The following is a 72,089-nucleotide window of genomic DNA, read 5'->3' as shown; positions in this document are numbered from 1 at the left end:
AAATTAAACTCTCTCTAGGGAAATTATGCAATGATTAAAGAAATTAATGGCATGGATGAAATCCCCCTTTCACAATAAAAGCTCAGAAGGATCATTGAAAATCAGAGAAATGTATTCAAATTGAAATTTTTAATTCTCAATTATCTCAAATAAAAAAGAAAAAGAGAGAAAATAAGGGCTTGTAGGCAGACGCAAAGTCAAGATTAAGAGTTCGAAGTTCTAAATTTCTTTAGATACGTTAATCAATTTTGTTAAGGGTTTATAAATGAATATACATATATTTAATTTTTCTAATACAATACAAAATCTATGAAAAAATTATTGAATTCAACTGAACCCATAAACCTCACCTTGCTCCGCCTTTGCTTGCATGAGTTATTTTGTTAGTTACTAAAAATGAAAGAGACAAATAGAGAGCAAAAAGTTGGTTAATTATGGTTTCCAAGGGATTCAAACCCTTGTCAATAGGACACCAAAGCTTATTTATGTTGCACCTTTGCTTCTAACAGTCAAACCATTTTTATACTGAATTTCTAACTAAATATATTAATTATATATTTAATAGATTTTCAATATTGATTATTTTAATGCAATTCTGCTAGGTAATGTGTGCTTAACGCTAGTTTTTTATTAATAAAGAAAAAAAGAAGCTTAAAGAGAAAACTATAAGGAGGGGGTTAAATCTTACGACCCTAATGAGATATCGAACCTCTACTAATCATATATTATTATAAATGGGAACAAAAAAGTTGAAATATCAAAATAACCCTATATAGTTGAGTTATTACAATAATACTATTATTGTTATAAATACATTGAATTGAGTGGATTGTCCATTAAGCTTATCATAAACTTATCCTTATCATGGATATGTATTTCCAAGGTGATGAATCTTTTTGGGATAGAAATGTATCTACTAATGTGACATTAAACATGGTGACCTTTTGGTTGATTTCTCTACCTATAAATAGAGATATCATTCACCATTGTAATATACACTTGAATAAGAAGAAAGTCTTATCTTCCATTTTACTTCTCTTGTCTTCATCTCTTTATATTTATATTGTCATGAGCTTGATTTTATACCACGTTATCAGCACGAGTCTCTAGTCAATTAAGATTGATTTTTAGTTTTTCTTTAACTCATGTTTTGATTGATCTCGTTATGAGAATCAAGGTATTATATGCATAAAATCAGGTATGTATTTTTTAGAATATTTTTATGATTTAGAATAAAAATAGTATTCAGTCACTAACAATTATCAGGAACCGAAGACATATACTACTATTGGTTGAATATGACATGCTATACAAAATTTCTTAAATAGAAGAAGGTATAAAATTTTAATAGCATGAATTTGAATGTTATTTTGATGGTTTTGAAAGACTCAAAGGATGAGTCATGTTGTACTTCGGTTTATTATACCGTTGGTTAAGGGTAAGACGATGGATTCAAGTTTCATCGCACCAAAAGGGTAAGACATCAGGTTAAAGTCCGGGTGCATCATAATAAAAATATTTGAGGATAAGACGATAGATTCAAGTTCTATCGCACCAAAAGGGTAAGACATCAATTTGAGTTTTGATGCACCGTGATTGGGTTCAAGTCCCATAGAATTATGCCATAACACGCCTTATATGGATAAGACATTGAGTTTGAGTCAATGCACCATAGTGATGATATAATGATGACTAAGACTTTGATGAAAAGTCTTGAAATTCGTCCTATTGAATTTGCTCCATTCCTTGAAAAGAATGTGATAGCAACATATGATAATTTTAAAATCGCATGTTCACTTGCTCCGTTCAATCATATGAATGTGGTAGCAGTAAATAGTTAGTCTGAAAGATGACAAATGATTAACAATATGAAAAAGAGCATGAAGGGACGGAATTATAATAGTCATTATTGTGGTAATTATAAAAGGAAGAACACTATGGGTTTTCCAAATAGTCCTTCGAAATGTGAAGGCAGTTTTCATTATCAAAATGGTATGAAAGGACATTGGACTTGTGAATGTTGTCGACCCAATAATTTGACAAGTTTATAAATCCTCTATCATGATACAAGAAGATAAAGTGATGGTACACTTAATCTTTCAAAGTGATGTTGAGGTGTGTCATGGAAATATGATAAATTTTAAAGCCATGACAATGTGCTTATAATGCAAATTTATGAAATACAAATAAATAATTAGTCCATTCCTTGAAGAGAATGTGACTTGTGATGAGTATGGTGAATGCTCGACCATTCTATAAGAGAATGGGTCCAGATATGATAAAATCATTATGGGTTGGATATATGTCACAACTCATCGCTATGGAAGTTTTGAGAAAAAATGATACATGTCACTTCTCATCTCTACGGGAGATTTGAGAGGAAATAAATTTTATTTGGCAGAAATGGCTAATTGTATTGTACGTTTTATACGTCACTATGGTATGAACTACCGAAAGGACAAAAAAAAAGAAATAGTTCTTGCCTATAAGGATTGTGGTCATTATTGTGTGGCAATACAAATTTGTCATTGGTTGTGTACCTATGGTACAACAAAAGTAAAGCAAGAAAGACATCTTGCTCGTAATGATTTTGACCATGACAATAATAATATAATTTCCTCCTTGAAGGAGATGCTCACCATAGGGATGGTGTCATGCAATATGTAATAGTACATAAAATTAATTGCAAGCTCTAACGAGTTGTGCTATTATCAAAGGAATAATATTGGGGTTGTAGTAAGTTTCAAAAGAAACTTTTTAAGTTTCGGATGAATTGAAAATAAATATTGAGACTATAAATCACTACAACCGAAGAGGGTTATAAATGTTTATGTAAAAGATTACCCCACTTTTCCTCTTGTTTGTTCCATACAAACATGTACATGCTGATGAAATCACATGTAAAAGTAAATTATAAGTGTACTAAAATAAAGATCAGTTGGCATGACTGATTGACCATTCCGATTAAATGTGATGCAAACGTGATTAAGAATTCAGGTGATTTATATGATGAAGAAATAAAGATTCTTCAAGAATTCTCTTGTGTTGCTTGTTCTCTTTATAAAATGATCATTGTACCAGCTAAGGTTGGGATTGTAATCCCCTAAAATTTTTGGAACATATAAAAGGGTGAATATGGGCCCATTCACCTGTCATGTGGATCATTTGCAACTATATGATTAATGCATCTATGCGATGGTCACATGTATTTTATTGTCAACTTACAAATTGGTTTTGTAAGGTTGTTTGCTCGAATTGTTAAAATTAAGAGCACAGTTCCAAACTATGAAATTATATTGATAATGCTGGTTGATTTAGCAGAAATTGTATGCCTCCAATTATAGTTAAATCATGGTTATGAGAACAAAACTCCCAAATAAGATTTGGTATGAGATAATTTTATTTAACATGTAGCAATACATGTATGCATCAAACCAACAAGGTATCCCCATTAAAATTGGTTCAGGGTCAGGAACCATATAATTTTCATCTAAAATATTGAATATGCGGTTATGATGTTAGTTGCTCCACCACGCACAAAGATGAACTTCCAAATAAGATTGGAATGAATATTAGATTTTCTAACATTAGGGGGAGAGATGATTGACAGCTGAAAATTATGTGTGATGTTAATTATGAATTATCTACATCCTCGTTAAATAAATATGTGAACTTAAAGTTCAAGGGATAATTCAGTTGCATAATGTTGCAAATCAGTTGCCAGATGAATGCACGGACCTTATGATATAATTCAGCTGCAAATGCTCCAATGTGAAGTCCTTGAAGGACAGAGTCTATGATACGCCGGAAGCGTAATAGACCAATCTATTCCAAATATAAAATTCCTTGAAGAAGGAAGGAACAAATGATCAATATGGTCATGATAATGAGGCAAGTACTATAAAAGAGCACATTGACATAACACTTCATAAAATCTTGAAAAAGGTTCAGATACCTGAAATAATGAAAAATGAAGAGATCTCGATAAGTTATGTCTTGTTGGAATCGATATCAAATAACCGTCGACGGTATCTTTGATATGAGGTAGCGCTCTATGATATAAATTGTGACGAGGATCTTGAATTCAAATCTGTCATATAGTGTGGACAGATAAATGGTTGGCCAAGTAAAATGCACAATTCAAGTATATTTTGTTTCACTTAGAAAAGTGACATTTTGGACTGGTAGTCCATAAATTAAGGTATAATGTCAGTGGGGTACAAATAAGTTATTATGCGATAGTATAACCGTAAGATATCAAATACGGTTTGTGCCTTGGGGCATAAAGGTTTATCGCAAAAATCCTGACATTAGTGGAGATGTTTTCTCATTTGGTGGATGCAATGGGGTTTGTTTTGATCTGGCAGCATATGAAAACTTGAATGCATGTAAATGAATAATTGTAATGTCTAGCTAGACACAATGAATGTTATATGAAAATCCTTGAAACAATCGAGGTGTCTGAAGCATATAAGAGTTTGAAAAAAAACTTTTCCAATAAAGCTTCAAGAATCCTTATATTGATTGAAATAGTCAAGGAAGAAAAAGGGTACAAAAGAATGACCCTAATTGTCCTTGTATTTTTATGAAAAGGTCTTGGTAAGACAAAATTTTGTCTTGACCTACAGATTGATAATTTGACAAATAAAATATTTGTCTAACAGTGCACATACACTGAAAAATTTTGATGCAATTTTATGTGGATATATCGCATTCATTGAGTACCCCAATGATTATGAGATCACTTGTCATAAATGATGATTCAGTTTGATCTCAAAAGAAGGATGAAGAGTTTCTTGGTGATGAAACTCTATCTTGGTGCAATCAGGGCACTAGTGCATCTTACTAACAATATTTGACCAGATATATGTTTTGCAGTAAATTTACTGGCAAGATTCAGTTTCTCCCCGATAAAAGGACATTGAAATGGTGTTGAGCACATGATTGAATATCCTCGAAGGACCATAGTTATGGGTTTATTCTATCCCGAGGAATCCAAGACATAATTTATTGATTACGCAGATGCAGAATATTTATCTGATCCGCATAAAGTTCTATCTCAAGCACGCTATGTGTTTGCATGTGGAGGCACAATAATATCCTGGCGATCAATGAAGCAAATGTTGCTATGCAGATATAAAAGTCCTCCATGAAGCAAGTCGAAAAAACATCTGATTGAGATAAATGACACACCATATTCAAGAAATGTGTGATTTTTCTTTGAAAAAAAGAATATACTAACCACAATGTACGAAGATTGGAGACATCGTCACAAGAAATTAAGTGATGTTTTAATCAGGGGGAGTATAATACGCGTTGCACTCTTTTTCCCTTGACCGAGGTTTTTTCCCACTGGGTTTTCCTGGCAAGGTTTTTAATGAGGCAACAAATAGTGCGTATCAAAAGATATGTGTACTCTTTTTCCTTCACTAGAATTTTTTCCTACAAGGTTTTTCCTAGTAAGATTTTAACGAGACACATTATCTATGGACATCCAAGGGGGAGTGTTATAAATACATTGAATTGAGTGGATTGTCCATTAAGCTTATCATAAACTTATCCTTATCATGGATATGTATTCCCAAGGTGATGAATCTTTTTGGGATAGAAATGTATCTACTAATGTGACATTAAACATGGTGACCTTTTGGTTGATTTCTCTACCTATAAATAGAGATATCATTCACCATTATAATATACACTTGAATAAGAAGAAAGTCTTATCTTCCATTTTACTTCTCTTGTCTTCATCTCTTTATATTTATATTGTCATGAGCTTGATTTTATAACAATTATATTATTATTATTATTATTATTATAAGTTGAAAGTTGAAATACCAAAATAACCCTATATAGTTGAGTTACTACAATAATAACATTATATTATTATTATTGATTATTATAATAATTATTATTATTAAAAGTAATTGAAGTTCTATAACATAAATTTTTTTTACATACCACTAAAATGTTACCGTAATAATTTGAAGTGCATTTATGAGTATTCCTTTTGCCATTATCATTGAGTAGCATTACAATTTTTTTTCTTAATTGCTGAAATTTGTGCACTTAAAATAATTATCGTTTTAAATTAAAAAAAACTTAATATTAGAGCATATGAAGAGAGAGGTTAGAGCATATGGAGAGATTCATACAATATCAATATTTAATTGAAGAGAGTACATGGTTAGATGTCACAATTTATTATTTTTCACTTCTTAATGACTTTAATTGCTAAACTTTTTAGCTTCTACAATTAAATACATTCATTCACAACCTTTCATATACACAATTTCTCTCTTTATAAATTGAATAGAAAATATTAATCCATTACACTTTATAATTTCACATCTTATAGTTCTTATGTAATCTTTTATTCATTGGTCATTTTTTTTTCTTATTAATATATTGGTTTGTTTCATTAACTTCTTTCATTTTGTATGGAAATATAGTGTTAGATATTTGACAATCTTGACAAATCATATAATTGAAGTAGTAATCTTTTTTTTTACCAATAAATATAGTGTATCCCACATGATTAAAAGAATTTTTTTTATCAATACAATCAGAAATTCTTCGGATTATATTGATCTTTGCAAGTTGCAACCTTAGTTGAATGTTTTACCAGAAACATCATTTTTATCCTTTAAATATTGTATAATGCATCAATTATTCTAAAATAATTATATCATTTGAAATGTTTGGTATTAAATAACATGGGATACACGTGCAATGCACGTATTCCAAAAACTAATATTATTATAACTGGAAAGCTCTAAAGTGTAAAGTTAAATTACCAATTTATCTCTATACATAATAAAAATTATATAGCATCTCATTAATTGATATTAAACTTTAATTACCTCTAAACTTGCTAAAAATCACAAAAAACTGGAAAATATGAAAAGTCAGTCACATTACATTATTTATCATAGTCAACCATTAACATTATTTTAAGACCTTTCCGAACTAAATCAATATTTTAAGACGTCCAAAATTTTTTTTATTTAAATACATTATCCAATTAAATGTGAAATTTAAGACATTAAAGAAAATGGAAGATAAAAAGATAATTATATGTTTTTGAAACCCACTTAATTAGTTTCTTAAAACTCTTGTCTCTTCATTTGCCTATATTGAATAAAGATGATTTTTTCAAATTTATAAATACAAATATTCACATTATTTTAATTTTAGATTTCATGATTTATATGTATATCACATCTAATTATATTTATGTTTGTCATATTTTCTTTCTCAGCTTTGGGGGCATCAAGATTACCACATCAATTGTGCATTTGTAATATGAGGTTTAAAGTTTCAAAGAGAGCGTAAGTAATTTTATTTTAGTTTCTTAAAATATTTTATAGACTTATTCATTTCTTTAGGTTATAATATTGATTATTTCAAATTTGCAAGTTCTTGATGATTATGAAGTATTTTGGAGTGGTTATGTTATATTAATCTTGATTTTGTTTTGATTTTTGTTAGCTTTACTTAGGTTAATGATTTCAATTACGCATCTTTCATGCTTCAAGCTAATGACAACTCCTTTAAATCAAAGTTTTAGGACATATATCGTTATGAACTAAGTTCAACCTAATGTGGATACCCATGTCACACTAGTAGTTATTGGGATGACAAGGGCTATTAGGCCTAGAACAAGCAATAGGGTCAGGTTAATTTGGGATACGGGTCGAGTAGTGGACGTGAGAATGGTTCCATCAAAAGGTGCAACGGTCACTGATTTAGGGATTATGCATATTGAAGAAAATGTTTTTCGTCTCATCTTCTTCTAGAGTCTAAAGTTTGTCATCTCCGTTCTTCTTCTATCTTTAATTATTTGTTATTTCAATATTTCCATTATGATTTGGTAGTTTGATTATTGCAATCAGAATCTTAAGGTTGTAACCGTATTCAACTGTTCTTATCAATATATTGAGGATTTCGATTTGTTAGATATACAATAGATTTTACATAATTTGAGTTTGAATAAAAATTATCTCAGTTTCTCCTTATATATTATATGACTCAATTTGAGTTTCTCCAATACTATTTGAATAAAAAATTGTTTCACTTTCTCCTTATAAATTATGATTTTATTTGAATTCTCTAATACTGTGTGAATTTGTTATAATATAATCTTAGTACATTTATGATCTTGAAGTAGGTGTTTATTTTTTACCTTTAGTATCTCCTCCCCTAATAATGTTTTTATATGAAACACAACTAATAAGAGATGATACAAATATAGAGACAGTCGAACAAAGCCAATATGATTATTATATAGTTCCCTTCATATAATAAAGTTTGATCTGTACATAGATTTTTGTATTCATTTCATATTTTGCTAATTGAATTTATATTTTCTTTTTTCAAGTTTTGGTGTGTATCTCACTACAAGTTTTAACAATATTTATATGATTTAAGTTTAAACTAATTGACAGAGATTATATTTAATTACCTATTGAATTATCATTATTAATATTCATAAGTCATAACCTTCCGTTTTTCTATTTGATTTATACTTTTGTTTGACTTGATGGAGAAGACTTTTGAATTTTGATTGGATATGAGAGAAGGTGACAAAAAGTCGGTAAATTATGTACTGATTTTGTATTCTTTTTCCATGTATATATTGTTATGATTAAAGTCTTAAAGAACAATGTGTATGCTGATTTTTTCTTTCATGTTTAGTTTTTTTATATTTACTCTCTATTAGTCTTCTTTAATTTAGTGTTCTATAAAAGAAATATTGTCATAATAATTATTTGAGATTGTTCCATTTTAGTACTCATTACACACATGTTTTTGTTGAATTATAATTATCCTAATCAATTTATAAAATATTGCATGGGACAATCGTGCGAAGCACGTGTTCATAAACTAGTATATGAACACGTGCTTCGCACGATTGTCCCATGCAATATTTTATAAATTGATTAGGATAATTATAATTCAACAAAAACATGTGTTATATATATATATATATAAATTTATTTTTTACTCCCTCAAAAATAGTGAACTATATTTTGTGCATCACCTTAGAATCTAGAAATATATAATTTAGTTCAATATAGTCTTCAATCATAGCTCGGGAGGGGGTAAATAGACTTTCCACAAAGTTTGGGTATCTTAGCGTAGTAAATTTGGTCATAATTAACACGTCATTTTAGTTACATTTTCTAATGAGATTAAAATAAGATTTGATATCAATTCTTAAAATTCAATAGACGACAAAAAATAATAATGATAATAATAATTACTTAGGTCACAAAATTTCTTATATAAACAGCCTCTGAGAGAGAAGCCGAATCATCTTTGAGTTCTGTCAATGAGCAAATCGCTTTCTCTCTCTTTCATCGGTACGTATATTTTTTATGTTATAATTCTACATTGTTCATAAAACTACAGTTCTAAGCAAAAATTATTATTATTATTATTGATCAATCATTAAATTAACCATAGATCTAAAAATCATTTTGTTTTATCATTTTGGTTCAAGTAGGACAAGTATATCAAATTATAATTTTTATAAACATAGCGAAATTGATTTTACTTTATTACATACCTTTTATTTATCGTGATTTGTTATTGTTACAGTGGAAAAAGTTTTAATAAGTATACGATTTAGGAAAATTATATTCTTTGTTTTAAAAGTGTTATATTTATAATTTTATCATTTGCACAAAAAAATTTAGATATATCTTTCAATCAAAGGGGAATATAAATTATTTTTTTATTCTTTTAGAATTTTTAATTGACACAGAAGATATATAGATGTATATTTAATCATTTCTCTCACATCAATTTTTTTAGATGTATATTTAATCATTTCTCTCACATCAATTTTTTTTTTTATTTTGATGATAAATTTGTGTTTATTAATTATTTTGATGATAAATTTTTGTTTATTGCTTTGACATCAATTTTTCTCTCTCAGACCTTCTTGTCAATTGTATCACATGTATGTGCCAATTTTATTACATATACATGTACTCCCAAAAAAAAACTATGTATGATAATAATTTATTTATAACAAAGTAATTTCATTAACCTTATATACCTCATGTATTTAGATATATATTATTTTATTTCCATCGAATTATTTAAAAATTATTTAATATAAATAGCGTATAAGAATCTCAAAATAAAATATAGAATTATTTTATTATATATATCTGATTGTAAATATGAAGTAGTCTTGAATTATTTATTTTATTATTTTTATTATAATAATGATACAAGTTATCTTATATACATATAATAAAATTTTTATCCCAAAATAACTCATTCCTAACCGAACCATGATGATAATAGAGACCTTATTACATATAATTTGTTTCGTTTACTCTTAAAAACTTCATTATACACATAATTACTTCCACCCCACCCCCACCCAAGTGCTTCCTTCTTACTGTGTTTTCATCATTATCTATCATCAGCAATCCTTTAATTTTCATGTATTTTTATATGTAAAACACACTGAACTAGGTGTATATTGCGTAAATATTCAACGCAGAATTATCAAGAAAGAAGAAGAAAGTAATTTAATTAAAGAAAAAGAGATAAAGATCGATTAAAACTCCACCACTTTTAGGTACCCAAGAACTGATTTTTTTCATATTTTTTCTTATTTATTGTGGAAACAGTGATTATGGGTCTTCAAATTTTTGACTAATTCAACTTATTGATCATCTGGGTAAAGGTTATTTATCATAAAGATAAGAGTCTTTTTGGAAATTGCTTCAAGCTGATCGGCTGTTCTTGAATTGCAGTGACTATGAATGGTTATATTATGCTTAAATCAGTTGGGAGTTTATGTGGGGTTGTTTTGTTTTATAGTTTTGGTGGTTGAAAAAATGTGTTTCTTTGCTAATTTTAGTGTTTTTTTGTAGTGATATAAGTTTGTATTGTCTGTTTGTTTGACTATATGATCAAATATGTTACACTATGATGACTTCACTTTGGAGGCTAAACTATGTAGGTATATTATGCTTAAATCACATAAGGAGTTTTTCTGGGGTTCCTTTGTTTTCATTCTTTGTGGTTGAAACAATGTTTTTCTTTGCTGACATTAGTGTTTTTGTAGTGCTATAAGCTTGCATTGTTTGTTTGTTTGTTTTACTGGATGATCAAACATACAACACTATGATGACTTAACATTGGAGGCTAAACTATGCATGTATATATTATGCTGAAATCAGTTGGGAGTTTTTCTGGGGTTGTTTTATTTTTCATTCTTTTTGGTTGAAACAGTGTATTTGGTTGATAATTTTAGTGTTTTTGTAGTGTTGTAAGTTTTTTTTATGTGTTTGATTTACCAACTGATCAAACATTCTCAAACACATGCCACTATGATGACTTTGCTTTGGAGGCTCTCCTTGTTGCTAGTTAATTAATAAGCATCAAGAAAATAAGAGCGAGAAAACTAGTTATTCTATAATCATCATAAAGTTTATAATACGTTCTAGGATGATACTATCAATTAAAACATCTAAGAATAAAATTGATTTATCAACCTCAAACATCATTTTATATATGCAGAAATTAAAGAAATAGTTTTTCCCCGTGTAACGTAACCTGAAGTATTTTCCTCGTCTTCTTCTTCAAATATGATTAACAAAACTTCATAGTTCATCATTTCTTTTGAAGATTTATTGGATCGTGTTATTATTGAAATTGTCATATGATTTTGCTTTATCTGATACATCGTAGGTGACTTGAAATAAATTCCTTGATCATCTTGTCATCCCAACTATGTTGCTTTCATGTGTTTTATTTTTGCTTTGGTTGCTTTCAACTCTTTGTTGCTTAGATGAGAGATCCTCATCCTGGCCACCTTAGCTTATTAATTAAATAATATATATGGCTAGCATATTAACCTCATCATCCTCGTCAATGATGTCGCTGCCCAAGTCAATATCATAAGTTGTAGTTAAACTAAATTTTGAAACTACAACTAATAACTCTTTTCTAATGGCTTGGTGGTAACGATCAAATTCTTTTCAGAGTTATTAACTGTCACTATCATAGATAGATTTGCCTTACTTCAATTTAATTTTCAATATAAATTTTCAAAAATCTACGCCTCATACCGTAAATATGGATCAATTTTGAATGCAACTCTATGGCTTTGTCTCAAGTTAAAAGGTATGGGAATATTTTGTAGAATAAAGTGTTTGGAATTTAAAATTAGAGTTTGAACTTCTAAACTACTTAATCAATTTCTAGTTTTGTGTTTAAGAAATTCAAAATATATAGAAATTTATCTTTTATATCGATAACTTCGAATGAACACATTACCGCCACTAAGTTCACCCTGCTCACCTATGTGTAGTAAGAGATGGGACATAACATAAATTCAATGTTTTTTAACTATAATTTGATTATAGAAAAGCATAGTCAAGCATCTAGACTTCTTGAGAATTTAATATCATTGAATTTGAAAAGATTTTATACATTGAAAATTCACCAATTACATTCCATTAGTCTTACAGCTTGGTAAGATGGTTGGTACCCTGGTGTGTATTTTGTCTATATTATGTTGATAGTATTATTATTATTTTTTATAGTTATACGTTGTTAGTATATATTTTAATTATATTTAAATTTTATTTTATTTATTATATAACGTTAAAATGTGATATGCATTGTTGCTTTATTTTTCTCATGTATTTATTTTAAACTTTGACAGACAATTTGAGAATAAGTAATTTTAATGTAAAGAGTAAAACATGAAAGAAAAAATCTCTTGATAAGAACTAAAAGAAAGAAAATACTTTTTGTATAGCGAAAAAATAAAAGATAATGAAGGTCGTATTTGATAGCTTTCTATTATTTTTCAACGATGAAATTCTATCACCAAAAATACTAACGACAAAGAAAATTTGTTGTAGCAACTTCATGTTCTTTTTTAATTACATAGAAAAAAAATGTTTGGCCGTCAATAATTCAAGTTTAATTTGAATTTTTGTTTCAAATTTGAAAAACCACTTATAGCTTATTTTGTAACTCATTTTTAACATAATATTACATTCAAAAGTGAATAGTATTCCGCTTATTGTAATTACAATATAACGAAATACAACACCAACTTCATAAATTAAAAGAAAATGCATATATTTGAAGTAAATTAGAGCATTAAAATTAAACAAAAAAATGAAGCATAAACAATTACTTCTCTTATTATTTTACTGTAATTATATTGATAAGGTATTATTACATTTTATAATTAAATATACTTTTTCTCAAAACTTAAATTAATTATAAAAATAAAATCAATGTTATTAAAGTCATGCACAACTTAATTAAACAACATGTAAATAGTTGTGGGAATGTCTTTGATGATTTATTTATTTGAATGACCCTAATATAGTCATGATGTCTAAACAGACAGAAAAAGCATTATAACAAATATATTATATCATAATAGTCCACTGTAGATTTTCCTTATAGACATGATATCTATACTACACATTTTATGCAACAAAATTCCTATAACCAAAATTTCTGAGGTGAGAAATGCTATTAATATACAAATTAATTAACATGCTTTTGAAGATATAATAGCCGCTGCTTTAATACAAGGTATGTAGCTAATTAATTAAATTAACGTATATATAAGATTCATAAAAGAAAAATCATTAGAAATGTATGGTTGCTATAAATAAGCTAAATAATAATAGGCAATTTATGTTAGTACGTGTTAATTAAATAATAGTAGGGCATTTGAAAATTAAGCAAGTATTACACATGATTAATGATTATTAACTGATATCTATGCAGATTTCCCCTAGCTATGGCTTCTTCAAAAGTAGAGTTTATAATATTATAGTACGAATATACTAAGAGCATGGAGAGGTAATGAAGAGTAGTTTTATTTATTAATTTGATAGTATTATTAATGTAACATAGGAAGATGAGAACTTGCATATGCAAAGTTCACTTATTTAAATTTTTTTTAAAAAAGGTTTGTACGTGCATAATAATTTCATAAGCACGACGATACATTTATTTATTTATTTATTAACCCCTTGGAAATTAATGAGGCAAAGTAGAGGGTACGTAGTTTAACAAGTGAAGCCAGTAGGATATTTCTTTCCACATGTGTTTAGTATGAGGCTCAGAGAGAGTGGTACATTCAAATTAATTCCCAGCACATTTGCTTTTATGGCTGTGCACAAGCAAACCGCGGCCTCTAGGTCCGTCAGTCCCTGGATCAAACTGCAGCATGGCAAAGTTGGTGGAGACCCGACTATTACATTCACCAAATTAAGTATATTAGCACACACACCAAGTTTCAAAGTATCTATTGAGCATGTTTGTTGAGAACCAACGCAATTTCCAGTATCATTGGTTCCACTTACAACAGCAAACAACAGGAGATTCAGTGATAGGAAAAGGGGTACTGAAGACTGACTTGCAATTGTTTTGGAAGCCATATTCAAATCTAGAGAATATTAATCAAGCAGTTTATATTTCTTATGATGATGATGTGCATCTAACCATGGCTATTTATACTAAATTCTACTACTGTTGCACTTGAAACCATTTTTAGATATTATTACTTCAACTTAAATATTAGATTAGTAGCATATATGAACTTAGTCAATTATTGTCTGCTCATCTTGATTAATTGGTAATGCATGAATAGTTACACGTTGAAAATGTTAAGGAAGCATTAAGTAGTACTACTGTAGTAGTATAATTAGTATTAGCCACCACCAAAGGACCGGAAATGGATCTCGAGTTTGAGCTCTGAGTATGGAAAAATTCTTGATACAAGACCCTTCCCTCTTAATAGGATTCTACGTGATATGAGTTTAAAATAGACAAACTTTAATACGAATAACGAACCTGGTTTAAGAAACAAAAATTAATATTGGACTCCACTCATCTCCAATGTGCCCCTAATTTAATTATATTACCATTAATTTTAATTTATATTACATGTATTCAATTTAAATAAGAATTTGACTAAAATTAGAAAGGAGCTCCATCCAATAGTTTGCATGCATTCATGCTCTATAATATAGTTATTGGAAATTTAATATGCTTTTAGAGTATTAACTATTCCCGTGATCATTGACATTTCTACAAACCAACTACAACATCTGGGGTGAAGCATCGACGTTTGGGTAAGTCCCCTGTCCCTTCATCAGTCTCTCCAATGGATCTTGCTTCTGATACTGATGCTCTGTCTGAGGGAAAACATTCTGCAACCCCTCAATCCAAAACAAAATCTGTGAAAAGAAATGCAGATAAATTTCTAAAAGTGGGAAGGAAAAAGTACTTCCAAACCAAATTAGTGCTTAGGGGTAGAATCTTTCATCCTGATATACTGTCAATGGATTTAGTGAAGCAGGTCTGTGAACTTCTAAGGTTTCAAGGGTGGGAGGAGTTATTTCTAGAACCTAGTTTGATTTATGAAAAGGAAGTGGTCGATTTCTATACAAATTTGGTAATCTTAGAAGGAGATGTGGTGTCGTCTAGTGTAAAGGGTGTTGATATTGTGTTTGATGCAACCAAGCTTGGGGAAATATTGCATATACCATCTGTAGGTATAAATGAGATAATTGGAGTTTTGATGAGTATTCAAGTCTGCCAGCTCGATTCTCGCAAGGTAGAGTCAATTACAGGGCTCAAACTGTTTTAAAGGGAATAATGCGATCTTTGCATAAGCTTCTTTTTGAGATAGTTCATAAGGTGATACTGCCTAGAGGTCACCAACGTCACATTGCCTCCATACGAGACATGGGACTTATGAGTGCACTTGAGTGCAAAGAGCGCATTGATTGGCCTACATTGATTATTAAACATCTTGCTAGAATTGTGGATCCTCAGTTAGGCTCCCATCATTTAGCCTTTGGCAACCTATTGACTAGGGTGTTTGATGCTTTTGAAGTACCACTGGGTGAAGGCAGGATCTTAACTCGTGCAGACATGTTCACTCAAACTATCCTTGCTGATTGTGGCATTCCTATGGAGTCAGAGCAGGTTGCAACAGCGTCTCCACGTACATCTGGTCCTGTTGCTCAGTTACTTAGGGAGCTTAAAGTAGCTGAAGAAAAGAACGCCTCTCTTGAATCAGACAATTAGAAGTTACGTGCTGAGCTCGATTCCTCAAATGCTGAAATACACAGGTTGAAGGATCAGTTGGTGCAGCAGCAACTTGCTAACAATGCTATTGTTGTTCAACTAAGCCTGGTCAGCCTCCACAGTGATAAAGCATGTTGTCTGAACCTGGTTCTCTTAGCTGTTTTCACTCTGTATTGTTGTTTCTTGTTTTGTTGCCAGAACAATTTACATTGCTCACCTGGCTGGGCGTATTTTGTTACTATGGATATTGATTAGTGTTGATTCGCCGCTGCTTATGTCTTTTTGATTCGTCAAAAGGGGGAAGAGTTATTTGCGCATGCATCACACGTTACATGTTTGTCTTCATCAAAAAGGGGGAATATGATAGAATCGTTAATTCGTTTTGATGATAGACAAAAAGCGCAAAGAACAGTAGAAAATGTACGCAGCAAAAGAAGTCCAAGGTCAAGTAGAAAATAGAGTTATTTGTCAAAGTCAAAATAATATATTAAAGGTACAAGTCAATATAAATAAGGAAAACCTTAAATATATTATTAAGGAAGGAAGTTGTGTATAATAAGGATTCTAATTTAAAAAAGAATCTTTGTTTAAACATAACTTTCTTACCTTATTAGTAGGGATTATACAAGGACAAAACTCTATAAGAAGCACACGAGGCAGAGAAAAGATCTACCACTTCACGCAGAGAACAAGAGGCAATTAATCATCAAACTGAGGTCTTCAAGATTGATAGGACTGCCACGTACAAAACGTTCTTGAGTTAGAAGGTTTTATCGCGAAGAACTATTTGTCTTGTTTTTGTTCTTAATTGTAATTTACAGTTTATTGTACAAAGGGTGGGTTTGGCTCTTTGTAGGGTTGAGTGTTAGTAAGAGTTGTAACAAAAGGTGGGTTTGGCCTTTTGGAGAGATCGATTGGAGTCAATCGAGGGAGTAGTAGAGATAAGACTTTTGATTATTGAGTTGTAATCACAAAATCTTATAGTTGAATTAATAAAACGAGGTTTTTCCTTCCTTGAGTGAGGAAGGTTTTTAATTCAATAAGTGTTTGTGTTTCTATTCTGTCTTTACTTAAAAGCAACTTACACGAACCTGGTTCGTGTTCTGGGGTAAGGTTTCTTCATACTAGAACCAATTGTTTTTCTTCATATTGATAGCATCAAATTTGTTACTCATTGTTCATCTTCTTTCTGTTAGTAATTATTTATCAAAGTTGCAAAATATAATAACAAACTATTATCCCAAAAATTAGTTCATATTTTTCTCATCGAAATAAATATAGATTCGCCGAAATGGGTGCAGGGAATGAGGTGTGTTGAGCATGTGCGTAAAAAGACGAATGGAAATGGTGGATGAGAAATTGAAACTAGTTGCAGGGAAGGGAATATTGGGGTGGGGAAGACGATGAATCATCCTTCTATTTTTTTATTTTTGTTAATTATTTTTTAAAAAAAAATTATTTTAGTTGTATATGTTAGAAAAAAAAGAAAAAAAATATTTTGATAGTTTTACGCACTTAAAGAGAGTAAACCATAATTTTTATGTTATGTCAGTATTTTATGTCCAATAGGAATGATTTTTAAATAATTGAAGTGTTCAAAGGCATAACCTACAATTGAGGTATTCAAATGAAATATGCGGATAACTTTAAGGAGCCGCATATACGATTTAAGTCTGGTACTATATGATACTAAAGACATGCTTCCATTAAAATCTAAAAACAAGATATCTAAGCAGAACTTATAAAATGATATTAATTCTTGTAGGCACGATTAATAAATTACTTTTAAAATGTATAAACATATATGAACAACTTTCATAACGAGGGATATATCAGATCCTTTCCCTTTTTTTAATTAAAATTTGTTGATATTAATTATTTATAACAAATTAAAATATTGAAAAATAAAAAATAGCATTTAACCATTTAATGACCCGCTTCACTTGACCCGACCCACTAAATATATAATATCGACCCATTTTATGACTCTTTCTCCTCCGTTTTATGTTAGTTCTCTATTGATTTTTCTTCTTCCTCTTTTATTAAATTCATTAACATTGGAATTTCTCCAATATTATATGCTTGAAATTTCTTTTGATTCAACCAAATAACATTGGATAACAAGCCCATCTTCTTAAATTCATTGGAACATGATCCATAAACTCGGATAATGAACTTTTTGGATCAAGTTCATCAGCGTAAACCTGATAACTCAATTGAATTGACTTAGTACTGTTGTTGTCTTGGTCAATGAAATTGCTCTGTTTTTTGCGACCCCAGATGGGTTCTTCACTTGTATTCACTTGATTATGGGTTGAGTCGAAAGTGGTATAATTGTATTCATAGAAATTGATGAGTTTAAAAGTCGAGGTGTTTTCTTCAACAATGGTGTTTTAAAAAAGAATGAACAAAATATCGAATTTTGAGCTAATTTTGGACCTGTTAATGAGTTTTTGTGAATGATTTCAGTTCCTGAACATATAGATTCAATTACATGAATTACATTTAAATCAGTCATGAATCTTGTTCCTTCTCTGAACAGAGTACCCATTCCTTGAAATAAATGTTGTTCAAATAATTTTTCTTCTTCCTCTTTTAGAAAGAAAAAAAAACGCCGAGGAGAAATAGTCATAAAATGGGTCAATATTATATTTTAGTGGGTCGGGTCAAGTAGAACGGGTCATTGCATTGTTTAAATGGTATTGTTTATTTTTTAAAATTTTGATTTGTTATAAATAAATTTTAATTAAAAATAATTAAATAAATTGAGTGACTTTTTGAGAGAAGAGTGAATAGTTGAGTGACTTTTGAATTAAAACTAAAAGTTGAGTGACTTTATGAGAGAAATGTGCATAGTTAAGTGACTTTTGAAGTAAAATTGAAACTTGAACACATAATTTAGTGACCATAGTATTAACTCAAGCAAATCATCTCCCTACCTCTTTCTTCTCCTTCATTCAGTTTTATCCGTTATGATTTCTATGTAAAGATGCAATTTGGATTCTCTATTGAATAGTTCAAGTGCTAGTGAAATAATGAAAGTTAGAAATTAGCTAATACTTGAACTTACTCTCTCCGTTTCAAAAAAAAATGTCTATTTATTTTTTAGTTTGTTTCTAAAGAATGACTCCTTTCCTTTTATGCAACACTTTAACTTTAACTTTCCACGTGACATGTTTAAGACCACAAGATTAAAGGACATTTTGGTATATTTGACATAACTTTAATTTAGAACCACAAGATTAAAAAGTTTTCTTTCTTTTTTTAAACTCCAAGTCAAACTAAATCATCCTTTTTGAAACGGAGGGAATATTAGTTTTCTTCATATTGATAGCATCAAATCTGTTACTCATTGTCTTCATCTTCTTACCATTAGTAATTATTTATCAAAATTGCAAAATATAATAACAAACTTTTAGCTGAAAAATTAATTCATATTTTTCTCATTGAAATAAATATAGATTCACCGAAATGGGGTGCAGAGAATGGGGAGGGTTGAGCATGTATGTAAAACAGAGGATGAAAATGGAGGATGAGAAATTGAAAAAAGTTGCAGGGAAGGAAATATTGGGGTGGGGAAGACGATGACTCTTCCTTCTTCTTTTATTTTTGTTAATTATTATTTTTTTAAAAAATTTAGTTTAGTGGTATAAGTTAAAAAAAATATATTTTGATAGTAGCGAACCACACGTTTTTTTGTGATGTCACTATTTTGTGTCCAATAGGAATGACTTTTGAACAATTGAGATGTTCAATAGGCATAACCTATAATTGAGTTATTTAAATAAAATATGCAAATAACTTTAAGGAAACACGTATGACTTAAGTCTGTTGCTATACAATACTAAAGACATGTTAGCCATTAAAATCTAAAAACAAGATATCTAAGGAGAGCTTAAATGATATTAATTCTTGTAGGCGTGATTAATAAATTACTTTTAAAATGCATAAACACATAATGGGATAAACCAAAAGATTATTGGGACTGTCTTAATGTATATTGTCGATCATATGAAAACGAATTCAATTTAATTAAATGGCCATATAGGCATGATTACTAAACAGACAGAAAATGCATTGTAAATTTTCCCTATAGGCATGCTATGTATACTACATGTTTTATGCAAAAAAAAATTCCTATAAGCAAAATTTGTAAGGTGCGAGATGCTATTATACAAGTCGACTAACATACTTTTGAAGATGCTGCTTTAATATAAGGTATGTAGATAATTAATTAAATTAACTTATGTATAAGATTCATAAAAGAAAAATCATTAGAAATACATGGTTGCTATAAATAAGCTAAATAATAATAGGCAATTTATGTTAGCACGTGTCAATTAAATAATAGTAGGGCATTTGTAAGCAAGTATTACACATGATAAATGATTATTAAGTGATATCTATGCAGATTTCCCCTAGCTATGGCTTCTTCAAAAAGTAGAGTTTATAATATTATAGTACGAATATACGAAGAGCATGGAGAGGTGATAAAGAGTAGTTTTATTTATTAATTTGATAGTATTATTAATGTAACATAGGAAGATGAGAACTTGCATATGCAAAGTTCACTTATTTAAATTTTTTTTTAAAAAGGTTCGTACGTGCATAATAATTTCATAAGCACGACGATACATTTATTTATTTATTTATTAACCCCTTGGAAATTAATGAGGCAGAGTGGAGGATACGTAGTTTAACAAGTGAAGCCAGTAGGATATTTCTTTCCACATGTGTTTAGTATGAGGCTCAGAGAGAGTGGTACATTCAAATTAATTCCCAGCACATTTGCTTTTATGGCTGTGCACAAGCAAACCGCGGCCTCTAGGTCCGTCAGTCCCTGGATCAAACTGCAGCATGGCAAAGTTGGTGGAGACCCGACTATTACATTCACCAAATTAAGTATATTAGCACACACACCAAGTTTCAAAGTATCTATTGAGCATGTTTGTTGAGAACCAACGCAATTTCCAGTATCATTGGTTCCACTTACAACAGCAAACAACAGGAGATTCAGTGATAGGAAAAGGGTTACTGAAGACTGACTTGCAATTGTTTTGGAAGCCATATTCAAATCTAGAGAATATTAATCAAGCAGTTTATATTTCTTATGATGATGATGTGCATCTAACCATGGCTATTTATACTAAATTCTACTACTGTTGCACTTGAAACTATTTTTAGATATTATTACTTCAACTTAAATATTAGATTAGTAGCATATATGAACTTAGTCAATTATTGTCTGCTCATCTTGATTAATTGGTAATGCATGAATAGTTACACGTTGAAAATGTTAAGGAAGCATTAAGTAGTACTACTGTAGTAGTATAATTAGTATTAGCCACCACCAAAGGACCGGAAATGGATCTCGAGTTTGAGCTCTGAGTATGGAAAAATTCTTGATACAAGACCCTTCCCTCTTAATAGGATTCTACGTGATATGAGTTTAAAATAGACAAACTTTAATACGAATAACGAACCTGGTTTAAGAAACAAAAATTAATATTGGACTCCACTCACCTCCAATGTGCCCCTAATTTAATTATATTACCATTAATTTTAATTTATATTACATGTATTCAATTTAAATAAGAATTTGACTAAAATTAGAAAGGAGCTCCATCCAATAGTTTGCATGCATTCATGCTCTATAATATAGTTATTGGAAATTTAATATGCTTTTAGAGTATTAACTATTCCCGTGATCATTGACATTTCTACAAACCAACTACAAGTCTGGGGCGACTCAACAAAATATGTGGCCTAAAGTTAATTCTTTAAAAAAAAAGCCTAAATATATTTCACTTATTTTATTTTATATTTTTTAATTTGATTAGACATGAAGTTTCAAATATATAAAAAACTTTTGACACAATTCTCTAAAATTAAATGTGTGGCACGATTCAGACTGTTCGTGATTGACATCCACACTAACCCTCTGGTGGGAGTGTCATTTCTACGACCTAACAAAAACTAGAACATTTAAACACACTGAAGCAAGTCTAAATGTCTAACGAAACGGCAGGTCAGAAGGGATCTCACATGTCGCAAAAGCGACACACAGTTCGCAAAAGAGAACCTTGAAAAACTTTAGATTCTCTATTGAATAGTTCAAGTGCTAATGAAATAATGAAAGTTAGAAGTTCTCTAATACTATGATAGAATCGTTAATTCGTTGTGATGATAGACAAAAAACACAAAGAACAGTAGAAAATGTACGCAGCAAAAGAAGTCCAAGGTCAAGTAGAAGATAGAGTTATTTGTCAAAGTCAAAATAATATATTAAAGGTACAAGTCAATATAAATAAGGAAAACCTTAAATATATTATTAAGGAAGGAAGTAGTGTATAATAAGGATTCTAATTTAAAAAAGAATCCTTGTTTAAACATAACTTTCTTACCTTATTAGTAGGGATTATACAAGGACAAAACTCAATAAGAAGCACACGAGGCAGAGAAAAGATCTACCACTTCACGCAGAGAACAAGAGGCAATTAATCATCAAACTGAGGTCTTCAAGATTGATAGGACTGCCACGTAAAAAACGTTCTTGAGTGAGGAAGGTTTTTAATTCAATAAGTGTTTGTGTTTCTATTCTGTCTTTACTTAAAAGCAACTTACACGAACCTGGTTCGTGTTCTGGGGTAAGGTTTCTTCAATTGGTATCAGAGCGGGTCTTTTCGTTAAAAGATTCACACCTTGAAAAGATTCAATGGCAGCACCACCTACCCCACAAGAAGGAGCTTCACAAACACGACCACCACTGTTTAATGGCAAATATTATGGATGGTGGAAAAATCGTATGATGGACCATCTTATTGGCGAAAACCCTGATCTGTGGAGAGTAATTCTAGATGGCCCAACCATACCTATGAAAACAGCAACTGATGGAATCACCAAAATCCCAAAGGAAAGAAAGGAATGGAATGTTGAAGACAAGCTTGCAATTCAAAACAATGCCAAAGCTAAGAAAATTCTGATATGTGGCATAGGACCAGACGAATACAATCGAATTTCGTCATGTCAAGATGCCAAAGCCATATGGGAAACACTGCAGATAGCTCATGAGGGAACAACACAAGTCAAGAAGTCCAAGATTGGTAACTTGAACAGGCAATATGAGCTGTTCAGGATGGCAGAAGGAGAGACTATTCAAGATATGCACACCAGGTTCACCTCCATCATCAATAAAATGTACTCTTTAGGAGAGATAGTGCCTAATGGAAAAGCAGTAAGGAAACTCTTGAGTATCCTTCCTGAAACCTGGGAAAGCAAAGTCGAGGCTATCACTGAAGCCCGCGACCTAGACTCACTGGGAATGGATGAGTTAATTGGTAATGTCATTATTTACGAACTTAAGAAAAACCAAGAAAAAGAAATTGGAGGAAAAAGAAAGGAAAGGAACCTGGTTCTAAAGGCTACTGCATCAGATGATTTTGAAGATGAAAACATTGCCCTCATAACCAAAAGGTTCACCAGAATGCTAAAGAGAGGGCAACCCTTTCAAAAGAAAGCTTTTTAAAAACAATCTGAAAACACTAAAGACCAGGTTTGTCATAAGTGTGGGAGCCCAGATCACTTCATCAAATTCTGTCCACCCTGGGCCGTAGAACAAAAAAAGGTAAACTATGAGAAAGGGAAAGATATCAAAAAGGATAAGTTTGTCCCCTCAAACAGAAGAATGACAATTCAAGAGGCAGACATGTCAATGAAGAGGGCTTTTGCAGCAATGGAGAATTCATCTGATGAAGAGTTTGAGGATGATGAGATAGAAAATCAGTCTCTTCTTGCACTAGAACAAGAAGATGATTATGACTTTCTTGCACTTGTAGCAGTGGAAAACAAGGAAGAAAGGGAAACTGGCAGATCACAAGAAACCATACTAGCACTTATGGCTGGATCAGATTCTGAAAAAGAAGAAGAAGAAGAAGACATAAATGAAAAGGTCATTCTTCATAACTTACAAGAAAATCTAGGTTCATACTCAAAAAGAGAGCTAGAATCCTTACTCTACACTCTCATTGATGAATATAAAACCATAGACTCAAAAAAGTAACTGATAATGGAAGACTATGCATCACTAAGAGAAGAAAACAAGAGTCTTGAAAAACAGAATCTCCATCTTTTATCCAAGAATACCAAACTAAGTAAAAATCTAGAACTGGTAATTAAAAGGAATGAAACACTCTCCAAAGAGCTTCTTGTGACTAAAACTGAAGCAGAAAATGGAATGAGATGGACCAGGTCCTCCATACTGCTTGACAACATTCACAAGAATCGCACATTTGAGAAACATGGGATAGGTTTTGATAGAACCAGCTCTCAAGTAAAAATTCCCAACATAGACTGTTTATGCATGCACTGTGGACTGGTAGGACATAAAAGTCATGATTGTCAAAAGAAACAAACTGCCCATAACAAAAACTTGAAATCCTTGAGAAAACCTCATCATGATAAACCCAATGAGCAAAAACAAATCTTTATAGACAAGTCTCTTCCTAGATGGGCCAGAAGAAATCTTATTCACCCATTCCCTAAGCTTAAATCAAAGTGGATTTGGGTACCAAAATCTAAAATCCAACAATAAATTGCAGGGATCAGTGAAGAGGAAGCAGCAACAATGGTACTTGGATAATGCATGCTCAAGACATAGGACTGGAGATAAAAGAAGCTTCCTCTCACTCAAGAACATCAAAGGAGGAAATGTTGCCTTTGGAAATGGTAAAAATGGAGAAATTCAAGGAATTGGAAAGGTTGGAACAATGGATACTTATGCAATTGAGAATGTATATTATGTAAATGGTCTACAACATAATCTTTTGAGCGTATCGCAAATATGTGACAAAGGAAACAACGTTCTCTTTATAGAAAAAGAATGTAGAGTAACAAACTCAGTGACTGGAAATCTGGTTCTACTAGGAAAGAGACACAAGAATGTGTACAAAGTCAAGACTGGTGACTCCAAGGAAGATAATCTTAAATGTCTGAGTGCAGTCTCAGATTGCTCCATGCTATGGCACAAAAGAATGGGACACATTAGCATGACAACTATAAACAAACTCATATCTAAAGACCCGGTTAAGGGACTGCCAACCAAAAGTTTCAAGGACAACCAAGTATGTGGAACCTGTATTCAAGGAAAACAGGTTAGGTCATCCTTCAAACCAAAGTTGACAGTAAGTACTACTAAGCCACTGGAATTGCTTCACATGGATTTGTCTAGACCAATGCGTGTACAAAGCAGGGGTGGAAAAAGATATGTGTTTGTAATAGTTGATGACTACTCAAGATTCACTTGGACATTGTTTCTTACAACAAAGGACGAGACATTCACTATGTTTGAAGCTTTTGCAAAGCTGGTTCAGAAGAAATTCAACAAAGAAATCATCAGCATCAGATCTGATCATGGACTGGAGTTTGAGAACTCACAATTCCTACAATTTTGTACTACAAATGGGATTGAGCATAACTTCTCAGCACCTAGAACACCACAACAAAATGGTGTTGTTGAGAGGAAAAATAGAACACTGGAAGATATTGCAAGAACAATGTTAATCTCAAGCAAGCTCCCAAAATTCTATTGGGCTGAAGTAGTAAATACAGGATGTTATCTAATAAATAGATGTATGATCAGATCAGTGTTAAACAAAACACCATATGAGCTACTAAAAGGAAGAAAACCAAATCTAGCACATCTTAGGGCCTTTGGATGTGTATGTTTTATACACAACAATGACAAAGACAATTTGGGAAAATTCGATGCCAAGAGTGATGAAGGAATCTTTCTGGGGTACTCATCACAAAGCAAGGCCTACAAGGTACTGAATAAAAGAACAAATTGTGTAGAAGAAAGTGTCCATGTTGTCTTTAATGAACATACTAGTGAAGTTGAAGGAAATTCAGAGGATGAACAAGATGAGGGAACCTGCTCCAAGCCGTCAGACCCAAAAACACGGGAAAAAGAACCCATACCATCTGACAAAACATCTGAAATAGGAGATAAGTCTGCTAATGAAACTGGTTCATCTGCACCTCAAGAAGTAGTAAGTATTCCTACTCATAATTGGAAACATCAAAGCTCTCACTCTCTGCAAAATCTTCTCACTCCTCTTAACTCAGGGATATCTACAAGATCCAAACTACGTAGTATGTGTGCATTCTCTGCCTATGTGTCCCTGATTAAGCCTAAAAATACAAAGGAAGCATTGCTGGACTCTGAATGGATTGGTGCTATGCAAGAAGAACTCAACCAATTTGAAAGAAGCAGAGTGTGGAACCTGGTTCCAAAGCCCCAAAACAGAACAGTAATAGGAACTAGGTGGGTGTTTAGAAACAAGCTCGATGAGCAAGGTCAAATAGTGCGCAACAAAGCTAGACTAGTTGTACAGGGATACAACCAAGAAGAAGGTATAGATTATGATGAAACCTTCGCACCAGTAGCAAGAATTGAGGCAATTAGAATACTGGTTGCATATGCTGCTCACATGGAGTTTAAACTCTACCAAATGGATGTCAAAAGTGCCTTTTTAAATGGTTACCTACAAGAAGAGGTGTATGTAAAACAACCTCCAGGTTTCGAAAACACCAGATATCCTGATCATGTATACAAACTTGAAGCACTCTATGGGTTGAAACAAGCACCAAGAGCATGGTATAATCGATTGTCTACCTTCCTTCTCACACATGGATATACAAGAGGAAAGATTGACAATACACTGTTTCTTCGAAAACAAGGTAAAGATCTGTTCATAGTCCAAGTATATGTAGATGACATTATATTTGGAGGAACCAATGACTCACTAGGAGTAGAATTTGCTCAACTAATGAATAGTGAGTTCGAGATGAGTATGATGGGAGAATTGAATTTCTTCTTGGGACTCCAAATTAAGCAAACTCCAGTTGGAACATCAATTCATCAGCAAAAGTACATCAAGGAATTACTGAAGAAGTATGATATGAATGAAGCGAAGACTAATGATACTCCCATTGGGACAACAACAAAGCTCGATAAAAATGAATCAGGTTCACCAGTCAATGACACTAGATATAGAGGTATGATTGGATCACGCCTATATCTCACTGCCAGCAGACCTGATATAGTGTTTAGTGTTGGTCTATGTGCAAGATTTCAGTCGTGTCTAAAGGAATCACATCTAAAAGCTATCAAGAGAATCCTGAGATATTTGAAAGGTACAATAAACCTGGTTCTATGGTATCCAACTGGTGATTCTTTTGATCTAAAGGGATTTGCTGACGCTGATTATGCAGGACACATGGTTGATAGAAAAAGTACTTCTGGGATGGCACACTTCTTAGGACCATGTTTGATATCCTGGGCAACAAGAAAACAAAATTCCGTGGCTCTATCTACTGCAGAGGCTGAGTATGTTGCAACTGCTTCTTGTTGTGCCCAACTTCTTTGGATAAAACAGCAGCTTAAAGACTTTGGCATAGAAACAGATTGTATTCCTATTCTATGTGATAACACAAGTGCTATAACAATGGCCAAAAATCCAGTTCAACACAAGCGCACCAAACACATAGATGTTAGACATCACTTTCTTCGTGATAATGTTGAAAAAGGAAACATAATTATGGAGTTCTGCAAAACTGAGAATCAAGTTGCGGACATCTTCACCAAGGCACTAGGAAGAGAGTTATTTAAGAAAAATAGACTTGAGTTAGGGCTCATCTTCTTGGAATGAACCATGCCCAACCAAGTTCTACTGAGGTATAAACCAGGTTCTGTCAAGATGGTTCCACATAATCTTTATTTTAAAAAAAAATTATATATTTAAAAAAAAAAGGGAAATCAATTTCATCTTCTCTCTCCCATGCCCCCTGACAAGCAGGTGCAACCGTCACGGTGCACGTCCCCTCGATGTCAATCCCCCATCATTACTCCAATCCCTTGATTACCACACTAAACCCACCCCCAATAAAGCACTCTCTCTAAACTAGCAACCTTCCCTCTCTCATCTTCAATCTCCAAAAAACCAAGAAACCACAATCCCTTCCATAACCATGACTAATCTACTTGTTGCTTACTCCGATGACGGCAGCTCGTCTGATAGTGCATCTCTTCAGGGGGAAGAAAACCAAGTTGTTGATGGTGTGCCCGATCTTGGGGACGAAACCCAACTCCCAACCACATCTTTATCACCACCACCAAAAGCTCCATCACCACCACCAAAAACTCCATCTCCACCACCAAAAGCTACATTTCCACCACCACAAGTAACCCCCTCATTATCACCAGTTAAAGGAGCATCGTTACCTGTCGTTACTAACTCCCCATCACCACCCATCATCGCATCTTCCCCATCACCAGTCCAAGAAACTCCAGCATCACCAGCTCACGAAACCCTACTTTCACCAAACCCAACATCTCCCACAACCACTGTCCCAACCATCCCCCCTTCTTCACCATCTCACCAAACCACTCCTCAAAACCCATCACCTTCTCACACCCATGATGATATTCTTTTGAGTTCCCTTCACCCTACAAAACCACGGCGGCCAAGAAAGCATATTGTCGTCAAACAAGCTCGTCCACACAGGCCAGTAACAAGGAGTGCGCATGCGGTCAAGCTAGCTGCTGATACAACATCTGGGGTGAAGCATCGACGTTTGGGTAAGTCCCCTGTCCCTTCATCAGTCTCTCCAATGGATCTTGCTTCTGATACTGATGCTCTGTCTGAGGGAAAACATTCTGCAACCCCTCAATCCAAAACAAAATCTGTGAAAAGAAATGCAGATAAATTTCTAAAAGTGGGAAGGAAAAAGTACTTCCAAACCAAATTAGTGCTTAGGGGTAGAATCTTTCATCCTGATATACTGTCAATGGATTTAGTGAAGCAGGTCTGTGAACTTCTAAGGTTTCAAGGGTGGGAGGAGTTATTTCTAGAACCTAGTTTGATTTATGAAAAGGAAGTGGTCGATTTCTATACAAATTTGGTAATCTTAGAAGGAGATGTGGTGTCGTCTAGTGTAAAGGGTGTTGATATTGTGTTTGATGCAACCAAGCTTGGGGAAATATTGCATATACCATCTGTAGGTATAAATGAGATAATTGGAGTTTTGATGAGTATTCAAGTCTGCCAGCTCGATTCTCGCAAGGTAGAGTCAATTACAGGGCTCAAACTGTTTTAAAGGGAATAATGCGATCTTTGCATAAGCTTCTTTTTGAGATAGTTCATAAGGTGATACTGCCTAGAGGTCACCAACGTCACATTGCCTCCATACGAGACATGGGACTTATGAGTGCACTTGAGTGCAAAGAGCGCATTGATTGGCCTACATTGATTATTAAACATCTTGCTAGAATTGTGGATCCTCAGTTAGGCTCCCATCATTTAGCCTTTGGCAACCTATTGACTAGGGTGTTTGATGCTTTTGAAGTACCACTGGGTGAAGGCAGGATCTTAACTCGTGCAGACATGTTCACTCAAACTATCCTTGCTGATTGTGGCATTCCTATGGAGTCAGAGCAGGTTGCAACAGCGTCTCCACGTAGATCTGGTCCTGTTGCTCAGTTACTTAGGGAGCTTAAAGTAGCTGAAGAAAAGAACGCCTCTCTTGAATCAGACAATTAGAAGTTACGTGCTGAGCTCGATTCCTCAAATGCTGAAATACACAGGTTGAAGGATCAGTTGGTGCAGCAGCAACTTGCTAACAATGCTATTGTTGTTCAACTAAGCCTGGTCAGCCTCCACAGTGATAAAGCATGTTGTCTGAACCTGGTTCTCTTAGCTGTTTTCACTCTGTATTGTTGTTTCTTGTTTTGTTGCCAGAACAATTTACATTGCTCACCTGGCTGGGCGTATTTTGTTACTATGGATATTGATTAGTGTTGATTCGCCGCTGCTTATGTCTTTTTGATTCGTCAAAAGGGGGAAGAGTTATTTGCGCATGCATCACACGTTACATGTTTGTCTTCATCAAAAAGGGGGAATATGATAGAATCGTTAATTCGTTTTGATGATAGACAAAAAGCGCAAAGAACAGTAGAAAATGTACGCAGCAAAAGAAGTCCAAGGTCAAGTAGAAAATAGAGTTATTTGTCAAAGTCAAAATAATATATTAAAGGTACAAGTCAATATAAATAAGGAAAACCTTAAATATATTATTAAGGAAGGAAGTTGTGTATAATAAGGATTCTAATTTAAAAAAGAATCTTTGTTTAAACATAACTTTCTTACCTTATTAGTAGGGATTATACAAGGACAAAACTCTATAAGAAGCACACGAGGCAGAGAAAAGATCTACCACTTCACGCAGAGAACAAGAGGCAATTAATCATCAAACTGAGGTCTTCAAGATTGATAGGACTGCCACGTACAAAACGTTCTTGAGTTAGAAGGTTTTATCGCGAAGAACTATTTGTCTTGTTTTTGTTCTTAATTGTAATTTACAGTTTATTGTACAAAGGGTGGGTTTGGCTCTTTGTAGGGTTGAGTGTTAGTAAGAGTTGTAACAAAAGGTGGGTTTGGCCTTTTGGAGAGATCGATTGGAGTCAATCGAGGGAGTAGTAGAGATAAGACTTTTGATTATTGAGTTGTAATCACAAAATCTTATAGTTGAATTAATAAAACGAGGTTTTTCCTTCCTTGAGTGAGGAAGGTTTTTAATTCAATAAGTGTTTGTGTTTCTATTCTGTCTTTACTTAAAAGCAACTTACACGAACCTGGTTCGTGTTCTGGGGTAAGGTTTCTTCATACTAGAACCAATTGTTTTTCTTCATATTGATAGCATCAAATTTGTTACTCATTGTTCATCTTCTTTCTGTTAGTAATTATTTATCAAAGTTGCAAAATATAATAACAAACTATTATCCCAAAAATTAGTTCATATTTTTCTCATCGAAATAAATATAGATTCGCCGAAATGGGTGCAGGGAATGAGGTGTGTTGAGCATGTGCGTAAAAAGACGAATGGAAATGGTGGATGAGAAATTGAAACTAGTTGCAGGGAAGGGAATATTGGGGTGGGGAAGACGATGAATCATCCTTCTATTTTTTTATTTTTGTTAATTATTTTTAAAAAAAAAATTATTTTAGTTGTATATGTTAGAAAAAAAAGAAAAAAAATATTTTGATAGTTTTACGCACTTAAAGAGAGTAAACCATAATTTTTATGTTATGTCAGTATTTTATGTCCAATAGGAATGATTTTTAAATAATTGAAGTGTTCAAAGGCATAACCTACAATTGAGGTATTCAAATGAAATATGCGGATAACTTTAAGGAGCCGCATATACGATTTAAGTCTGGTACTATATGATACTAAAGACATGCTTCCATTAAAATCTAAAAACAAGATATCTAAGCAGAACTTATAAAATGATATTAATTCTTGTAGGCACGATTAATAAATTACTTTTAAAATGTATAAACATATATGAACAACTTTCATAACGAGGGATATATCAGATCCTTTCCCTTTTTTTAATTAAAATTTGTTGATATTAATTATTTATAACAAATTAAAATATTGAAAAATAAAAAATAGCATTTAACCATTTAATGACCCGCTTCACTTGACCCGACCCACTAAATATATAATATCGACCCATTTTATGACTCTTTCTCCTCCGTTTTATGTTAGTTCTCTATTGATTTTTCTTCTTCCTCTTTTATTAAATTCATTAACATTGGAATTTCTCCAATATTATATGCTTGAAATTTCTTTTGATTCAACCAAATAACATTGGATAACAAGCCCATCTTCTTAAATTCATTGGAACATGATCCATAAACTCGGATAATGAACTTTTTGGATCAAGTTCATCAGCGTAAACCTGATAACTCAATTGAATTGACTTAGTACTGTTGTTGTCTTGGTCAATGAAATTGCTCTGTTTTTTGCGACCCCAGATGGGTTCTTCACTTGTATTCACTTGATTATGGGTTGAGTCGAAAGTGGTATAATTGTATTCATAGAAATTGATGAGTTTAAAAGTCGAGGTGTTTTCTTCAACAATGGTGTTTTAAAAAAGAATGAACAAAATATCGAATTTTGAGCTAATTTTGGACCTGTTAATGAGTTTTTGTGAATGATTTCAGTTCCTGAACATATAGATTCAATTACATGAATTACATTTAAATCAGTCATGAATCTTGTTCCTTCTCTGAACAGAGTACCCATTCCTTGAAATAAATGTTGTTCAAATAATTTTTCTTCTTCCTCTTTTAGAAAGAAAAAAAAACGCCGAGGAGAAATAGTCATAAAATGGGTCAATATTATATTTTAGTGGGTCGGGTCAAGTAGAACGGGTCATTGCATTGTTTAAATGGTATTGTTTATTTTTTAAAATTTTGATTTGTTATAAATAAATTTTAATTAAAAATAATTAAATAAATTGAGTGACTTTTTGAGAGAAGAGTGAATAGTTGAGTGACTTTTGAATTAAAACTAAAAGTTGAGTGACTTTATGAGAGAAATGTGCATAGTTAAGTGACTTTTGAAGTAAAATTGAAACTTGAACACATAATTTAGTGACCATAGTATTAACTCAAGCAAATCATCTCCCTACCTCTTTCTTCTCCTTCATTCAGTTTTATCCGTTATGATTTCTATGTAAAGATGCAATTTGGATTCTCTATTGAATAGTTCAAGTGCTAGTGAAATAATGAAAGTTAGAAATTAGCTAATACTTGAACTTACTCTCTCCGTTTCAAAAAAAAATGTCTATTTATTTTTTAGTTTGTTTCTAAAGAATGACTCCTTTCCTTTTATGCAACACTTTAACTTTAACTTTCCACGTGACATGTTTAAGACCACAAGATTAAAGGACATTTTGGTATATTTGACATAACTTTAATTTAGAACCACAAGATTAAAAAGTTTTCTTTCTTTTTTTAAACTCCAAGTCAAACTAAATCATCCTTTTTGAAACGGAGGGAATATTAGTTTTCTTCATATTGATAGCATCAAATCTGTTACTCATCGTCTTCATCTTCTTACCATTAGTAATTATTTATCAAAATTGCAAAATATAATAACAAACTTTTAGCTGAAAAATTAATTCATATTTTTCTCATTGAAATAAATATAGATTCACCGAAATGGGGTGCAGAGAATGGGGAGGGTTGAGCATGTATGTAAAACAGAGGATGAAAATGGAGGATGAGAAATTGAAAAAAGTTGCAGGGAAGGAAATATTGGGGTGGGGAAGACGATGACTCTTCCTTCTTCTTTTATTTTTGTTAATTATTATTTTTTAAAAAAATTTAGTTTAGTGGTATAAGTTAAAAAAAAAATATTTTGATAGTAGCGAACCACACGTTTTTTTGTGATGTCACTATTTTGTGTCCAATAGGAATGACTTTTGAACAATTGAGATGTTCAATAGGCATAACCTATAATTGAGTTATTTAAATAAAATATGCAAATAACTTTAAGGAAACACGTATGACTTAAGTCTGTTGCTATACAATACTAAAGACATGTTAGCCATTAAAATCTAAAAACAAGATATCTAAGGAGAGCTTAAATGATATTAATTCTTGTAGGCGTGATTAATAAATTACTTTTAAAATGCATAAACACATAATGGGATAAACCAAAAGATTATTGGGACTGTCTTAATGTATATTGTCGATCATATGAAAACGAATTCAATTTAATTAAATGGCCATATAGGCATGATTACTAAACAGACAGAAAATGCATTGTAAATTTTCCCTATAGGCATGCTATGTATACTACATGTTTTATGCAAAAAAAAATTCCTATAAGCAAAATTTGTAAGGTGCGAGATGCTATTATACAAGTCGACTAACATACTTTTGAAGATGCTGCTTTAATATAAGGTATGTAGATAATTAATTAAATTAACTTATGTATAAGATTCATAAAAGAAAAATCATTAGAAATACATGGTTGCTATAAATAAGCTAAATAATAATAGGCAATTTATGTTAGCACGTGTCAATTAAATAATAGTAGGGCATTTGTAAGCAAGTATTACACATGATAAATGATTATTAAGTGATATCTATGCAGATTTCCCCTAGCTATGGCTTCTTCAAAAAGTAGAGTTTATAATATTATAGTACGAATATACGAAGAGCATGGAGAGGTGATAAAGAGTAGTTTTATTTATTAATTTGATAGTATTATTAATGTAACATAGGAAGATGAGAACTTGCATATGCAAAGTTCACTTATTTAAATTTTTTTTTAAAAAGGTTCGTACGTGCATAATAATTTCATAAGCACGACGATACATTTATTTATTTATTTATTAACCCCTTGGAAATTAATGAGGCAGAGTGGAGGATACGTAGTTTAACAAGTGAAGCCAGTAGGATATTTCTTTCCACATGTGTTTAGTATGAGGCTCAGAGAGAGTGGTACATTCAAATTAATTCCCAGCACATTTGCTTTTATGGCTGTGCACAAGCAAACCGCGGCCTCTAGGTCCGTCAGTCCCTGGATCAAACTGCAGCATGGCAAAGTTGGTGGAGACCCGACTATTACATTCACCAAATTAAGTATATTAGCACACACACCAAGTTTCAAAGTATCTATTGAGCATGTTTGTTGAGAACCAACGCAATTTCCAGTATCATTGGTTCCACTTACAACAGCAAACAACAGGAGATTCAGTGATAGGAAAAGGGTTACTGAAGACTGACTTGCAATTGTTTTGGAAGCCATATTCAAATCTAGAGAATATTAATCAAGCAGTTTATATTTCTTATGATGATGATGTGCATCTAACCATGGCTATTTATACTAAATTCTACTACTGTTGCACTTGAAACTATTTTTAGATATTATTACTTCAACTTAAATATTAGATTAGTAGCATATATGAACTTAGTCAATTATTGTCTGCTCATCTTGATTAATTGGTAATGCATGAATAGTTACACGTTGAAAATGTTAAGGAAGCATTAAGTAGTACTACTGTAGTAGTATAATTAGTATTAGCCACCACCAAAGGACCGGAAATGGATCTCGAGTTTGAGCTCTGAGTATGGAAAAATTCTTGATACAAGACCCTTCCCTCTTAATAGGATTCTACGTGATATGAGTTTAAAATAGACAAACTTTAATACGAATAACGAACCTGGTTTAAGAAACAAAAATTAATATTGGACTCCACTCACCTCCAATGTGCCCCTAATTTAATTATATTACCATTAATTTTAATTTATATTACATGTATTCAATTTAAATAAGAATTTGACTAAAATTAGAAAGGAGCTCCATCCAATAGTTTGCATGCATTCATGCTCTATAATATAGTTATTGGAAATTTAATATGCTTTTAGAGTATTAACTATTCCCGTGATCATTGACATTTCTACAAACCAACTACAAGTCTGGGGCGACTCAACAAAATATGTGGCCTAAAGTTAATTCTTTAAAAAAAAAGCCTAAATATATTTCACTTATTTTATTTTATATTTTTTAATTTGATTAGACATGAAGTTTCAAATATATAAAAAACTTTTGACACAATTCTCTAAAATTAAATGTGTGGCACGATTCAGACCGTCGTGATTGACACCCACACTAACCCTCTGGTGGGAGAGCCATTTCTACGACCTAACAAAATCTAGAACATTTAAACACACTGAAGCAAGTCTAAATGTCGAACGAAATATGGAGTTTCCATAAACTCTGAAAGTTTAACAAAAACAACTACCAAAACCATTGCAGAAAACAACTCCTAGAACCTAAAATTCATTGTACCAAAACTTTGTAAACCATCAAATCTAAGGAAAAGGGATGCAACCCAACTAACATAAGCAAACCCTTACTAAATAGTCTGAGTCCGAAAAGAGTGGATTCAAACAAAAAATATCCATGATAGTATGAAAGAACTGGCTTACCCTTGCATCCGGTCATCGAACAATAGTCTCCTAACTGAGGTCTATCAGGCTGAAAATGCCCTGTACTCAACAAGAAAGACCAAGTGCAGTATCAGTTATCAGTACATAACCAGAATGTACTGATAGGATCACGCGACTACTCCCATAAGCACAATATACAATCACTACAAAAAAAAAAACATTTAGCGACGGGTGAAATCCGTCGCTAATCTATGGTATTTCGTCACTAAATCGGATTTGCGAAAAATTGCTGGTTGTTGCTATTTCGCTCGTTAGTAATCTCTTAGCGACAAAAAAATGAGACCATCGCAAGATTAGCGACATATTAGAGACGAATGATATTCGTCGCCACTTGTTAGTGACAGACTGGTCCATCGTTATGCTTATATAGTTCGTTGCTATTTCATAAGTAATTTCGTCATTTCAAATAAATTTTTGACGAAGTTTACGTCACTAATCCATCACAAAATATTCTGTTATTTGAGCCAACATATTTGCCACTAAAATATTTCGTTGCTGATTCGTCGCCAATATTTTTTTTATAGCAATGACCAAATCATTATTAAATTTGTTGTTAAAAAGTTTCTTGTAAAATAATTTCATTTATTTATTTTAAATATACATTGCTGAAATAAATTAAATAACATTTACTAAAAGTACCTCTAAAATAACAAATATTCATAAAAAATAATACTTAGACGGTTCAAAATCTGTACATAGCAAAATCTAAATCACATATTTTGGAGCAAAACATCAAAAATAATCTATCAACTATTCTTAAGAGAACCTTTGTTCATCAACTTTTGTAGTATGCTTCAGATTGATCAATATCAAATTGAGACCTTCCCCCATAATATTTCTTCATATTTTTCCTGTAAATAAAGATAAAGAGAAAGCACTAAAAATTAGTAACAAAATAATATTTAAAAGAAAGTGTAGTAACATACACAACCTTTTAGATTAACTAAATGTACTATACTTTTTTAGCTAACATACATTACATATACATTACATTTAAACTTAGATTAAAAATGAGTGAAATGATAATTACGTACAACAACACAGTATTCAAGAATATTTGCTATAAGCCTACAACTTTACACTAGTCCCCAATAAACACATGAGGAGACAAATTAGAAAGTAGATATGGACCTAAACTAAAACTTGATCAGTGATCCCATAAGGGAAAAGAAAAATGTTTTTGAGTCATTTATAATATGATAAGGATAATTTTGACCCTTTTTTTGTTGTGAAAAAACTAAATAAAAAAACAAATAAAGAAACACACTGTAATTGATACCTCAAAGTTCAGAGAATCTTGAATGGATTTCAGATGTTTCAAGACCAAACAAATGTAATTCATATAAATGTCAAGAAAAGAAATAGCTACCTGATCCAATTTACTGCTATGGTCTATAACAAGCACTTTATGCCATAAATCCTTTTGAAAAAATTCATAAACAATGTAACATAGCAACAATAAGTCCCAACGAGTATCATCGTAACGTAAACTACACAGAAGCATATGCATGTAAGATTATTTTGTTATGTTGCCTTTTCTCGATTTTGCTTAATGGTTACTAGCATCACCCTCTTGGATTAACTAAATGAGAATACGAATTATAAATGACTATCAACTTCTTGTATTACTTTTTTTCCTTAATTTTCTTTTGAGAAAATTCTCCCTCTTCAGACTTATCTTGGTAATTACTTTTTGCATCTTATTTGAATTGTACAAACTAAAATTAATATGATGGAAATCTCCTTATTGAAGATAGACAATAGAGCAATTCTCTTCCGACTTCCCAGTGATAGTCAAGGATTCACTCGGGACTTGAGCTTTCATGGCTCATTAGAAATGCGAAGGAAAACATATTCGAGTCCAATTTGGACTCCACATGATTGTACATGATACAAAAAAAATAGGAATTAGAACCCAAAATAAGTATAGCAACAATATTACATCCAAATCATTCCTCAATAACAAATAATGAACATCCAAGGAGCAAGAAAATGAAACAACAAATGTACAATGACTTAAAATCATGTAAAAGTTATAAAAATTAATTCTAGATAAATTTAACCACTACTCATGATAAATTAATCGGATTTCTACTAATTCATCACATTTGACTCCTAAATAATAACAAAAAAAATATAGTCAAAATTAACAATCAATGTTTACAGTGAGCAAATTAAACAAAGAATTGAACACTCGAATACTACAAAGAATTAAGAAAGGGGTTCACATGGCAAAGACTTGATTAATAAATAAACAAAAAGACTCAAACTGTGACTAAAAAATTCCAGCTTAAGAAGGCAAATCAGTTAGAGTTAACAAATCACAAACACATAAATCCCAAGCATACAACAGGTTCACGAAACACGAAACAGTAAGCTAAGAAAAAAAATAAGAAATTAAACAAGAATTAGAGAGCTCATTCTAATTAGCAACTACATGTTTATTTTTTCGACCTACATGGACAATTTGAGAGCGCTCATCAACAAAAGATTTTTCATCATGACCATGTGTATGGACGTGCAAATGTAACTCGCTTGGTGTTGGATCTCGATCCTTTAGCCTATACAAAAGATAAATCACCTTTAAATACAATAATATATATTGTGTAATGTGTGTTTAGATACATGTGTATAGATCATACAACCTAAAGATAGTACTTATATAATTTGTGAAATATATACTTACAAGTTTTCTGCAATATTCTCCAATTGAGATAGAGTCACCCGTGTAAGTACAACAACAACTTCATGCCCGCCAACATAATGATACATTTGGAATAACAAGTTATCTTTATACACCTAAATGCACCAGCTTCAATGTGAACTGAAAAGGGGGAAAGGGGGCATAAAGGAGACAAATATAAAATGGCTAACACAAAGTTGAGGGAATCAAGGATAATGAAAATGAATATAAGAACACATTGGTCTTTGATGGATCTTATAGAAACACCACCATATTGTACAGAAAAAACGTACATTTCCTTTTGAACTACTCGAATTGCTTCTGTTGATTTATACTACCCTATTTATAAGTTCCACTTGAAGAAGAAAAAAACAATCAAATCACATATTTTGATTGCTTACTATATCTCACAAACGTCAAGAGGTGGCATCTGACTTGAGTTAAAGAAACTTTAGTTAAGCTAACATCATTCTCACGAAAGCCATAGATTACTTGTTTTGGAACAATTGCTTTGATATATCTTTCAAGAAACAGACAAAACCAAATTATATAAGAATTGTTGTCATTTTATTAATTTAATCTCTTAGTGTTTCGATAAAAGATATGATAAGAATGCTTTATTTACAGAGCATTGAAGGAAAGAGTTTCTTCACCTAAAATCCTCATAGAGCTCCTATGACTGAAATTGTTGTTGTGTTCTCCCTAGATTTTGTTCCTATGTTGCTCGCTGGATTTGGATGCTGCCGGTGCTCACCATCGCTGCTCACAGCGTGTAGCTAAAGTTGCTGTCCTTCTTCACCGGAGAGGAAGGCAATTGATGGCGCTATCTTTGTGTTGTTGCTGTAGCCGGACGGAGACCACCTGGTCGCCTAATTGCTCGCCAACTTGATCTTCTGCCAACGAAGGAGGTTCGGTGGTCGTCGCAAGTCTTTCGGAGCTCACCATTGTTGTTCACTACTCGTTCTCCAGGCTGCAAAGGCCGAAAAAAAGAACGGAGAAGAAGGCAAACAAGGCCTGGGCAGCGGACTTGTAGAGGAGAGGAAGAGAATGAAGAAAATTAGGGATTTGGGATCTTTTGTATAAGATGGGAAAGCAAGGGTCTTAAAGCAGGACAATTGATAAATTCGGATGAGCGGATGAGATTGACTCTTGGAGTTTGATAATTATGATGGACGGATGAGATTAAATGAGAGTAATGGAAATCTGAAATTTGAGTTTGCAACGGAATTAGTGACGAATTCTAAAATCCGTTGGTTTCAAATAAATATATATATTTAGAAAAATTATATTGACAAATATTTTCGTCACTATATAATATATTTTTTATAAAAAATATATTTGATAGTTTAGCAACCTTTTTTTGGTCACTAGTTCCGTCGCCCAATATTAATTAAATTCGTCACCACTACTTTGTTACTAAATCTGTAGGGAAAATTAGGCGCCAAATTTTTGCGCTAATATTTAGAGACGGATTATATATTCCGTTGTAAATATGTTGCTATATTATAAATCAAAATATTACTTGTTTAATTTTGCAACAAAATGTTTATTCCATCGCAAATCCGTCATTATATAGTGACGAAATACTGTTCGTCACTAATATCCGTCGCTAAATATTATTTTTTTAGTAGTGAACGAACAATTACAACACAATAAGCACACTTAAACAAAATATAGTTCAGTTATCATTTTAGGAGTAACATACAATTTTCTAATTTCAGTGAAAATAAGATATAACACAATTATCACAAATGGTAGTCTCATGGAACCCATCCCCAAATTATTATTGTTTCAAAACTTAACATCCGATCTAATATATGTGTCGAAACATGATATTCGATCTAATATATGTGTCGAAATGTGACACCCGATCTAATACATGTGTCAGAATGTGACACTCGATCCAATCAGCACAACCACAATTATAATCACATCTATCATGACTAATACTCAATCATACAAGCAAGTAACAAATTCGTGACATATATTGTTCACACATAATCATTTCATTAGATTGGTTCACATTTCCCTATTCACATACACGCCTGTAATATAAAGTAGCAATCAACCGACATATATTACACAAACAGGAAATCAAACCATTATCTACCTCAAACCAAGCTTGAATCCTCCTAATACACTTGAGTCTTTCCTTTTCGGATTCTTTCACTTGTTCTTGGTGTCACGACTTAAGCCTACACCTTGAAAGTGCCCAACCCTCGAGAACCATTGGTGATTTCCAAGAAAACCCTCGTCCTAGCTGGCTAGAAGTGGAAGACTAATTCAAGCATACAAAAGCTTAAAACTAAAATAAATTCAATAAACTCAAATCTTCAACCTTTTTAAAAGTCTGTACAATACTCAAAATAAAAGTAAATACAAAAACTCCTTAACTCTATCTATCTATGAAGACTCTACTTTACAGAAGGATATCGAGATAAGACCCATGACCTCTCAAAACTACTAAATGTAAGATAAAGGTGAAGTCCTTCGAAATATTAGAAGTCTCACCAAAGGTGACTGGAATATGACATGACCTCAACGAATTGCTTGTTGATGATCCTGAATACATGTATCTGCATAACAAAATTATGCACGATAAATGGCTCTATACGTGGAATGTACGAGCATATAAGGGGAATTCTAAAGCATAAATATATGTTTGAATTTTATAAAAAGGAAACATACTTACCTTTTATCAACTCACTCAACTAATCTGAAGAATAAGATACTAAACTCAAAGATATTATACTCAACTCAAAGATACTCAACTCAACTCAAAATACTCAACTGTGGATACTCAATTTAAGATAAAACAACAAAAGAGGTGTTATAAACGAAAAACTTTTTAAATAGTAGAAATTAACTCGATGTATTGAAAAAATACAATAGTAACTCAATTTGTATGCAAGGATACAACATAAATCTACTTGTATATGAAAATACAAAGTAAAATATGTAAATAAGCTCCAAGTGACAACCATTACTATGACCTATGTGATGATACAACATCTCGGCCACGCTGTCAGAACTACCCTATACTTTGTCATGTATAAGACCTACTACTAAGTGGATCCACTAGTCTATACTAAAAAGCATTAAGGAGTCGTCTGCAAAGTATGACCCTTTGTACCCACGTTGACTACATGGTTTGTAGGGCTTGTGAGTAATCTGAAATCTCCCCCATATCGGTGCTCAAAACTACTCCCAAAAGATACTAGCTCATACGTTTAGAAACATATTTTTTTTCTGTGGTTTGTGATAATTACTTAAAAAACTTTCTGTTAAAAATATGGTACTTAAATTGCTCAAAACTCTTTTGTAAATCTTAGTTTTCTCTTATCTTAGAGAACATTTACTCTTGGGAATAATTAGTTTCCATATATAATTTTAAGGAAAATGAACTCAACTATGCTCTTTCTCAAAAAAAATTCAAAATCATATTATAATATGATCATTGATGACTCGGGAAGTCAGACGTCATAAATATTGATGGTATATATAGATACCATACTACTCATACAATGATGACATATTCGATTGTCATACTAATCATCTTTAAGAAAACTCTTTTATCAAAACTTATCTTTACTTTCTCAAAACTTACATTAAGAACTCAAGTGTTGACTTTAAAATGCTTTCTAAAACTTATAACTCAAATCATAGGGTTCATATAGAATTATTAACATGGACGACTCAACTTAGGGATCTTAATAGCAATAAAGAAACTTAATATTTAGAACTTAAGGCTCAGTGATACTACTCATATCTAGACTCCTTGAATCATAGGGTTTATGCGAAATTATGGACATGAACAACTCAACTCAAGGGCTTCATGGGTAACATGTAGTAGTCTCATAAGTAGGAATATAATCTCAAAACAATTAGAAACTTAATGCCTAAAGACTTAAAATTAGAAGATACTACTCCTCTCAAAGATTCTCAATGTATGGAGTTCATGCAGAATTTATAGGCATGAAAGACTCGACTCAAGAGTCTTCATAATAATATGGAACTCATGTATAAGACTCTTCTCATTCTTATACTTACTTCCTCAAAACTTAGTCCAAAACTAAAGTGTTCGCTTTGAAAAAACTTCTTAAAATTTACAACTCAAAATAGGGTTCATACTGAATTATAGACATGAATGATTTAACTAAAGAATCTCAATTAAAACATGGAAAGTCAATAATTAGGAATAAAATCTTTAAAATAATTATGAACTCAAGAACTAAAATCAACTTATCTCATGAATGCTCAAATCTTAGAAGAATCCTAGATTTCTCTTTTATTGATTTGAAAGAAGATGTAGGGTGTGAGGAAGAACTAGTAACATTAAAGAAGAACTTTATTAGAAGCCTTAAAATCCCAGATTGAAAGTAAACAATCAAGAAAATCTTCTTTGAGATTCTTGAATTAGTTTCTTGAAATATATATGTCCAAGAATTATGATTTTCATTAGTGATTCACAATTGTATGGAGGAATTTGAGTTGAAAAGAATGAATTCTTGGAGAAAGGCTTACCTTAAAGAAGAATCTTGAAAAAGATTGAAAGAATCTTTCCTTAGGGTTTTGCCCTAGGGTTTGAGAGAGAAGAGAATGATGGATTAAAAGATGAAAATCTTATATTTTTTAGCCTTTTATTAGTCAAGAAATTTTTTTAGGGTTTTTTGGGGGTAAAAAGAAAAAAACAATGCTTTTTAATATTTTCACGTCGGCTAATTCGTGACAACACTGTATCAAATTACTAAAATAGTCATAAATTTTTACTCAAAAATTAGATTTACGCAAAATTGATGGCGTTGAAAAGTAGATTCAAATACGCTTAATTTGATAGGTTATGACCCACGTAACTCTTTATATTCTTAGAGATGGTCATTTGAAATTGACCCAAGTAGAAACTTACAACAAAACTTAATTAATAAGGAAACTTCAAGAACACTTATCAAGAACTCATCAAGAAATTAAATTGCTCAATATCTATGGATAGATTCACAAAAGAAACTTATGATTGGTGTGTGGATGAATGATACCTACACTACGGAAGCTTACGTACGTCAAAGAATTAGGTTTTTGGTGAAATCTTGAATTTCTTGAATGAACGTTTGAAACTATGAACTTTTTCTCCTGTTGAATCTTCTCTCTAAAATTCTAAATTTAAGAATGAATGAAATTGATTTTAACCAGTTTAGACTCCTAAAACCTTACTAAAAACATTTGAATTCGATTGGGTAAGAAAACACCAAAATACCTCTCATATTTTTGGGTAACTTTCTTTATTTGGACAATCCGACTTCAAACGAGCATATCTTACTCATACGAGCTTAAAAATTAGCAAACTCGGTGATGTTGAAAAAAGGATTCTAAGACCTTTCATTTGAAATCTTATGGGTCTCCTAACTCATCCTGTGCTAAAAGGTATGATCATTTGAAGTTGACCCAAAACTTAAAAGAACTAAGGAATGACTTGAATGAATATCTTTAATTTTTTTTGGAATTCAAGGTGATATATCTAATAACCTTAACTCTTAAGAAAAATATAAAATTTCTTGGTAAAAACTTACTTTGCGAAGAATTATACAAGTCTTAACTTAAATTTTTTTTTGGGGTGTCATACTTGGTCTATAAACAAGTATTTTAACCAATGATCAATAAACAAGGTCTAATTTACCTGGATAATAATCTTAATAACCCAAGACCAAACCCATAATCCTAATATTCATCTAGGACTTATTCCCACCATTAACTTCAGGCCAAAATCCTCTCCAATGATAATTATCCAAGATTCAAAGTTCTAGGAATCGAAATACAGATTAGAGGAGTAAAATCCTTACCTTTAGCACTAAAAATCGTGGAAAACTGTCAAGAAATCAACCTGGATTGTCTCCCATCTCTTAAGAATGAAGTTTTACAGGAAAAAGTGATTTTGGATTTTTTTCCTGACTTAAGTCGCGATTGGCCCGCCATTGCGGGATCCAATCCACCACATCGACCTTTCCATTACGGGAACAATCCCGCCCTGACGGCTTGCACTAAGACAAAAACTCGGAATTTAAATTTCAAGCTCTCATTTCACAATACATCTTCAACCCTAGACGTTCAGAAACTACCCTTTCATACTAAGCTCAGTTTCAAAAGTTATACTCCCCCGAATTCGATTTCGTAAAGTCGTACAAGCTCCTTAACGTCTTGATTATCCGCTCATGTGATCAAATTCTTAATCAGATTCCAGATTCACTACCAGATCTCTCTAGACTTCCCCAGACTCAGATTTCGTCCAAGTCTGGCCTAGCCTAGAATTTCCAAATACTACAAAAAAAAAAGGTTTTCTAGCTCAAATTTTTTTTCCCGTTGGCTTTTCCATAACAAAGAAACATATCGTTACAATGTGTGTACAAAATATAAAAAAAATATTTTTTAATCAAACATGATATTTATTTAGAAATATTTTAAATTTCGTGAGCAAATTTAATTTTCACATGATTTATATGCTACTAAAAATAACAAAAAGGACAAAAAAAGAGATGAACTGCTTTGCTTTTTAGGTCAAAATCGACGAAAAAGTTGTGCGTTCCAATGGGTCGCTTTTTTAGTTGACAATTTTCAAAAATCAACTGAAGCATTGCAATAAAGCGACTAACATCATCGTTTTTTGGGATTTTTTTTTTTTTGAAGAATGCATTGTATGTCACGTGTTGGATGTGTTCTCTCTCACGCAAATCATGTAATCTTTTTACCCAGGAATTCATTCTTGATGTCAAATTATTGAGTTTTTGAGAAGTTCTTGAATTTAATTGGCAATTCAGTGCTGATTTGAGTTCTTGAGTCAAGAGTTTGCAAGTGAGTTCAGTTAATTGATAGTTCTTTGTTTGGGTATCGCTACAACTATTTTGAGTAATGAAAATTCGAGAATTTTGACTTTAGGTATAAGTTGAATTGAGTTTGGAAGGAGAGGAAAAGATCAGGCAAATAATAGTGCTTAGGTCCGCATCGCGGAGGCTCTTAGAATTTCAGTCCCCCAAATAATCACCCCTTTCCGAGTTGCAGAGAGGATACGAAGTCATCTGCTTCAAAAATATTTTGCGATCAAACACTACAACAAATTCGATTATCAGGGACAAATAATTTCGTCATTAAAAATATTGTGTGACGAAAAATAATTTGTCACTCAGTCGTCTTTAAATGTGTGTCACTAAAAGTAACAAAGACAATTTAGTGTTTCGTCGCTAAAAGTATTATATTAACTACAAAAAAAGAAATTGTCACTAAATGCTTAATCATTTGTAACAAATTTACTTGTTGTAAAAAGTGTATTTTTTGTAGTTAATAGTATGCTTTGTCACTAAAAAGGTTATTACTACCGATAAAATTATATCGTCGCCAATTATTTTACTTCAATCAGTGACGTAATCAATTGTATCAAAAGTTATATATATTTTGTAGCTGAAAAAAAATTAATTTCGTCACTAATGATATATATTTTATATACAAAAAATTATTTTGTTTTTAAATGTATATACATATATATCTTCCTCTCTCCCCCACCCCCCCACCCCCCTCTCCCATCTCAAATTTTTTCAACATTGGCCAGGAGCTCACACATGATGCTGCCTCGGGGAATCAAACTCAGAACCTTAAGGTTGGAAATGAAGAGTGCTTACCATCAGACCAACTCCCTCTTGTTCATTTTTATTTTATTTTATACTTCATTCACTTTTTTCAAATTTAACTTTTGTAGAAATAATATATTATATGATTATTTATGCTCATATACAAATGCATGAAATTTACCACCCACAATTCATTCAAATGTAGATTATATTTTAATTAAACTGTGTATTTTTTAAATATCTTTAAATATATTCTGTTCAATTTTCTCATTTTATTTATTTATTTTTGTAAATTTTAATAATTATTCAGTACAATAATATATTTATTTAAAATCTACTTTTGATTTTATTAAAAAAAATGAATAATCAGTTCAAGTTGAACATCAATACCCATAACTATAGTAATTCATCATAATATATCTGAAATCCTCGTTATTTCATTTCTTTTATATGTGCTTTCATTTTTTAGTTTATTTCAATTTTCACACTGATGGAAAAAATTAATAGAAATTCATGAAATATATTGCACCTTTGCAAAGTCAAAGTTTATAAGTCGATGTTATCTCGGTATAGTTACTCTACATACGTGAGTGGAACTAATATTTAATATGTACATATTTATAGACAAAAACATATAGATCTACTTAATCTATGTAGTTTACCAATAATAAATTAATAGACATGCACAAAGATTCGCATAAAGACTACAAATTATTTTTTTATCGTGCTTATCAATAAAAGTGTGTTAAATAAAAAACAAAAGTGTTAAACTAACAAATATTAGTGATCTATTGGTAGAACCATGCTTACTCACAATATTTTTAACCCGGATTGTATATTCAAATGATGCATTATATAATTGTGTAATTTAAGAAAACAGATGTATTTGATCGTTTTACAAAATCGACCAAATTCATTGGTTTTTATATTTTCACTTGTCAGTTAACGAATGGACTATGTCTACTTCTTATGAAGCACTTGTATTATTATTTTTGTAATTTGTCATTTGTAATTATGAACAATTGTAGCAAAAAAAAATTGTATTTAGCTATGCATTTTTTCGTAGCAAATAGTTTAATTATTCACTAAAAATTTTAAGTCGTCGCTATTAAACACCTTACATATTTTGTGACAATTTTTTTGTTGTCACTAAATCATATATTGATTAGAGACAATGAAATATTTGTCACCAATTATTTATATTATTAGTGACGAAATAAAAATCATAATAAAATATACGTTTTCATAGCTAAAATTTATAATATTTAACTACAAACTCTAATTTGTGGTTATTTTAACAACATATTTTTTAGATGAATTTTTTTTTGTCCGAAATTCAATAAATTATTAGTGACGAAATAATGTGTCAAATGATAACTTCGTGACTAACACTAATTAACAAATGGCGCCAAATTTTTTTTTGGTGGGAAACTTTTGTGAACAAAAATTAGCGACGAATTCTTATGTTTCGTCACTAAAAGTATGTGTCTCATATATTTAAGCACGAAAAGTAAATTTTATCACTAAAATCGAATAATTAGTGACGAATTTGATGTTGTAGCTAATAATTTCATAGCTATCTATCATATTTGTTGTAGTGAAAATCTAATTTCATCTCCACATCGCACTAGTGTTCTCTAATTTGAGTCTTCACTCGTTGCTTATTTCCAACTACCTAAGTCTTCAATAATCACTGTGTGATCCTATATATCCGGATCATACTTCTCGAATTTACATTTCAAACTCAAGATAGAGTTAAAGAGTAAATTTTGAGGGAATTTTTTGAGTCATTTTGAGAATTCTTTTGCAAACTTTTTTTATAGAATTATTTTAATATTTGAGTACTTGAGAGGATGATGGTAGTTGAGTTTCATATTTTTTTAAAATGAATATATGGGAACCAAGCATTCTCAAGAGTAAATTCTTTTACGTTTAAAATGAGAGGAAACATCGATTTTCAAATGAGTTCAAGATAAGTTTTTTAGTATAATCTCTTTTAAGAAAATCTTTTGAGTAATAATCTCAAGGATTGAGGATGAGAAAATGTTTCTTAAACATATGAGCATAAGTTATATTATTGGGAAGAATATTGAGCACCGGTATAGGGACGACTTCAAACAACTCAAAGTCCTTATAAACCATGTATGTCAACGCAGGTAGAAAAGCTCATAGTTTTTAGATGATTCCTTATTTACTTTTAAGCATAGCGTATTAGATCCACTTAGTTGAGGATGTCTTATACTTAGGCAAGGTATATGATAGTTCTGACAGCGTGGGTGAGATGTTGTATCATCACATAACTCGTAGTGATGGTTATCGGTCAGAAAATCTCTCAAATAAAAGTAAAAGAGTTTATTATTGTATTTTTAGATGCAAGTGAGTTATTATACGCCTCTTAAAAAGCTTTATTTATAATGTATTTTTATTGTTGTTTTTATATTGAACTGAGTTGAGTATCCTTGAGTTGAGATGAGGTGAGTATATTCTTCCTTTTTATCAGTTCAAGCTTATATATGTTCTTCAGAGTTCCCCTTGCATGCTTGTACATTTCATTACTGATGTTATTTGGCCTACATCTTTCATGATGCAGATAAAGATAACCAGGGTCATCAACAGGTGCTTCATTGATACCACTTGCAGTTTGAGTTAGCTTTGGGGAGCCTCCACCTTCTGAAGGATTCCATTTATATCTTTCAGTTTTTTTAGAATGTTGTGGGTCTTGTACCGACTTTCATCATATTTATTAGAGGCTTCATAGATAGACAATAGTAGTTTAGGAGTCTTTTCCATTTTCTTTGTGATGTGTAAAGAGTTGAGTTTATAGTTATGTTATTGAGTATTTAAGACTTTATTGAGTTAAACTATTTTTAAGTAGTGATGTTGTTATGAGTTGAGTTACAATTGAGGTTAATTTATTTTTGAGTAAATATTTTGTTGAGAGCTGAGTCAGCCCAAGGGTTCGCTTAGTGCCAACAATGGTTGTCGAGTGTCGGCCACGTCTAGGGTGTAGGCTCTGGCTTTGACAATAATCATGAGATCCAATGCAATGCAACACCATGAAATGATATGTCTCAGATATAAATTAAGTACTTTCTCAACCCTATATACACTATACTTCTCATAAATGCATTGAGAGAGTTCGTGGTCCATGGGAGACTCGCAAGGTCCATATAACGATAAAGATGATTTCCATGTGTTTGTGCGGATGATCTCAACGGATTATCAAAAAAAAATTTATACCCCTCAACTTTGCCATTTGGAATTGATATATCCCTCTTTATATATGTGGGTCATATATACCACTACCGTTATACAAACGGCTCACATATACCCCTGCCATTACAAAACGATATCACGTATACCCTTCATTTAAAGAAAGTAAAAAAATTAGTTTAAAATTTATATATTTTGACTTTTAATTTTCTTAAAAATTATTTAGGGGTATATATGATTCTTCTAGCATAGTTCAAGGTATATTTTAATCTTTTTCATACATAAATTATTTTTTGACTTCTTTTATTATAATTATTTAAGTTTTTTATTCTTATTTTATTTTTTCTTTCATTCCTGTGTGATAAAGAAAAAAAACGTAAAACTATTTTTTTTGGCTATATTATAATTTAAAACTATTTTTTGGTCTATATTGTAATTTAATTTTTGTATTGAAGAAAAAAATTTGGTCATCTATAATAAGTTTTACAAGAATATTAGTAAAACATATATAAATTTAATCATCAAAATAATAAATCTAAATTAGTCACTGAAACAAAAAAAATTCAAAAAAATAGATATGTTTAAGGAGGATTAAATATACTCTTATGGAATTATATATTTTTTTAAAAAAAATAAAAATAAAAATAATTTTTTTTCATTTCCGTTTGACAAAAATGATATATGTAAGTCATTTTATATAAGTAGGGGTAGATAAGAGCCACTTTTATAACGATAAGTATATCAACTCTAAATGACAAAGTTGAGAGATATATGAGACCCTTATCTCTTTATTTTATACACACATTTAATTTTAGAGAATTGTATCAAAAGTTTTTTATATATTTGAAATCTCATGCCTAATCCAATTAAAAATATAAAATAAAATAAGTGAAATATATTTAGGCTTTTTTTTAAGAATTAACTTTAGGCCACATATTTCGTCGAGTCGCCCCAGACTTGTAGTTGGTTTGTAGAAATGTCAATGATCACGGGAATAGTTAATACTCTAAAAGCATATTAAATTTCCAATAACTATATTATAGAGCATGAATGCATGCAAACTATTGGATGGAGCTCCTTTCTAATTTTAGTCAAATTCTTATTTAAATTGAATACATGTAATATAAATTAAAATTAATGGTAATATAATTAAATTAGGGGCACATTGGAGGTGAGTGGAGTCCAATATTAATTTTTGTTTCTTAAACCAGGTTCGTTATTCGTATTAAAGTTTGTCTATTTTAAACTCACATCACGTAGAATCCTATTAAGAGGGAAGGGTCTTGTATCAAGAATTTTTCCATACTCAGAGCTCAAACTCGAGATCCATTTCCGGTCCTTTGGTGGTGGCTAATACTAATTATACTACTACAGTAGTACTACTTAATGCTTCCTTAACATTTTCAACGTGTAACTATTCATGCATTACCAATTAATCAAGATGAGCAGACAATAATTGACTAAGTTCATATATGCTACTAATCTAATATTTAAGTTGAAGTAATAATATCTAAAAATGGTTTCAAGTGCAACAGTAGTAGAATTTAGTATAAATAGCCATGGTTAGATGCACATCATCATCATAAGAAATATAAACTGCTTGATTAATATTCTCTAGATTTGAATATGGCTTCCAAAACAATTGCAAGTCAGTCTTCAGTACCCCTTTTCCTATCACTGAATCTCCTGTTGTTTGCTGTTGTAAGTGGAACCAATGATACTGGAAATTGCGTTGGTTCTCAACAAACATGCTCAATAGATACTTTGAAACTTGGTGTGTGTGCTAATATACTTAATTTGGTGAATGTAATAGTCGGGTCTCCACCAACTTTGCCATGCTGCAGTTTGATCCAGGGACTGACGGACCTAGAGGCCGCGGTTTGCTTGTGCACAGCCATAAAAGCAAATGTGCTGGGAATTAATTTGAATGTACCACTCTCTCTGAGCCTCATACTAAACACATGTGGAAAGAAATATCCTACTGGCTTCACTTGTTAAACTACGTACCCTCTACTTTGCCTCATTAATTTCCAAGGGGTTAATAAATAAATAAATAAATGTATCGTCGTGCTTATGAAATTATTATGCACGTACAAACCTTTTTAAAAAAAAATTTAAATAAGTGAACTTTGCATATGCAAGTTCTCATCTTCCTATGTTACATTAATAACACTATCAAATTAATAAATAAAACTACTCTTTATTACCTCTCCATGCTCTTCGTATATTCGTACTAAAATATTATAAACTCTACTTCTGAAGAAGCCATAGCTAGGGGAGATCTGCATAGATATCACTTAATTATCATTTATCATGTGTAATACTTGCTTAATTTTCAAATGCCCTACTATTATTTAATTAACACGTGCTAACATAAATTGCCTATTATTATTTTGCTTATTTATAGCAACCATGCATTTCTAATGATTTTTCTTTTATGAATCTTGTTTTGTTCATCTTATATTCTTAAGATAGTTTGAATAAAATTTGAAGAACTTGGTAAGACACAACAAAATTTAAGAATATTTACATAACTAGAAAATTAAAACTAGTAAAAAAATTAGAATCGGAAACGGATTAGAAAAAATGTAGGAAATATTTTTCTAGGGAACTTTAGAATAAGGAACTTTTTTTAATTTGGTGGATTCTCTTTTGGGGCTTCATGTGGCCAAATCTTCTTACTTTTAGGCTTGAATTTGAACACTTTCATGATAAAGATATTCTTGATTTCCCATTAAAGCCCATCAATTTTAATGGAGGTATGCCAATATGGATGCTATCAACATATGTCCTTATTTTTCACTCATCACTTGCCTTGTACTTTATCTGAGAAATAAACATATCAAACTTGCTGCTTTGGTGGAAGCTAGCTAGGGTCAAAGCCCACAAACAAGGCTCCATAGGTTCATGCAAACACATTACGGCCAGGTGACTTACATTTGATCTTCTGCTCAATCAATTCATTGATTGATATTGGTATCACTGGAACTCTTATCTTTTCTTGTTACTATTATAAATGTTTTTAACTCTATTAAAAAATAGAATGGAGTTGTGGTCAGTATTAACACACATTAAGCAAGCAAGAGGTTGATAGACCTTGGTTAGTTGATAGTGATCATTTTAATGTTGTGTGTTGGTTATATGGTGTTCAAATATGTTTAGCTCAAACTCAAGACTTCTCCAATTGTCTTCACACACTACAACTCAGCAAATTATCAATTGCTTTAATTACAAGAACAGATCATCCAGCACTGCACTGGTGACTTATTTTGTAAAGAAAAACAAACATTGATAGATATTGAGAAATGGAGCCTTGTTAAATAAAGTGCCCTAAAACGAAAGTCCACAGCCAAATGGACAAAACTTGGACATATATTAGTAAATAGTTCAAAATTATGATCAAAAAGAGAATGAGCAATGCTGGAACTCACTACACTCTGTGACATAAGACTTAATACAACAGAGGCTATTAAGAGGAAGTGATACAATTTTTAAGGCCCTAATTAATTATATAGTGTATATAAATTAAATATTATATATTATCTAATATTTGAAAATATAATAAATTTAACACTCTCAGACACAATAAAAATAGGTGAGCGTGCGAATTTATAACTTTTGAGGTCTGAGGTTGATCCTCAATAGCTGAGTTTTTATATATAAGCACAATATTTTTTTATAAAGATAAAATCGAAGAATACTATTCACTATTATACTTTTGATGATTTCTCAACTAGTCTTTTAGAAAATTTTAAATAGTTACGAATCTTAATAATAGAAAAGGTAACTATGAAAGAAAAAAAAAGTTTCAATAATTAGGTTGAACTTTCAGAAAACATTCAATTATTTTGAATTATGAAAGTCTCGATAATTAACTTGGATCTGTTTGAAAAATCACTTGGTAATTAGAATTGGTATAATTATTAGAGTAGTAATTATCAGCCTAGTAATTATACTGACATATTTTATTGTCACAGTGTAATTACACATGTCATGTTTGGATGGCAAAGTGTAATTACACATGTTCTATTTTGATGCACAATTGCAATAATAAAATTATAATAAATTTTAAAAATGAAAATTCATTATTTTAAATTTATACTAGACAAATAAGAAACTTTACACATTAAACTAAATATTTAAGATATATATTCTTTTTTAAAACTATATTAATTAATAAACATATTTTCTGTAACTAATATTATGAATAAATAATTGATTTTATATTTTTTTCAAATTAATATATTTCAATCGAATTGATCGTAACAACTAAAAGTATGAAGTTTCTACGAACATCGTGAAACATAAATTATTAAATGTTTGACAAAAATATAATCTATCAAGTCAATTAAAAAATGACGTTCAATGTAAATTCAACATTATTAAGGCCTCATTTGTTTCCGTTAAGTTTAAGAGGTCTAAATCTGAATATACATCTGAATAGTAAGATTTGCATTAAGATTCAAGTGTTTTGATCTGAATACACATTTCAATATTAATATGTGGTTTCTAAAACTGAACACTAAATAATTAATACTGCTTGTTTTCAATATCTGTGAAATTAACATTAAATTAATAAAATATCATAAAATTTCATTTTAACAAAATATATCGCTTTTGATAAAAAAAAATTAAAATTTTTAATAATCATGATTTGAAAGTACAATTTTTTTTCATTCAAAAATCTTGATAAAGCCAATACACCAACAGTGTTCTTGACAAGTCAATACAAGAAAATTATTAATATAAAAAAGAACTGATTTATGAAAACTTACCAGTTCAAGAGGAAAAAAATGGTGTTTGATTGAGAAAAGAGAGAGAAAGTTTTTAGTTATGAGATAAAAAGGCACGCTTAAAGCAGAAACGATGATTTATCATTTGATAACTTATTAAATGAGTCTGAAATAAAACAAATGACCTTAATGGCTTGAATCTGAATGATTCTGATTCAGACCTAAAAATCAAACGTACTTAATAGGCTAAAAATCTGAATGATTAAGATTCAGACCTCCATTAAGCGCAAACAAATGAGGCCTAAAACAAATGAAACCGAAAATATAGAAGAAGTTATAAATTCAAAACAAACAATTTAACATAATACTCTTATAACAAATATCAACATAGCAATAAATATGATTTTTATTTGTTTTTTTCTTAATAAAGAAAAAGTAAGTCTATAACCTTACTTAACAATAAATTCTATTTTAATTCAAAATTAGAATATTAATAAAATTAGGCTAATGAGAAAATAGCATGGCAGAAAGTGAATAGATAATACGAAAAAATTACATAGAATCACGTAAAGTAAGGTTGAGAACAAAAAGAAAATAAAATATAATAATATAAAATTAAAAAATAAACTTTTACAAATTTTTAGAATAATAAAAAAAAAACTTAAAATAATAGAAGTAAAAAAAATAAAAATTGAAATGAAAAAAAAATAAAAAAAAGGTAATCAGGTGATAATTAAATCATGTAATTACAGCAATTCACACCCTCTTTGAATTGTGGAGTGTAATTATCCCCTGTCAATTATATCAATTATCTACTGACCAAGTAATTATTTATCCTTCCAAACAGGACAAGATAATGTAATTATATCATTACACCAAATTCAATTGCTAGAGTGTCTTTCCAAACAGGCCTTGATATGAAATAAAAAGACTATTTTTATTGACTTTTCTCCATTAATTTTGATTTATACTTGATAAAAGTTTTATAATTTCAAGTTTTTCTATGATTTAGTTATTAATGTAATTTAATTCTCTCGATTAGTTTTTCGGAATTACGCGGGAAGTAAATATTAAATGATCCGTAGTTATAGGGGAGGTTTTCATAATTAGTAACCGTTTTTTTTAATTAACCGTCGCGACCATGATGAATATTTTTACAAGTAGAAACTAAAGAAAAAAAACTTGTATGAATTAAGAAATGACGAAGAGATATGGAATACTGCGGAAGAAATTGGAAAAACTGGAATCGGATCTCCATCTGCTCTTCACGTTCCCACCGGATTCCGCGACCCACGAGATTCTCTCTCACGCCATTGAACAGCAACTTGAATTTCTAAATCATCTGTTGGCTGCAGAAATCACTTCGTCCCCGTCCAAGCCACGACACTTGTACCACATTGGTCGCAGACTCAACGAACTTGAAACCGTCTTTGATCTTCACTCACAGCAACAATTAGACGGAAATAATATGAATGATCATGATGCTGCTTCGGTCTGTTCTTGTAGCCAGTCGTGTATCAATGATGATGGAGAGGCGGCTGTAGAGCGCGATTCTGATCCGGTTAATTACGACGTTCCGGAGGATTCACCTGTTAAAGATATTGAGGAAGTTGGTGAAGGTAATGTTATAAATGGGAGGTATTTTGGAGTATTAGGGTGTGGGGTGATGATGGGTGCAGTTTGCGTGGGATTTGTTATGCTGAGATTTTATGATTCTTTTCTTGTAATTCAGCCTTCGGGTTTTCTTGTTCCTACTTAGTTATCATTAGAATCAGCAACTTTTTTTATTAAATTTAATTGCTGATCTATCTGCTACAATTACTTCTATTATTTTGAATTTGAATTGTCATAGGTAGATAGCGACGTACTTCTAATGTTATTATATATGATTTATTTGTAAAAGAGGATCTTATTCTAACTAAATTATGGATAACTGCTGAGCATTTTTTTTTATTTTTTTTAACTTGTAAAGCATTTGGTATTTGAGGGAACTTGTCTAGTAGGGGATAGTTTTGTAACCTTCACCATCTTTTAATAGCAGTAATTCTAATTTGCTCCATACTTATCCTTCATTTTTCTATGACAGTTAATTGTACGATTATATCCCTAGGATATGGTACATGCATAAATTATCTTGCGAGTAGTAGCAAGATTAGGATATAATATAATATAACTGATGAAATTAATTTTATCCTCTAAAAATTAGTTCGGTAGGAAAAATTCAAAATTTGTGAATCAGCTTGATAAAAGATAGTGAACAGAGATGCTGTGTGGCCGATGGCAAATGTATAATGGGATAGTTGGAAATAAAAGTTCACTCTAATAGCCTATTAGAATTAAAAAAAAAAAACGAAAAAAACATATAATAAAGTACTCATTAGTCCCAAAAGGTAAATATTTATTTTCTTTAAAATTAAAAATACTTAATCTTGTTATTATATAAATTTATTTAAATTGAAAAGTTATAAGAAAAATTATTTTTATGATGCGATATATTTAAATGAAGGATGTTTAATATTTTTTATTTAAAAAGGATTAAAATATTTTTTCCATATTAAATTCTTAAGTACTATTTATTCATAAAAATATGGATAAATTAGTATATTATCTAATCAATTTATTATTCATATTAAATATGAGCGAATAAATTATGACCTATTTTAACGTTGTTTACGATTTATATTTAACGACCCATCCATTTATCATCACTGGATTAGATATAGGAGATTGCTCCAACGTGACATAAATCATCACCGATTAATAACGACTTATTATAACATTTCGCTTATCACAGGAAGAATATTTGATATGCATATTTTATATGTAATTAATTGGAAGTTGGAGGGGCTAAGTATTGGGCCGACCATCATACCTTGACCATGCCAGATGACATGAGAAAATTAAATTCGCCATCTCCATTTCTTAATTGAAATAAGACACAACTTAAAATGTTATACCACGTGCAAAATCTTATTGAAAATTACGAGAATTCACATGGCAATGACTAATGCAAAATAAATCAATCAGTATGCTCCCTAATTATTATGCTTTATCGAAAATTAATTTAATTAATTTTTAAAGGTAAATTATATTATATTAATTTGATATTTTAAATAAAAAAAATTAGATGTTCTATAATTATACGAAAAAAATACATTTTAAAATATTAGTCAAAGTTTTTATACTTTGACTCTAAAAATAGAAATCATGATAAATAAAATCGGACGGATGAATAACATTTAGTAAGTTTTTTTTTTTTAAATCTCTATTGATATTTGTAGAGTTTTAGTATCCTAAAATATAAAACTTTTGATTTGGAATTCAAATTTAATTGAATTGATTCGGAATATCCCAAAAAGACAATTGCAAAATCAAAAAAGATTAAAGCGTACTCCAGTTGATAAAATTTCACTGTTCATCAATTTTTGAATTCAACTGAACAGCTGGCCCAGAACCCCACATGCTTTAACCTCATCTTCTTTCCCAATCTGAAGATTCTCTTGTCTATGATTTTGTACGCCGCATTTCAAGGCCATATTTGTAAAAACACACATCCTGTGCGCGGCGATTTAACCAATCAACCTAAGTTATCTACAAATTTGTTACCCATAATACCCCTACTGTCACTTTCCCATTATCCTTTTTATTGACTTCTTCTTCTCCAACTCAACTTAACCTCTGCATCTTCAAGTTTTTAGCATTTGGTTTAGCTAGATTCAAGCGAAAATGAGCCGCTTCAGGAGATTTGACATCATCGACTACTCTTCTTCTCCTTCATTTTTCACCCCCAAAACCCTACTTCTAAACCCATACTTCCACATTGAAGATGAGCTTGACTGCACTCTCGATCTCATCTGCCCTAAGCCTTATGCACCCAATACCTTCCTCGATCTAGAAAATTTCGATTCCATTACCGATCTGATCCAAATCGAAACAACCCCTTTTTACAGCACTACTCGCCGGGTCCAGCACCGGATAGGACTCGGTACTGAGTTGCAATGTCTCTCTGACCGAGTCACCGCGCTCGAGCGGATGTTGACGGAGAAGAAGAAGAATAAAATTGGGGAGCGGAAGTACACGTGGACGGCTGAGATTAAGAGCCCTGAGAAGGATGGGGTTGATCGGAAATATAAGTGGATTGCTGAGGTGAAAGATGGTAAGAAGAAAGGGGCTTTGGATAAAAACTACAAATTTAGTGCTGAGATCAAAGGAAAAGGTGACGATTCACGTAGTTACAGTTTCAAAGCATCAAATGTCACTGATTCCGATAGCGATAGCGATGAAAGTCAGAAAAAAGAGAAGAAAGATAAGATGAAGAAGAAGAAGAAATCTGTGGGTTGTACACGCTTGGTTGAGATTGAAGAGCCAACCCATCATGGCGCACTCGTCTTAAGACAGGTTCAGCTTCCACATTTTCGTAATTAATTTTGGTTCTTTAAATGACATTGTTACAATCTTGAAATTTGCGTTTTTTTGTTTATGATCTGTAGGTATTTGCAAAGAGGGTGGAGAAGAGAAGGGGGAAGAGGAAGGAACTATCACCACAAGATGCAGCTTTAGCGATTCAAATGAGCTTCAGGGCTTACTTGATTAAGAGGTCTCAGGCACTGCGTGCTCTGAGAGAACTGGCCATTGCCAAGACTAAGTTGAAGGAGCTAAGGGCTCTCTTCAACAACTTCACTTATCGTAGACGTGTTGCTCGTGATGCTGAGGAGCGCCAGAGGTTCTCTGAGAAGATCATTGTGCTGCTACTAACTGTTGATGCCATTGAGGTAGACATAGTAGTAACTGTTACTGTCTTGTCCTGTTATTGATCTTATAATATGCTTTGTTGCTAGCCGTTTGCACCAAAAGTAAAACTTTTTTCTTTTCCAAATGATATGATGATGTGTGACAACATATGAAGTTTAAGACGCTAATTTCATTTAGTATATTATATAAGAGGTAGTTGAAGGAAATATTAATGTAATACTAGAAAAAGAACACCAAATCTGTGATCTGATTAGTTAAATGGACTTGGATATTTGTAAGTTGTGAATATTGTCCAAAATAGTATTGTCAAAGACTTTGAGTTGTCCCAAAATAAAATATGAAGACTTATAAATTTGAATGGATAGAGTACTAGAAATTTGCTACTTGGAAATGCTACTTTCGTAGGTAAAGTATCATTTATGAGTTCTTGGATCTATAGTTCTCAGATGATTGTAGTTGTTGCATGATCTGAGTACAGGAATTGGCCTTTCAGCCCCTCATTTTAGTTTTTCTTCTCTATGTTTTGTTCTTATTTTTTTGTTCTCGGTTGGGTTTGGGGGGTCTTAAATAGGAGGGGCATTAATCTGAAGTCTGGATCTGAACAATGAAAAATTATACCCACGACCTTTGGGACAAATACATCTTGAGACCTTGGTGCTTCTCTTTTGCTGGCAACATAGAATGTACATTCTTCGCATTGTCTAACTGAACAGGCAACATAAGAATGCAGTTTATTATTACTATGCTGCTTGCTGCCTTTCTTGGAACTGAGGTGGGGAAACACAAGTCCTCTGTCTCCAGCTTAAACACTTCTGTAAATACTTCTGGTAAAAACTTTTTCAGACTCTATTTTGATAGATTTGCATGAAACATTGCCTACTGCAACCCAGGAATGATATCTTCGATTTAATTTTATTTCTATAATTGAATCCATATGCATAGTTTGTCAATAACATCAAATGTATGCATATATCCTTGGCAATCATTAGCATATTTTATCTTTACTTGCAATGTGTTGTGCAAATCCTTAGCAGTCTCGACCCTTTTATGTGTTTTCCTTCTGTTCTAGAAATACATTTATTCTTTACTTTCCTTTGGTATTAGGGTGTGGATATGATGGTCCGATCTGCAAAGAAATCCATAGTGGACGAGTTAGAAGCAATGCTTGATGTTATCGACCCCCAACCTGGTGGAAGGCCTTTATCTGTTGCAAGGAGGAGAACATTTGATATGCCAGATGGTGCCATTCAGAAGGAACTTGCAGCTGGTGTGGCTCAAGTTGTTCGAATGCTTGACGAGTCCAATGGTGCCGAGACCTTTGAAGGATGCTTATGAGTCTTCTATGAGTCTATGAATTGTGAGAGATTCCACTGGTCTCTAGGGTTTGCTAGTGTTGTATGTTCTAATTAGTGGACCGGCTATAGTATGAAGCTACTACTATGTTGTTTAACTTTTCTTTTTATTCTGGATAATGGAGATCAGAGCTAGTATGTCATCTTAAACCACCTTTTGGTATGAAGTTTCCACTTGGCTTACTTCAACCTACTTGTAGGGAGGGATATCATTTGATGCATAGGTGATCATGTCAAGTGTAATGCCTGATGTTTCCTTTGTAAATCACATGCATCTCTTTTGTGTTATTAATAATGTGGAAAACATGCATCATGATTCCGATTTGACATTAGATTTGTTGAACAGTTGGGACTGCTAATGTTGTGTAGTTGTTTTCAACTTAGCTAATTTGTATGACCAGGTTGCAAAAATTGGTTAAGTATGGATAAAAGCTTTTAGTCAGGTAATTCCCAACCTCAACCTTGTTAGTCATGCACGTACAGTAGATATCGTTGGTTAGAAGTGAAAATACATTATTCGTGAGTGCAAAAGGCACTAGAAGGATATAAATCACCTTATTTTCCACTGCAATTTTGCATCAGAATTTTGGTAATTTTTTTCTTCAGGTAAATGGGGAATGGTAATGTTCTGACTTCTGATGCAGATGTAGAAATTCTACAGAGATGTAGTAAATTTAATTGTAGTTATGTTTTGCTTACTTCTATTGGCTTTTCCCTTCTGAATACGCCAGGGAAATCATTTCTGGCAACCATATAATGATAAACAAGTTTTTTGAGAAAAAAATAAAGACAGAATAGCCTGGTGGATCCTCGTACTTATATCGGATTGTATTATGAATACTCATACTTAGTTTTTTGTCATTTAGATCCTGAACCTATTCAAAATCAACATTTTAAACATTTTCTTTGATGTGGCATCCTATGTGGAATTAACCCACATGGAGCGTGTGATTCAGGCGAAGGAAGAGCGTGAGATGCCTTAAAAAGGCACTAACAGTCATATTTTGACCTTTAAAGGATATTTCTTCTTTAATTCACTCAACACCATTGTTAATGCCTTTTTGAGCTTTTTTCTTTCTTTTTTTCTCAATTTTGTCTCTGTAAAAAATTCTCTTTTAATTTTTTTTCTTCAATCTACTTGTCTCTTTTTTTTTTTTTTGATTCTTATTGTATTTTTGTTGGTATTCACGATGACAGTTCGATGTTGCTACTGTGGAATATATGCTGAACTAAAGACATCAAGAACACCAACTAATCCTGGAAGAATGTTTTGGGGCTGTCAAAACTATTCAACCGGTAATGTGTGTGGATTTTTTTGATGGGCTGATGCTAATGAACAATACAACATCAACAATTCATCAACGAGTTCAAGACAAGGAAGACAAAAACAACTACTTTTAAAGGGAAAAACAAGCATAAACTTAACATAAAAAACAACTACAGTTAAAAGGGGTAAACATACCACGACTGTAACACAAAAGCCCTGAATTTTTTAAGAAAATACCAGTAATAGTTAGACGGAAAAGCTATTAACAAACCATAACTGTAATTGTTGTTTAATGGACCACTAACATTATCAATACCCAAGACAATTGACCAAAAATAGAATATTAATTTTAGTCGAAATTGGAATTTTATGGAAAAATTCTAAAATCTACTCGAATTCACGGAATATGCCATTGAAGTCAATCGAAGTCATTAATCAACTGAGAAAGTGTATAGCACTAACATTACCCCCAAACCAAAGTAAAATTCTCAAAAGAAATTCAGAAAATTGAATGATAATATCAAACAGATACGCACAAGAAAGTGAAAAAAACGAAAACTAACACAAGTTCAAAAACTTACAATGATAGTCGGAGTGGAACTGAGCTTCAACCGAGAAAATCTATGGCAAATCACAAACGACTCTTAGTGGAGAAATCGTAGAAAGGAGAAGAGGAGAAGAGAGAAGAGGAAAATTCGCAAAAATTTTTACAAAATTTCGCTGAGGTTTGGACTATTCTTAGTTGGCTGATTTACCATGTAGATTTCATACGTGGCTTATTATTTTTTATTTTTGGCCAACTACGTGGTTTGTGCAACATGCGCGATGCCACATCAAAAAAAGTGTTTAAAATTTTAATTTTAGATAGGTACAGAGGTCTAGATGACAAGTACGAGGGTTCACCAGGCTATTTTGCCAAAAATAAATAAGAGGATTTGTTAACTAATGTGCTATAATGCTGTTTGTACTCTCCCAGTAGCTTCGCTAATGGCAAGGCAGGTGTGCTACACAGACCATCAATAGTCTTTCAGATGTTGTGTTTAACATCTGGTCCTGGGCAGGTCCAATGTTCAATACTAAGACGACTTTCGTTCTTTTTGTAATCCTACCTTCATAAGCTAATTTTTGCGGTTAAGTTAGACAAGAATTTATTTCGTTACATCAAATATTAATGCCTACAATTTAGTGGTTTAAGTTCGAATAAAAAAATGTGTCTTTGTTTTCAATTGAGAAGCCAACATGAATAACCACTCACTAAAAGACTTGTTGAGCTCTGTTGATTCTCGAAGCAATAGCTCGGATGAAGAGCTGAATGCTTCACCTGAAATGAGTAGCAGCCAAATGTTTGCACCACAAAAGATGTAGCAAACTTTCACACAAAAATTAAAAATTATATTCGTATGTTATAGCTATAATTTACATAATTGTACGTCACAGCAAACTTTGTTATGTTATTTCACTATACATATATACAAAAGACAATGACTACTTCGATATATATATATACAAAAGAAACAATTGTATAATTCGCTAGCTCCTTTTCAGATTTGTATAATTTCAATGACTTTGTATAAATTGCTGTTAGTCTCTCATTTGTATAAATCGTTGACTTCCTCTCAATTCAATTTTTGTGTGTTTGCAAATCTGTGTAAAATTTGAATTTGCATACAATTGAATTGAAATAAAACATTTATTGATCAAATATCGTTCTCTCTCTCGCTTTATACAAACATAAATTATACATTGTACTTCATATAATTTGTGTTTGTATAAAGCGAGTAAGAGAAAAAAGACAAAAGAAAACTGGACATGATAATATTTATATTGTAGAATTAGAAGTGTATAGGACGAAGATATACATATTTGCATATGTATATACAATTTTCTCTCGCTTTATACGAATAGAGACGTAATTTGTACATTTCTATTTGTACAAAAGCAAGAGTGACGACTGAGATTTCAAAGGATTGAGGTTACTTAGGAAATCTGTTGTTAGTCCAACAACAGATTGATGCCTAGGCCCTCGCTATCTCCACCCCAGTGCTAGTCAATTGATCTGTTGTTAGTCTAAGCCTGGTTGCAAATGGATTGGGCTTACTTAGGATATGTTCAGCCTACCTTCGAAAAAATTGTTTTTCCAAAAACAGAATTGAAAATTTTGTGTTTGACCAAATCAATTGAGAAACGTTTTGATTAGTACCATAAAGAAGTAGTTTGTTTGCCACATAAGTCATAAACCACCAAATAATTGCAGACATTTCATGTGCCTTTTTTGTTTACATAATTTTCTTGTTCTAGACGGAATACAGAATCAATAGAGTATATGTGTTAATTAACTAAGAGAATAAAATAATAATAATAATTCAAGAGTTAGGCACCGACTATAACGTGATGTATAAATTTACTATTACATACACAATGAGTTCATAATATTAATAATAATATGGCCTTGTATTTTATTTCCAAGAGATTTCCTCAATCTTTCCAATTTGACTTGTATCAAAACCACCTCTTTCCCTCTCTTCTTATAATAATAATAATAATTACTATATATTTCATTTGATTCCCAACGCAAATTAAATAATAATTTCTCCAACTTGTTGCAAAAAAACATGGAATATTATAATACTAGTTTTAGTGTCTCATTTTGACGAAACTAAATATAGGAAAACACGACTTCGAAGAATGCAGAGTATTTAAACTTAAACACAATTGGCAAATGATTCTAACAGGACAGAAGAATAAATATGAGAAAAACAAATAAATTTTTTTTGATCTAATAACACGTTTCTTAGAACCAAGTTCACAGGTTTAGTTCATATTTTACTAAATTATTTTAAATAATTATACATATTTTTAATATAAATATATAATTTAAGTAAAAATTACTAAATTCAACTTACGACCGCAAATCGACTTTCTGAATGTCAAAATATGTTAGCTTGAACTCAAAGTCAAGTTCTCAACTTCCAGCAGTCCATCAAAATAACAAACCCTGAGCAGCAGACACGTTTGAGAAGTGAAGTTTTACCAATACGTCATTTTAATGATGTCTACAATTATTTTTTTATAAAAAAATTATATATAGGATTTTTCTAATCGATTATTATGTCTATGATTTGCTTTCTATCGACCTCACCAGCGCATCAATTAATAGGAGGGGCTTATATAGTCTTTTACTTATTTCATATACTAAAAATAAATGTTCATATTTATTCGTTTAATTTAAATAATTAAAAAATAATTTATCACATTATATCTATTTTATTTTTATTAGTAAGTTTTTATTTATTTCCTAATTAGTGAGACGATTTATAAGATGTGTCAAATTAAATAAATAAGTAAACATAAGCAAAGGAGTAAATACTAAATTCTTACCCAAGGACATGAAATTAAAACTATTACTAGTTTACTACTCCCTCCATCCGGTTTACTTGTCATAGTTAGAGTCAAATTATATAAATTTTGACTAATATTTTAAGATATACTTTTTCTTGATATTAATATACAAAAAGTTGTAATTTATAGTGTTTTTCATATAGTTTTGGAATATTTATTTTTTTGTTTAAAATATCAAATTAATGCGATCTAATTACCTTTGAAAATTATTCAAATTAACTTTCGATAAACGAAACATGACAAACAATTTTGGACAGAGAGTACTAATTTATTAGATTAGCACACGTCTTCTCAAATAGAAATTTCTAATTTGTATAAACGTTGCCTTCCTTATTTCAAGTGAAATTGTATAATCATAAGTTGTCTTATTAATATCCACCAGTTTGTATACGACGGTGTGTATTGCACGTATAATAGTACGATCTTTTGTTTTTACTAAAAAAATCTAAGGATGTACGAAATATCATTATAATTTTTCATAGACAGTGATATTGATAAGTATCTAAAATTTTTATTTTAATTAGTTCCTTTTTTGGACTTTGGATGATTGCTACGTGTTGTAATGTATTGTATTGTTAATTTTTTTTAAAAAATTATGTGCTTTAATTGATGCTTAAATTTGATAGAATTTGTAAAGATTGAGAGAGATGAGAGATTTGAGAATTTTTATATTGAAGAAAAATGAACAATTGTTCCTCACCCGATGTGGGAGGAATACTATTTATACAAGTAGAAGAAATAGTAACAAACTTTCTAACTAACTTTTAACTAAATCCTAACAATATTAATAACAAACTAATTACACTTAATTAGCTAACTACTTATAACACTATCTATCTTCAATAGTACCCCTCAAGCTAGATGTATTGAAAACATTTAATACACCTAGCTTGGCCAATAAGAAGTCATGTTGAGATCTTCCTAAGGCCTTTGTTAACAAATCTGCTTGCTGCTCCTTAGTATTGATGTAGCTTGTCTTGATCAATCCTTGTTGTAACCTTTCACGGATAAAATGACAATCAATCTCAATATGTTTTGTACGTTCATGAAAAACTGGATTTGCTACTATTTGCATAGCAGCTTTGTTGTCACAATGTATGATAGCTGGTTCATGCACATTCATTCCCAATTCCTTGAACAAGTTGTTCACCCAAACAACTTCAGCTGTTAATGTTGCTAAGCTTCTATATTCTGCTTCTGCAGAACTTCTAGAAACTGTATTTTGTTTCTTAGACTTCCATGCTATTAAAGATTTCCCATACTTCAAGAGATAGCCAGTCACTGATCTTCTGGTGTTTGGACAGGCAGCCCAGTCTGCATCACAAAAATCAGTGAGCTGTGCTTGTTTATCAGAGCTCATGAGTATCCCCAGACCTGGTGCTGTTTTAACATATTTAACCACCTTCAATGTTGCATTCCAGTGAGAAAGTGTTGGTTTTTGCATGAATTGACTTAAACACTGAACTGAGAAAGCAATATCAGGCCTTATGTTAGTAAGGTATAGTAGTTTGCCAATCAACCTTTGATATTTGTTTATATCAGTAAATAGTTCATCATGGACATCTTGCATATAATCAGCACTTGTAAGCTTCATATTTGTCTCCAAAGGTGTTAAAGATGGTCTAGCTCCTGATAATCCTGTTTCTGAAATTAACTCTAATGCATATTTCCTTTGATTCATCACTATGCCTTGTTCTGATCTGCAGAATTCTATTCCCAAGAAGTACCTCAATTCTCTCAAATCCTTTATTTTAAAATGAAGATGCAGAACCTGCTTTGTCTCCTGTATCAGTGCATAATCATTTCCAGTAATCAACAAATCATCCACATAAATAAACACAATAACTAGTGCTGACTTCTTCCTCTTTGTAAACAAGGAGTAATCCAAATGACTTTGTATGTATCCAGAATTCAATAATGCATCAGTGAGCTTAACATTCCATTGCCTAGATGCTTGCTTGAGACCATATAATGACTTTTTTAGTTTACAAACTTTATGTTCCCCCTTGCTTATGAAACCTTTAGGAAGTTCCATATATACTTCTTCATCCAAATCACCTTGTAAAAAGGCATTGAAAACATCCATCTGAAATATTTGCCAATTTTCAGCAGCTGCAATTGCAATAATAGTTCTAACAGTAACCATTTTCACAACTGGTGAAAATGTTTCCTGATAATCAACTCCCTCAGTTTGACTGTATCCTTTAGCTACAAGCCTAGCTTTAAACCTGTCAATCTCTCCAGTGGCTTTGTATTTTATTTTAAACACCCATTTACAGCCTATGGCATGTTTCCCTGAAGGTAAAGTCACAACCTCCCATGTACTATTATCTTCTAATGCAATAATCTCTTGTTTCATGGCTTCTACCCATCTTTGATTTTGGATAGCTTCTTCATATGTTTTGGGTTCAACTTCTGCAGACATTGTACTCAAATATGTCTGATAAGATCCAGACAAATGACTATATGACATATAGTTGGCTAAAGAATGAGGATGGACTGAATTAGTCAGATGAGTAACATAATCCTTCATCCACACGGGTGGATGAGACATTCTTGAAGAAACTCTGGGCACAGGACTAGGCACATCAACCATATTGTCATCACCATGCTCTTCAGTAATATTCTCAGAAACATGCTCAGTAGGAACAAGTGTTTGTTCAGCATGTTCATCTGAAGTCTCAACATCTAATGGTGTATGAACTTCAGCAATGTCATAGTCACAAAATGGTTGTTCAATGAACACTCTCACATTCTCATCCTTCAGCTGACTGAATGGAAATATGTGTTCTTTGAAGACTACATCTCTGTTCACAATAAACTTTCTTAGAGCCAGGTTGTATAGCATATATCCCTTCTGAGTTAAAGAGTACCCATCATAACACATTGATCAACTCTGGAAGAAAACTTATCTTCCTTAACAGCTTTAGTTGCATAACTTAAGCATCCAATTGTTCTTAGATGATCTAATTGTGGTTTAGTCTTGTAAAAGACTTCATATGGTGACCTTCCCTGTAATACACTTGTAGGCATTCTGTTGATCAAATATACAGCAGCTAACACACATTCACCCCAAAATTTAATAGGAATGGACCCTTGAAATCTAAGAGCCCTTGCCACTTCAAGAATATGTCTATGCTTCCTTTCCACCACTCCATTTTGTTGTGGAGTGTGTGGACAACTACTTTCATGAACAATTCCTAAAGAAGTAAACAATGTTTTGCATTCATTGTTAAAGAACTCTGTACCATTGTCTAATCTTACTCTTTTGATTTGCTTATCAAACTGAGTTTTAACTAACACAAAAAAGGACTTCAAGATAGCAAGCACATCACTTTTATGTCTTAGTAAAAACAACCAAGTCACCCTTGAATTATCATCCACAAAAGTCAAAAAGAATCTAAAATCATTATGAGTAGTATGTCTATATGGTCCCCATACATCAAGATGAATCAGATAAAAAACATCATCAGTTCTAGAGCTACTCATAGGAAATGTAAGCCTGGTTTGTTTGGCTAATGGACATATAGGGCAATCATCACATACTCCTGCAGGAACACTTTGATACAATTGCTTTAAGACTTTATATGAAGGATGTCCCATTCTGTAATGCCATATCATAAACTGTGAATTTGCCTTGTTCATGGACCTTCTGTCATCAACATTTGCAGTAACTGTCTTTTCTTCTGACAAATTTCTAGGAAAGTAACATAACCCATCATTTTCTTTACCAATCCCCTTCACCTCTCCATTGAAGAGGTCCTGAAATATGCAGAATTCAGGAAAGAATTGAACAGAACACTTTAACTGTCTTGTTAATTGGGATACTGATAATAGATCATGTTTAAGTTCAGGAACAACTAGAACATTTTCAAGTTCTTGATTAGCTGATATCATGCATGCTCCTGATTGTGTCACTAATGTAGTTTGACCATTAGGCAGATAAACCTTTCTTTCTGTATTCTTGTTGTTTCTGCTAATCTTATCTAAATTTTCAAATTTAGATGTCATGTGACATGTAGCTCCTGAATCCACTATCCAATGACCTTTCTTGCTAAAGATATTATGTTCATTACTTGCATTCATAGCATCATCATAACTTCTTCTTCTATCACATTCTAGTAAAGAATCAAAATCATTGGAAATACCTGCCATGTTGACCTCAGCCTGCTTTTCTTTATTCAATAGCTTCATTATCTTTCGATATTGGTCAGGAGTGTATGTCGATTTCATTGCCAGTGCTTGTAAGCTTGTTCGAACAGAATTGAGATCATGTGATCCTTGTTCATTTTTATCTCCTTCATTAACTACTCCAAACACATCTTCCTCACCATTTTTATCAACTTGTACATTATTTGCTATGCCTTTTCCTTTGTTTACAGTCATTTCAGTATCTGATTTCCTTTTGAACTTCCAATCTTCAGGATATCCTACCAACTTATAACAGATATTTTTAGTGTGTCCATGCAACTTGCAGTGTACACAGAATAAGTTCCAATTTACTTTCTTCTTACCATTGTAACCTTTATCTCCATCACCACGACCTGTGTTTCTATAGCCATAACCACTTCTATTATATTCACCTTTGTCTCCATTACCACGATCTGTGTTTCTATAACCATAACCACTTCTGTTTGCATATAATGTTGTGGCCTCAATTACATCTCCTCCATTTCGCAAGCCAGAAGTGATCCTTTGATTTTCATCTGAAACTATCATGGCATATGCTTTGCCAACAGTTGGCAAAGGATTCATCATTAATATCTGACTTCGTGCAGGGCCATAGATCTCACTTAAGTCCATTAGAAATGCAAACAATCGCAGATAATGCATATGATCCACATATATTCTAGATCTATCACAATTACATGAAGGAGGTGGAACAAGTGCATCAAATTCATCCTAAAGCAACCTTAACTTGGTAAAATAGGCTGAAACAGTTAGGTTACCTTGATGAATTGTACATATGTCCCTATGAAGTTGATACACTCTAGAACCATCCACCTTATCAAATCGTTCCTTCAGATCCTCCCACACCATTGCAGCATCTGAAGCATATACAATTCCACTTAACAATTCTTTCGAAATTGTATTCATGATCCATGCTAAGACAAATGCATTGCATTTTTCCCACTGTTCTTCCAACTTAGGCGTATAATCACTCTTTCTGCATGTTCCAAGCACAAAACCAAGCTTGCTCTTAGCTCGGAGGTTTATAATCATCGATCTACTCCATAAAGAGTAGTTTTCTGAACCAGTAAGTTGAACTGTAGTCAATAAAGATCCAGGAGTGTCTGAAGGATGAAGATGAAGAGGATGATTTCTCTTTGATTCTACCATCTCAAGTGTTTCTGCTGCAGGAACTGATGCAGACGATTGAGCCACTGGCGTTGCACTTTCGATCACCATTACAAGCTACTGAAGCTCTGTTTCTGCTTGACTTCAAAATCAGAATCGAACTATTAGATTGAATCAAAAAACTATTGATTCACAGCTCTGATACCATGTAAAGATTGAGAGAGATGAGAGATTTGGGAATTTTTATATTGAAGAAAAATGAACAATTGTTCCTCACCCGATGTGGGAGGAATACTATTTATACAAGTAGAAGAAATAGTAACAAACTTTCTAACTAACCTTTAACTAAATCCTAACAATATTAATAATTAGCTAACTACTTATAACATTATTTATCTTCAATAGAATTATATAGTACAATTAATTCATTGTAAGGTAACCACAAAAAAAAATATTTTATGCAACGACTTATTTGAGACTCGTTTGGTCATAGATTTTTCAAGTAATATTTGAGAAAAGAAATTGACAAATAGTGATTGTCCATGCAATTTATGATTAATTGACAAATATTCTTGGCAAATATCTCAAATTCTCAAAAATAACTATTTTTTCCTTAATATTTGGGTCAAATCTCATTATTTGGGTTCTTTCAAAAATTGAATTTTATGTCAAATTTTATCTTTTATAAAAATATCCTCTATAGTAATTGTTCTGTTGTATTACATAACTTTTTTACGTAAACCAAATTAGTGATGAAACGTTCTAAAGTTAATATGAAAATGATGATATGGTTATTGATGAAAATGATGAACAATCGGCTCAGAGTTACAAAGTCATGTGCTTTGTCTATTTCATGATATATGAAATGATGATCGTTCCACTCACTCCAAACTACCACATTGCTCTAATTAATGTCATGAACGTTACTTGTTATTTGTAGCAACGAAGATCCAATTGACTTGTACTACAAATTTGTGGTTAGTTTTGATAATTTTAAAAACTTTTGAGTATATTTTTCTATTAAAAATAAAATATGTTTTTCAAATACTACGATCAAATACATAGTGAAATTTCATCTAAATTTTCATCCAAATAATATTTGTCAAGAATATTTGAAAATCTTTGGTCATTATATCAAAAATGAGTTTTAGCGGTAATTAATTAGCAATTATCACTAAATATGTATTTTTAGCGGTAATTAACACTCTTTGTATATGTCCCTAAAGGATTTAACGACATTGAATCTAATGACATTTAACTAATGTCGATAAAAACTTTAATGTTCTTCATTAATGTGTCTATTTATTGTCGTTAAAAATTATTTTTGTTGTAGTAGGTCAAACGCTAGCTTGGTTTGTCACGTCACTATCTTAATATATTTTTCCTTAATTTGTCTTTACCTATTATATAATAATCTTATGTTATCCTTTAACATACCATATTTTATTTTTCTAGTAGATTTATCATTTAAATTATTGATATGTGACCTATATGATGATGAAGAACAATGTAATTTATCTAAATATTATATTTATTAAAATAATACAATACAATATAACATCATACAATATAATACAATACATTATAAAAAAATACGTAACAATTTGAGTATATACGATCTATTTCTTTACGTTATTTCTCATATATCAATATATTTAAACTAAACGTATAATAAAAGAAATATAAAGAAAGATATATTTAAGCTAGTAGTGATATATTTGACCCTTTCCTGTCTGATCTAAATCATTGTCCCATGGCAGTGACAGAATTGGACAACTCATATAAAAAAAAAATGAATCCCCACCAGTTA

General features: G+C 31.6%; 5 protein-coding genes and 1 pseudogene across 5 annotated transcripts; 2 read left to right on the top strand and 4 right to left on the bottom strand.

Moving 5' to 3' along the window:
* Positions 1-13,864: 13,864 nt before the first annotated feature.
* On the bottom strand, positions 13,865-14,485 carry LOC138347257 (14 kDa proline-rich protein DC2.15-like). The gene has a single exon (XM_069295082.1). It carries the CDS (start codon positions 14,442-14,444, stop codon positions 14,073-14,075), a length of 372 nt encoding a protein of 123 aa, XP_069151183.1. The 5' UTR covers positions 14,445-14,485; the 3' UTR covers positions 13,865-14,072.
* A 6,104-nt stretch (positions 14,486-20,589) lies between these two features.
* On the bottom strand, positions 20,590-21,235 carry LOC138347256 (14 kDa proline-rich protein DC2.15-like). The gene has a single exon (XM_069295081.1). The coding sequence runs from the start codon at positions 21,167-21,169 to the stop codon at positions 20,798-20,800; it is 372 nt and encodes a 123-aa protein (XP_069151182.1). The 5' UTR covers positions 21,170-21,235; the 3' UTR covers positions 20,590-20,797.
* A 10,515-nt stretch (positions 21,236-31,750) lies between these two features.
* LOC112940623 (uncharacterized) lies at positions 31,751-32,331 on the bottom strand (annotated as a pseudogene).
* Positions 32,332-34,187: 1,856 nt separating this feature from the next.
* On the bottom strand, positions 34,188-34,833 carry LOC138347255 (14 kDa proline-rich protein DC2.15-like). The gene has a single exon (XM_069295080.1). It carries the CDS (start codon positions 34,765-34,767, stop codon positions 34,396-34,398), a length of 372 nt encoding a protein of 123 aa, XP_069151181.1. The 5' UTR covers positions 34,768-34,833; the 3' UTR covers positions 34,188-34,395.
* A 16,230-nt stretch (positions 34,834-51,063) lies between these two features.
* LOC101246225 (14 kDa proline-rich protein DC2.15-like) lies at positions 51,064-51,684 on the top strand. The gene has a single exon (XM_019212720.3). It carries the CDS (start codon positions 51,105-51,107, stop codon positions 51,474-51,476), a length of 372 nt encoding a protein of 123 aa, XP_019068265.1. The 5' UTR covers positions 51,064-51,104; the 3' UTR covers positions 51,477-51,684.
* Positions 51,685-57,624: 5,940 nt separating this feature from the next.
* On the top strand, positions 57,625-60,647 carry LOC101246514 (BAG family molecular chaperone regulator 7). The gene is made up of 3 exons (XM_004234879.5): positions 57,625-58,609; positions 58,702-58,983; positions 60,068-60,647. Exons 1-3 carry the CDS (start codon positions 57,938-57,940, stop codon positions 60,296-60,298), a joined length of 1,185 nt encoding a protein of 394 aa, XP_004234927.2. The 5' UTR covers positions 57,625-57,937; the 3' UTR covers positions 60,299-60,647.
* The last annotated feature ends 11,442 nt before the right edge of the window (positions 60,648-72,089 follow it).

This window comes from Solanum lycopersicum, chromosome 3 (assembly GCF_036512215.1).
Source record: "Solanum lycopersicum chromosome 3, SLM_r2.1".
In the NCBI taxonomy this organism is placed as follows: domain Eukaryota; kingdom Viridiplantae; phylum Streptophyta; class Magnoliopsida; order Solanales; family Solanaceae; genus Solanum; species Solanum lycopersicum.
The sequence above is the reverse complement of the archived record's forward strand: the minus strand, read 5'-3'. Positions and strand labels throughout refer to the sequence as shown.

Bases quoted from the DNA above. Each gene is read 5' to 3' on its own strand.
- LOC101246225 (XM_019212720.3), top strand. From the start codon at position 51,105: ATGGCTTCCAAAACAATTGCAAGTCAGTCTTCAGTACCCCTTTTCCTA.
- LOC138347256 (XM_069295081.1), bottom strand. From the start codon at position 21,169: ATGGCTTCCAAAACAATTGCAAGTCAGTCTTCAGTAACCCTTTTCCTA.
- LOC138347257 (XM_069295082.1), bottom strand. From the start codon at position 14,444: ATGGCTTCCAAAACAATTGCAAGTCAGTCTTCAGTACCCCTTTTCCTA.
- LOC101246514 (XM_004234879.5), top strand. From the start codon at position 57,938: ATGAGCCGCTTCAGGAGATTTGACATCATCGACTACTCTTCTTCTCCT. The intron at 58,610-58,701 runs GTTCAGCTTCCA...TATGATCTGTAG, and splicing joins GCGCACTCGTCTTAAGACAG to GTATTTGCAAAGAGGGTGGA. The intron at 58,984-60,067 runs GTAGACATAGTA...CTTTGGTATTAG, and splicing joins TAACTGTTGATGCCATTGAG to GGTGTGGATATGATGGTCCG.
- LOC138347255 (XM_069295080.1), bottom strand. From the start codon at position 34,767: ATGGCTTCCAAAACAATTGCAAGTCAGTCTTCAGTAACCCTTTTCCTA.